This window comes from Musca autumnalis, unplaced genomic scaffold, assembly GCF_047663935.1.
Source record: "Musca autumnalis isolate F117 unplaced genomic scaffold, ASM4766393v1 scaffold_4, whole genome shotgun sequence".
Taxonomy (NCBI): Eukaryota; Metazoa; Arthropoda; class Insecta; order Diptera; family Muscidae; genus Musca; species Musca autumnalis.
This window is the reverse complement of record NW_027411977.1, coordinates 187,083,288-187,155,376: the sequence shown is the minus strand read 5'-3', so window position 1 is coordinate 187,155,376 and position 72,089 is coordinate 187,083,288. Positions and strand designations below refer to the sequence as shown.

The following is a 72,089-nucleotide window of genomic DNA, read 5'->3' as shown; positions in this document are numbered from 1 at the left end:
CTCGAGTTTCCCTGCTGACATACAGGACATTTTGGAGTTACGGTATCTGCTTTGCCACACCTATAGCAGAATAGCTTCCTAAATTCGGCCGGACAGTCCATGAATACATGTCCCTTTTCACGGCAGTTCCAACAGACTATTGGATTTCTTGACTGGTTCTGCATTCTAACAGCCGACACATTTTCTTCGACATCTCCCTCTGTTACCTCGGTAGGATCTTCATACAGTTCCTCGTAGATCTCATTTACTTGTCTTATGGGTCTTTGTGGAACGGGCGTAGGCCTATTTTCACGCCTGGGGAAATTACGCTCCGCTTCTATACATTCAATACGCAATTGTTCAACTGTCGAAATCGACATTTGATACACATGCCTTTTGATGTCTTCACGAATATTCCCTCTCAAGATCTTTACCATCTCATGCTCATAAATCGGTTGTAACAATCTAGAGCGCAAGATCCCCATCTCAAGAAAATAGGCATTAACACTCTCATTATACCGCTGTTTTCGTTCCAACAAATCCCTAAGTATATCGAACTTAGACTGAGGGGACTGATACTGGCTTAGAAGGGCTTCCTTTAACCCTTCCCAATCAGTATATATTGCATTTTGTCTATACAGCCAGTACCATTCTCTAGCCGGACCTGACACAAGGAAAGAGAAATCTCTCAAAACCTCAGCCCACGGAATATTATACTGGGCTCGCATTATCTCCAATCGTTTGATGAAATCGTTGACTCTCAGTTCCCTTGGGTCACCGCTAAAGTTTAAACCTAACTTATCAACGCGTATTTTTAATGGTTCATAATTGGCAGTTGGCATTGGGAAATTTCCATGGCTATATGGTGGTGTTGGATCGGCACTAGGAATTTGCCTATAGGGCTGTGTGTTTACACTTCGCATCAAATTATCGTTGTTAGCGGATATATCATTAACAACATTGTTGGAATTACAATTTGAAGTATTATTTTTGGACTGTTGCGCTGCCGTTGAGGCATGTACTACAGTGGATAGTTCTTTCATTCCCTTTGCCAACGACTCGATCATTTTTTTAACATCAGATATTTCAGTTTCGACCATTTTCTTAACTTTATCTTCTAAAGACTTTTGGACAGAGGCGGCTTCATCTTGAACCAGTCCATGCAAATCAGATGTTATTGAACCTGCTGGTTCGTTATTATTTTGATTAACCCCATTCGCATGTATTTGACTAAAGTTATCTCTTCTCGTTATCGAATCGGATAGATCAGTAAATTGAAATGAATTCATATTATTATTTTCAGCCATTCTTCTCTGTTTATGATACCCAGGAAAATAAGTCGATCGGTTCAAATCAAAAGATTCGGGTCTACTTCTTTTCTTATTTTTACTATGGCGTGTGTTGTAGTAACTCATGACATGTACAGTGAATCGTAGCCTATTTCGTTACCAGGCGAATAAACCAGAACAGATTGTATTTCCCAAAAGATGTATATTGAAATTCGTTTTATCAATCAGGGTTAAAGATTTAAATACGATTTTAATGTACTAATTTATACGGCTTCTAAACACAAATTTCTAAATTAGACAATTACAACATAAAATTTTGGGGGATATTGCTTTTTCAGAAGCAGTGTGTGTGTGGTATTTTATATTTATTTTCATTATATAGTACTCCCTAATGAGATGTATGACAGTTTCCCAAAACATATTTATTCTTACATTTCACGATAGCGCATCTTACTTCCGTGTCCATGACATGTTTATCCATTTTTTTATGGTTAAAAGCTCATGGCATATTTCCAATATTCTGATTTCTACTGACTCTAATTATCTGAAATCGCTAATGGCTTTACCTAGAAGTTATACTGGCATATGCACGCCCTCGCTTTCGAACTATTATTAAATTTTTCTGAATTCTAAAAAGATTTTCAATACAAAATCGTTTTATTCCAGCACGGAATTACGAGCTACTGATTTAATCATGCTTGAAAATGTAGAAAATAATTACTTTAAATTTTTAGATATATTACTGCACTTTATAACCTAATCGCTAAGTTCAGATGCAATGCCATATCACCGATATTTAAAGATTAAAATCATTTTCTTTGCTCTATTTTAAAACTACTAGCATTCTATGGCTATGTGCGTCGATCTTATTGCACAGAGTTACTATCCGAATATCACATTTTACAAAGGCTATATAAAATCGCCATTTTGTTAAGCGGTACTCGGAAAAATTACGTTTTTTTTTCGATTGGGCGCCATCTCTGTTATGTGTGCGACCTCGGTTTTCGATTAGGCTGTCCTCCCGACCATAGAGACTCCCAGGGCTAGGGTACTCAACCCGCCAATCGAACCCAACACACTAACATTGAATTGAGGGTGTATTCTATTGCCTACTTTCACTATATTTCAACAACACAGCAAAGGGAAACGTCATGCAGGGATCTTGGTGGAAGGATCCCGTACTTGCCCACCCTTCCTGGATCCAGTACCTCCATAACTTACTTTTCTCTGGACCCCCGTGCACCACACATTTGTCTCACACACTTACTTCATTGCAAATTCCCCCCAGGTTACAAAAATCAACACAACATATTAATTATGATCATACGAACATTAAAACATATTAATTTATTGAATTATAATTAATTATTTATACGGATGAATCTCTCAAAACTTGACAACTTATACAATAGAAAAAATGACAATAATTGAAATTCAAGAATAATACCTGGATTCTCTTACTAATATTAATGGCTTCAATCGTCAGTGGACAAAAGCATTAATCTATTTACCTTGTCTTTTCGCGCTCAATGTCGCGCCCTTTTGACCTTTTCTCAACCACCTAAAAGAGCTCTCTTAACTGGGTATTTTGCCGCCAAAACCTGTGGGCACCAAAAATCAAATTAACAAGGATACTAGATAATCCTATTGAAAACACTTAGCCTTTTGTCAAAACCTCCGGGTATTTTTCCCTTACAATGTGACAATTTACTTACAAAGCTAGGCAAATTTAAATAGAAAGACAAAAAAATGTAATTTATATAAAAATTATATCGAATTTTATGATTTTCAGGACTCTCTGATTAACTAAGTTCCTATTCACTTTCTTTCCAGATATCAGCAGCCTCTACTGCGTGTTAACTTCCTTTGCAGACGTTACGTTGAAACTTAACAAAATGCACAAAATAAGGCACATACAAAAATGCATACAAAACACATAAAGACAACACAACGGTAAGACACCTTTTACCTGGTATTTTACGTTCAAACAATTGATTGGCTTATTATCTTGTTTCTTACAGATCACACCATACGTGTTTAACAAGCGAAATTTTAAACGCCACAATTATCATAAAGATGGGTGTCTTGAATTAAGGGCAACAGCAGCGGTTTGGGATGAAACGGAGACGCACCAGATTATGGATGATGACCAGCCCAGTCCGGCTCTATAACCAGTAATGTATTTGACCTCACGTCCAAGGAAAGTAGCCGTTTCATCCACCAAATTATTTCCACAACTACAGGAATTCTTGTACCAGCACCGCCGCTTTATCTTCTGCCAATCGCACACCGAGGAAAAGTTGACTTCCTGCCGTTGTGTATAACAAATACGTCCAGCCTGCAGTCACTTCTTGGACAACCAATATACAGCCGGAAAATATCTATTAAACACAGACATATACCAATTTACCATATTTGTCACTACATCACCACTACTTCTACTCACAATAGTTCACAATAAAAGTAACGAACTCAAGATTATAACTTTTTTTTTTTTAACTGCTCTCTGGGCTTTAAAATCACCACGGTAACGTCTTTAACCAAACTATGGGTTTTCCTTGGCGCACGGCCTTATATAGCCCTCCACTCAGCAAATCCCGCCAGATGCTAATTTTCCATGAAACACCATTTTTCTTGACCATTCATTTTCTATTTTCTTCTTTTGTTGTAATTATCCGTCAATTTTCCATCTATTCACTCGGAGTTGATGACTCCCTATTGTGACTGTATTATCAGCTGGTAACCAATTCAATATTAATATGTAACGACAATTCAACCGGCTGTCCAACTTTCAAATATTATACCCCAATACGGAGAATTTTGCTCTCAATCTCATGTGAATATTACATCGCACTACTCTTCATCACCTACCCTGCCTAATTTTATTTTATTTACTTGTTTCTACACATTTTATCGTATCTGGAAGAATATTTTCAACCATTTACACGGTCATTTGATTTTTCCTACTGACATAGCGCATTTACACCACCCTTAATCAAGTGGAACGCTTATCATTCCTACTGCATAGTAAATTTACCATGCTTCCTACTACCTTTTATACAACCCTGCTAGTGGTTATTTTTCAACGTAGCGATCCCTATTTCACCATATCCACATTTCCAAACACACCACCAACTAGAACTCACACAATAATTGACAGCAATATTGCAAAACATAAAATCTTCGAAATCTTCGGGTTTTGTTGACATCCTCATTCAATTTTTTATTATAATTTGACTGAACAAATTATAAGCTATACGGGAAGGACGGAAAGCAGTGGAAATTAAACAATATCCTCACAAAAATTTCACCCCCCCACCCCCATTAGCACTGCCAAGCATGAGGCCGGCCCATTATTGTTGTTGTTGTCCGCCGTTGGTATGTGTGGCCTGCAACAAACTTATCGTTTTTGTTGAGTTGTTGTATTTGGTGGTCAGTTAGGGATCTTAGTTGCTTGGCGAGTTTATAATTCGCCCCACTTGTAAACATATTATACCCAAAAAGGGCGAAGAAAGGGTTAACACCAGTGGAAGAGTGGACGGAGGTACGGAGGGCTTGCTCGATGTCGGATAAATATAAATCCCAGTCGCGATGGTCATTTTCCACAAAAGTCCTGATAGCAGCCAGTACCGATTGAATAACTCGCTCGGAGGCATTGGACTGCGGCGAATAGTAGGCGGTAGTCAGATGATGAATTTTATAATTATTGATCATTCACTCGAATGCTTTTGTTAAATATTTTGCTTAAACTATTGTACCCTATTGGTTTTTGCACTGTGCGTAGGTCTTATTGCACAGTTTTTTATATTAGTAATGCCTATTGCGGCGCTACGGTGGGGTTCCGACAAGCTCAATCGGGGCGTATCCTTTCAGGGCGATCTCAACCCTTCCACCGTCAGCCCTAGGGGTCAAACAATCGAAAGGAATGAAAAAGGAACAGCATAAAACACAATATAAAACGACACAAACACGATATACAACCATGACAAGGGAACTTGGTGTCTCGTCCCCACATATAGCCCGCCCATCCTTGACCCTTTGGTCCATATGAAAGAAAGAAATTTTTTTTAAAGGGCCCCAGTAGCCACACACACTTACTGCTTAATAACCCAGCAAAATTTTATGGAAGTGGTTCCATGAGATGCCATGATTTCACTGGATCTTTTGCATTGGTTCAAATGAAGTCGTGAAAGATCCGATCTTTTCATCAGCATTTGAACCCATTCGAAGGAAGTCGTGAAAGATCCGATCGTTTAATCAGCATTTGAACCAATTCAAAGGAAGTCGTGGTAGATCCGATCTTTTCCTTAGCATTTGAACCCATTCCATCGATCCAATAGAGATGAATTTTGTGTTTTTATTTTTACACAAGTATATATTCTTTTATTTATCTAAATATGTACGTTTAAAGCAATGTAATATTTATTATGCTAGGAAGTTCCAATCATTGAGCTAAAAGTAGAGTCGGACTGCACTCTTTGGTATTAGTCGTGTTTCTTTACGTGCCTGAAGTTACCAGTTTTTACCCGAAAAGTGTTTCCTTACTTTTAAAAACATACAATTTATATGAGAGCAGTTCACCACTTTTACCATTTTTGCAACAATTACCATTTTTAAAAGTAAAGGAACAGACCAATTATGAAAGTTTCCTTGCCTGCTCTAGAGAACCCTGCTCAACAAGTCGATTTGTAGATCCCCTACAAAACAAAAGACATTTCCAAAACGTTGTAAAATAATTTTCACGAAATAGTAATCTGCAGTTGGAGTCAATGTCGAAATCTGCACTGTACTGATGGGAAGTAAAATCCTTTTGTAAGATGAATCAAAACCTGTTGCGTGCAGCGGCGGTGTTTAGACTGCAACAGCTCGGACGGCCGGAAGTCAAGTTTCTCACTTAAATTTACAAGTTGTCGCTTGTCAAACACATCGTTCCCGAAGTCTGGAAAATAGGCCAGCTACCGAAGCCCGAAAGGATGCCAGCAAAGGTGAATCTTACAAACCGATTTCGCTTTTATCGCCCGTAGCAAGGACCCTTTTGGCTATAGTTCTTCCAGCATCAGAAATAACTTTCCAGTTGCCGATCAATAGCATAGGATCCGTAAGCAGCACAACAACTGCGCTGAAGGCCATCTCCATATTAGCAGAGGACTCACTCAGAGCAAGCCGTGCTCATAATCTAGAAAGAGAAGTCTAACGTTACAAGAGAGAACCTCTAGATCAGGGGTGCTCAGAACAGTTCGTGTATTAGTAGTGCTAAGACACTCTCCCCATTACTAAGCAATGGCAAATGAGAAATAAAGAGAGAATACGTGTGGTTTGTTTTTACGCTACCGTAAGGAAGTGATCACCAATGCACTAGACCAACAAGCCTTTCAACCAGGTAATCGTGTCAATGCGGTCCTTGGAGAACATCCACCATCTATAGCAGCTGAGAAGCGCCAGCTGTCAGGACAAACCAGAGTAGTTTTGGGTCAATACGCTCGGGATGGTGCAGACGTCAAAATTCCTATAGGGCAAGTACTGATGACACCGTGGAAAACATCTGCCCAGCATACAGCACAGGCCCCCCACGACACACTGCACCTTTTCAATTGCCCTACCAATCCTGCTAAGAAACTTAAGTTTGCAGCTTTGTGGTTACAAACCATATAAATAGCGAAATAGCCACATTCTTACGACTGATAGACCCAGAGTCAGATTAAGCAGAAAAATGAGAATACAAACATATTAACTATTGTTACAACAACGAGAACAAACTGCAATTATAGATGTAAACTTTATGATGATAAATAAATTATAGTTATTTCATTAATTTCTTTGAATTAATAAAATAAAAAAATGAAAATCATTTTTCAATACAGCATTTTCCATTTTCCGAACAAGACGTGAAAATTACATGCCAAAGGGTTGGTGAAAATGACATGCCAAAGATTAGTGAAAATGCTATTCTTGGGAATTGGTTAAGATGGCATGCCAAAGGATTGGTATAGATGCCATGCCAAAGAATTATTGAAGATGCCATTCCATCGAGTTAGTAAAGATGACATGCTTAGGATCTGAAAATGAATTGCATCTTTTGGGGGTCACGCTCTTGTAAAAAGAATGAGTGAAGATGCTGAAAAAATGACATTCCATTTCACTTGCACCCATTCTTGAATAGCATCTTTGGCATCGAACATTTTGCTGGGAACCTACATCCTAATCATCTCTCTTACAAAAAAAATCAGCAATTCATATTAAAGCACAAACATTCAAACATTAAATGGTTTTATTATCATGTTTTAAACTTAATCCTAACAATGAAACATTTAAACACAATAGATTTTTATTTAGAATCCTAACCCCTGATTGTTTTATGAGCCAATCGCTCAGACTACCAACGAATAATTCAGGATATTTATTATTGCCAAACTGGCCTCTTTAAAATTTACTACCTCCCTAAAAGAGCTCTGTTAAGGGGTGCTCATGGACGTTAATATATGTCCAACAAACACAAATCAAATTAATCCTATATCATATGGGTAACCCTACGCTCAAATAACGGGCGTTAGAAATCCGCACAATTTAAAACTTAATTATTTATCTACTCACTACAGACAATCACTCTTATGTCCGTAATTTCTACGCGTAGTTATCTATGAGTTCATAGATATCTCCCGTTTAAGCAAAATTTTATAATTTCAACTCATAGGTAACGTTACCGGGCCAAAAACGGTCGTGTTACTTACTCCAAGGATTTTACCTGGTTGATCGTTGCCAATGTGTTAACAGATGTAAAACACTTCTATGTGGCAATGATTTTGCGAACTCATGAATGAAAATCACCAATGTTACCACATGATTTCAAAAATTACACCCCTCGGTAAATGGCACCTAGAAATTACCAAACGCGTAGGTAAAGATAACTAATAGGTAGCTACCTACCCGGTTACCTAGGGCTAGAAATTACGGGCATTAACCTAGGACACAAATAAGTTCATTTGAAAATTATCGTTACCAACAAAGAAAAAAAATAATTTAATTATCCTTTAATTATTGTAGTTTTTGTTAAGTTTTGATGACATCATCTTTTTTCTATAAAAAAACTTTAATCAAACATAAATTTTGTTGTCTCTTTTTAGGCCACGCTCAACATTTAACGCGCGCAATTATTTGTGCTATCTTCTCTTTATATTTTCAGACGATGAATTTAATGCATAATATTCCAGGCAACAATATCTCACTCCTGGATGAAACTTTACGGCAAACGTTCAATGTATGTGGAGATATTCTTAACATCGATCTTGGTCCACTCCCCATAAGACTAGCAGACATTTAAAACGAAATTCTAAGATTTCTAAATCCAAAAAAGTATTGCCGACCGCCCCCCCGCCGGGGATAACAAACTTGAAGCGATGCGGGGGCTAGACGTCACAATCTTCTCATTTGACTTCTTGTAGTGTTGAACTGGGAGGCTGTGATCGACCAAAGGTTATCCACTCTCTGTCACGCACCAATTTAGTGCACTGGAATTCAAAGTGTATCTCTGGATTGAGTGACATATATTTGGTAGCGATCTCCTACCAAAGTAATTGTGAGATCCCCTAACACCGGGGTGTTATGCGACCTCGTGCTCATCGGTGTTCTCAAGGTTTGCAGTTAGGGTACCAACTGTATTCGAACGGAGCCTCGCTGATACCTGGGTACCTCAGCGAGTAGTCAGTGCCCTAGTCATGGTAGTGGAGGGCTATGCCATGTCCGTCCTCAGTTCCCCCATAAACTCATCTACTTATGGATAAAGAATTAAATATAAAAACAAACAACCCCAATTCCGATACACCCTCATCATCGACCATGGCTATGAACCCGGACAATGTTGCACCTCGTGCGAATACTCAATCCCTGGGCGGGGACGTTGATAGAACGACACTGGACAGTGTTAGCGACGCCATTAACAAGCAGAGCAGGGAATTGCTCGAGCTCCTGAGGAACAGCGATAGTCTCCGACTAAGTCAGGAGAGCCCCCCTCCATGGGACTGGGAGAGTTGGGAGGATGATGAGATGGATATTACAATTATCCCATCTCAATCATCCACCGCTCCTCTCTCGTGCACTGGAGAGCTCCAACCTTACGGTCGGGGATCCGGCTCCCTCAGGGGCTGAAGTGTCGGTCGATTCCGACAAACCCCCCCTAAACAGGCAAGATGCCTTGGTGGAGGATGCTTTGGAGGAGGATACGACGACGGCCTCCCCCAAGTCTCCCTCAACCAAAGCCAATAAATCTCGGCAGAAGAAAGATAGATACAACTATCGTAGAGCTGTCTTCTACTGCCAGAGGTTTATTGGTAAAGACTCTTCCGAGGTGACCCAGTCGGAATTTAGGGAAATTGGCCTGAAGATCCGATTTGTGAGGCGTTTCGAACGGAAATACCCTCACATTGAAAAGATCTTCCTGCCAATTGACCAAATTCCGACCCCTGTCGAGGCTGCAGTCTCCAGCCCAGCGGCTGAGACAAGGGCAACCTCTACAGGGAAAAATGCAAATCCGGTGCTGTCAAACTGCTCGAGCCCTTTGCGGACGTCTTTGACAGGTTGGCTCCACCGACCCCGAAAACGACGGAACGCAAGGGAAACACTGGTGTGATCCCTTCCGTTTCGAAGTTGGCGCAGGGAAGGTCGCAGCCACAAGCTAGACAGCCGCCAAAGGTACCGCCTATGTCGACTGTCTCGTCGGTGGCTGCCATCGAACCCGCCGGGGTAAAGAAAGGTGCGGATCTAGTAGGGGCGACTGTGCAGAGGACTGGGCAACAGACCACTGTTAAGCCATCGTCACCTGCTAGACCTCACCCTTCTGATGTGAAGGGCGGTGCTGGAACTGTGAAAGGCCATGGGGTTGTGGCGGGAGATGGTCCATCGACCTCTAAGCAGAGCGGATACTCAAGGACATCTGCGCAGGAATGCGTTAAGAGGGTCAGGTCCTCTGAGGATCCGCATCCTGTTGCCAAGAGGGTGGTGGATCGTCGATCGACCAACCTAATGGACCCGCGCTCACAGGGGACCGGTCATATGAAGACAGTAGGGGCTCAACCTGGGAGGGCCAGTAAAGCTGACCCAAGTCCGATGCCCTCACGGTCTTCAAATGACAGAACACCGAAGTCAGCGAGCCTAGAAGGGGTGATCGCCCCGGAGAATCTCCGTGTGGCGATCATCAATAAGGCTGATCTGGATGGGAGGATCAGCGATATGCACTGGATCGCAGTGGAACGCCTTCTCCGGAAGGCCATCACCTCCGATGAGGTTGACGCCGGCAAGACCGGCTTCGGCAGGGCGGTTATCCAAAGGGGAATCAGAATCCTCTATTGCCAGGATGAGGAGTCGAGAGACTTCCTCATCCAGTTGATAGAGGGTGCTGGTGACCTCTGGGACGGCTGCATGCTCACAGACTCTGCAGTAGATATTGCTTTGGTCCAGGAACCCTATTTGTATAAAAATAGGGTTTCTGGACTAAACAATAAGCACTTCTCATTATTCTATACGAATAATGGAGACAAGGTAAGAACCTGTATTGTAGCTAGGAAAAGTCTAAACCTTATTCAACTCTACAATTACAGTGATGGCGATACGACTGTAGTGAGGCTAGACGAAGTTACCGGTAGGGCTTTAGTTCTGGCCTCGGTCTACATGCCGTATGAGGCTCCCGACCCACCAAGCGGACTGGTGCGCAAACTAGTGGAGGAGACGACGGGCAGATGCAGGTTGGTGATGGGCTGCGATGCAAATGCACATCACTTCCACTGGGGAAGTAGAGACACCAATGCGAGAGGTGAGTCCATATTCGATTTTATTTTAGCTAATAATCTACGAGTATGTAATAGGGGTAACACTGCCACCTTCCATAATAGGGTAAGGGAGGAGGTTATTGATCTCACCCTTACAAATATGGAAGATACAGCCATAGTGGACTGGAGGGTATCGGAGGAGTGCTCCTTTTCAGATCACAGAGCGATACACTTTCAAGTCCACCATGGAAGTAAAAGGCAACCGCCTCATAGGAATCCAAGGAGGACAAACTGGGAAAACTACAACTCCCTCGTTTCCTCGAGGTTGTGTGAGTTCCCTGAACCACGCACAACGGAGGAAATAGATGGCCAAGTTGCAGATCTCACGCGTGTCCTCCAGGGTTGTTATGAGAAGTCTTGCCCATTATCTTATCCTGGTAGGAGAACTCAACCAGTCTGGTGGAACAACGAGCTAGCAAAGCTTAGGAAAAATAGCAGGAAAGCTTTTAATAAAGCTAACAGCACCAAATCTGATATCGATTGGAACCTCTACAGAGAGAGTTTCAATCCATGGTACAATTAAAAAAGGTAACCTTATGCAATCATATGTTTACAATTTTTTCTAAATTTAAACTTTGACAACATTTTATTGTCAAAACGGATTTGACAATAATTTTCTATGTATGTGTGTGCTTATCATTGCGTACACATATGTACATATTTGACAGTGACGTCTCAAATCTAAAATTCAATGTTTTTAATATAAATAAAATCAAAGAATAATAAACGACGCTGGAGGGAAATGATTTTTAATTTTAAAGGAGCTCGTAATACAAAATGTTGCAGATGGTAGCAGTTGTTCGTTATAGTTTTTAGAACAATTTAAGTTTGTGAGAAATATTAATATATGCAAAGGTTGACCAATGTCAGTCAACCCTTCCGATAGCTATCATGCCTACCAGAAATTTTGGACCATTATGTCACGAAGCCTGGACTAGCCACTAAAAAAATTACATTGTTGTAAACTATCCTCGTAAGTTGTCGTGCCCATTAGTCATTTTAGTTAGTGCCGGAAAAGATTTTTTAAAAGCGTTTCTTCTATTTTTACAGGGAATGTGGATTTGCCCCGAAAATAATGTAACATTATAGGAGCTCGTGGAGAAGCCACGAACAATCCGAGACATGTCCTTAACATTTTGAAATTTTGTGGGGGAGCTACCTAAGGGAGTTGACCGTTACCCAGCAAAAGCTCAATGCCAAACATGAGTGCAAGTGATTTGGCATATTTCCAACTCTTTAGGCTAACAATAGGCTGCCTTCCGAAATGTCAGTTGCTTTGTAAATGTCTAAAAAATTCTGTAAGCATCCTATTCCATATCGCAGTGATACAGAATTAATGCGAAGAAAAAACGTAGTTTTATAACGTGGCGGAAGTCAGCCATTCATTTATACTATGGTAAATAAAAACAACAAATAAAGAAACAAAGTGAAAATTGTGTTTAACATTCATTAAAATTGGTACATATGTTGAAGAAAGGATTCGACGTTTCACAAATCACTTGGACATTCATTTGGTCTTCGGCCACTTCATAATATACCTCGAAATTTAACGTCGGCACCAGACTCGTCATTTTTATTCAAAGAATTTTAAAATTATTCACACAGAATATTATCCAATATTGTTTTTCTTTTTCCTGACGTGCAGGGGTGGATACGTTCAATTAGTCTGTAATTGAGCATGTCAATAAATCCAGAGATGTATCTACGATTTTTTTAAATGAGGTTACCTTTTATTATTCTACCATGGTTTCAATCGGTATAAAAGTGAAATCAGGAAAGCTAAAAGAGACTCGTGGAAAAGCTTTAGTGAATCCATAGAGGGGGTTAATGCAGCAGCGAGATTTCGTAAGGTGATCTCGAAGGACCCTAAACCCTTTGGGAGCATCAAACGGGATGACGGTACCTGGACTAACTCCGCTCTAGAGACTCTAGATCTGTTGACAGGAACACATTTCCCCGGAAGTGAGGATGCCAGCTCGAGTACACCTTGTGTGGACAGAAGCAGGACCCGCACTCCGGGGGAAGTGGCTCTTGTCAATAGATTAATAAGCCACCACAAAATCTCATGGGCGATTAGTACTTTTCAGCCATATAAGTCTCCTGGACCTGATGGAATCATTCCAGCGACGCTTCAGAACGCACCGACTGTTTTGATAACCATTCTTCAGAAGATTTTTAGGGCTTGTTTACTACTATCGCACATACCGGCACTGTGGAAAGAGGTAACAGTGACCTATATTCCCAAAGCTGGGAAACCAAGTCACTCACTGCCGAAGGACTACAGGCCGATTAGTCTTTCCTCCTTTCTCTTAAAGACTTTGGAAAGGTTGTTGGACTTAGAAATTAGAACTTTCTTCAGACGAGACCTTATTAGCGAATCACAACACGCTTATATTAAAGGGAAATCAACAGAAACAGCGCTACATTGTGTCGTGGGTTATATAGAGAAGAATATGGTTGAATCGAATTTCACCTTGGCTGCCTTTCTGGATATAGAGGGTACCTTTAACAACGTGAAACTCGAATCGATCCACTCCTCTCTTGAATCGCTGGGTATCCCCTTTCCTAATAGATTGGATTGACAGCATGCTTAGAAGCAGGCTTATCAATTCAAATATTGGGGAGAGCTCCATTAGGAGATCAGTCACCAGAGGCACACCGCAGGGGGGAGTCCTATCGACCTTGCTCTGGCTACTGGTGATAAATGGGATACTCAGGGAATTCGATAATCTAGGAACTAAGGTAGTTGCTTATGCGGACGATGTGGTCATCCTGATTAGCGGGAAATTTCTGTCCACATTGTCTGATTTAATGCAAAGAGCACTTGCCAAACTCTCACGCTGGGCTCACACCAATGGACTTGGCGTGAATCCGGCAAAGACAGAGCTGGTGCTCTTTACTAGAAAAAGAAAGACCGCCGAGTTCGTTCCACCAACACTAGATGGAGTGCAGCTAAATCTTTGTACGGAGGCGAAGTACCTGGGAGTGATTCTTGACCATCAACTTAGATGGAAAAGGAACACGGAGGAGCGCACTAAGAGGGGTCTAATTGCACTCTATTCTTGCAAGAACTCAATAGGTAGGAGCTGGGGTCTGAGACCACATATCATACACTGGTTGTTCTTGACAGTGGTATGCCCCATTTTGACCTATGGGTGTCTTGTTTGGTGGCAGGCCCTGAATAGCAAGTCCAATTTGTCCAGGTTAGCTACTGTGCAAAGATCTGCTTCAGTTCTTATTACAGGAGCAGTGAGAAGCACCCCTCAAGCGGCACTGAGTGCAATACTGAACATCCAGCCACTGGACATTTCTGTTCAGTATCTAGCATCCCGTAGTGCCTTGAGGCTCAAGGAGCTTAATCTTTGGCGATCCTCTGGGTCTGGACATGCTAGTATCTTACACCAGCTCAGCGGTCTGATCGGACTCAGTGACGTAGGGAGTGTAACTGACTACATTTCGCCCTCGCTGGATTTCGATGCAGCGAAGGTCTCTATCCCTGACAGAAGTGAATGGGAGCATGGCAGGCCACTACCCGATAGCCTCTCCATCTTTACTGATGGTTCTAAGATGGCTGAAGGTACTGGAGCGGGGGTGTACTGTGAGGAGCTGAACATTAGGCGTTCATATAAGCTCAATACAAATTGCAGTGTTTTTCAAGCGGAAGTCTTCGCAGTATTGAAGGCCTTAGAATTGGTAGTAGGACTGACGGATCAAGTAGGTAGGACAGTCACAGTCTACGTAGATAGTCAGGCTGCCCTTAAGGCGCTTGGGTCATATACTATCAAATCTAGGATCGTTCAAAATTGTAGGTCCACCTTAAAAACATGTAATTTAAGCGTTAACCTTTGTTGGGTGCCAGGACACTGCAATGTTGAAGGAAACGAGATTGCTGAGGCATCTACCTTTCTAATGGGCTGAGGCATCTACCTTTCTAATTGTACCATGGCATAAAGTAATGCATATTTTCCCGCTTTTCAGGCTTTTCCCTAGATTTCCCGACATTTATCGCTTTCGTTTTCGTCCTGAAACTAATCTATAGATCCCTATAGATACCCACAGTGTTGTATTTTATAATTTCATATGGGTTGGCAACACTCAGAATTCTGCCTATGAACCGACCGCCTTATATGTATCCGGTTCCTTTTTCGTTACCGGCTGCAAGCATGGTAGAACAAATACAAGGTAAAGTTAATATTACAACAAATACAACTCGAACAACAACCACAAAGGAATTTGTTTTTGTTTGGAACGTTAGTGTCAAATATAAATGTAAACAAAATAAGGAAATGTCTATAAATTATTGGAATTTAAAAAACTAATAATTTTTCACATTTGATTGAATATTTTGAAAAACATAAATGAAAACTCGTTAGATTTTCAGTTTGAATGTTTCTATATCATTCCACTAAATGCACAATATCACGCAGGAAGTAGAATTCTTGCAAAAATTTTTGGGGTCGCTCGTAATTCATTGAAAAAAGAGAAGCTGTTTCAATCTTTTGTTTTTGAAAACAAGAAGCACATGTTTATTAGGGCTTTATTATTTTCAAGTTTAACAAAATACCACACATATTAACAAATATTATACCGCCTCTATAAGTGGTGTTTTAGTGTGCGACATGTAGTTCGGACCTGGAGGAGGTTACATGTCAATGATATGAAGGAGTCTTTATGGGAAATTGTTTTTATTTCAGATGAATAATTTTTTTCTTCAAAAAATATATGTCCCTAATATACATCGAACATAGAAATAAATATATAAAATGTCGTATGGAATTTGACACTAACACTACAGCCCAGTTCAGTCAGCTGGGTATTGCTGCTACCTTTTCTTGTTCTACCATGGGCTGCAAGGAGCAGCACGCATCGTCGTCAAAAAAAAACCAGTCTCTGCCGCCACACGCAACACATTTCTGACATAATAAAAATAAAAGAATAAAGAAGGTCGAGCAAATTTCGAACTGGGTTGCCCTATTATTTTTTATTCTTTTATCAGAAGCAAGCAAGGTAAGCAGGCAAGGCAGCTTATGTACTTAAGGCCTGCGTACATAAGCTGCTCTGCCTGATTGCCTTGCTTTGCTGCTTCAATAAAAAAATAAAAGAACAAAGAAGGCCGACCCAATTTCCAACTGATGGCAACCCAGTTCGAAATTTCGTCTTTATTCTATTATTTTTATTACGTCAGAAATGAAGCAGGTAAGCAAGGCAATCAGGCAAAGCAGCTTATGTACGCAGGCCTTTACCCCTTAATACTCAATTACGTAGTTGAGCTGTGTGAACACATCAATAGAGCTTTACAAGACAACGCCGTTACGCCACGATTTCTGTTTTTCTAAATAACGCCGCTAGCAACATTGTTTATAAGCTCAGTTATCTGTTCACCAGATAAAGATAAACAGCGTGCGACTTGCGACTTCTTCAGTAGAAGAACAATATTCATAATTTTTTATTTTTCCCAAGTTTTATTTGTTTATTTCATGGCTTTTCCTATTCTTGGAGCTCAACAAGGTATTATAAAATCCACATAATATTACTGAATAACTTATCAATGCAAATTGATTTCCATTTAGAAACCAATCGTAAAATTCTGGAAGATTTGCGGATAAAACAACAACTCTTACAAAAAGGCTCTGACATTACATTAAGTACCGGTGCACTTAACAATTTAAATACTCCAATCACCCAGGTAAATGCAGGTCCTTTTTCTAACTTCTGTTATATTTCTGGAATAAACGACTACATATTTTCAGATGCCAACATCACAGTTATTGGGTGGTCAGCCAACGGAGTTTCAATCCAGCGGCGCAATAACCGTTCCACGAACAGTTTTCAATCCCACAAGTTCCACAACTTTGGGTTATTTTGTGAGTCAAGACTCGCATTACGGCAATTCATTTATACCAGTATTGCCCCGTTTGGATCCATTACCACAAAATCATACTCCTAAATAGGGTTAAAGAAAACCATAATTTCAATTTCATTTATAATTTTGTTTGAAGGAGAAGCAGTTGACAACAAATTATGGCGCGAATGCGTATGAAAAAGTTGGAGGAGTTTTTATCTGGCGTCGATGGGTTTGAAAAACCAAAAATTCTATTGGAACAATATCCTACACCTCCTCATATAGCTAGCTGTGTATTGTATAATGTTCAGGTGAGTTGTACTGGGGAATGGAATGGTTTCATGTCATTTATTTTTTTTGTTGCATTTTTAGGCTCAATATTTTGATTTGGAAGATAAATTAGTTGGCGATTTAGGATGTGGCTGTGGTATGTTAAGTATTGGCTCTTTTTTATTGGGGGCACAACTGACCATTGGTTTTGAATTGGATGGCGATGCAATTGATGTAAGTTAATAGCAATAGTATATGACTAGTCTAAGGAACGGCACTTGGCGAAAAAATGTCCTTAAACTAACGTTTCCGTAGGTAGACGGCCTTCGGTCGGAATTTGACACTTTCTTGTATGGACAGATGTAGATCTGGGCTACGATAAAACATTTTACCTAAAACTTATACTCTACTAAAAACTCAAATGAGGATTAAGGCATACTGAACATTGAACGTTCATAACTTGAATACATTTCTATGGCAAAATTTATATATTGTAGGTATTAGAAAGAAAAGATGTTCGTTTGATAAAAACTATGGACTTCTCTTATAACGTGCCGTTAAAGGAAATACATGTGTGTGAAGATAAAAAATTTTGATTAGCGAAGGCACCACTTAGCAGAGACACCATTTGTGTGGTATAACAGATTGTATTTCGGTATAACAGATAAATTTCAAGATAAAAATGATTTTCCTAACAACGAAACTGTTTCAGAAAAAATCTACGATTTATATGGGAGACACCGTTGGAAAATGATTCCCTCCTACTTTCCGTAAATGCTTTTCCCAAAGCATTTCACTGTAGATATTAAAACATTGCAAAGTCATAATGTCTTTGAACATTGATTCTAAAAATAACATTATTGAAATTTGGTGTTCAGTCTTATATATTTTTAACTTAGCTTTTATGTGCTTATTTAATACATCAAAATTTGTTGTTAAAAATCGAAATTTAGATTTTAATTATTCACCATATTTTTCTAATTAATATTTTTATAAAATTTCTTCGTTTAAAGATATGACTATTAGGTACTTAATAAGCCCACATAAATATATGATGATCGATCCATTCGTTTTTGTGCTTTACTCGACACCGCTAAACATTTTGTTAAAAAAGGAGGTAACACTAACACCTTAATGAGGTGGTCACTGAAAAATATAAATAACATGTTCTTTTCACAACTCAATCAGCAAATAATATCGATATACAGGCTGACTTCCTTATTGTCAGTTGCTTTGTATTCGTGCATGAAACTAGGGGTTCTTAAATCGAGTTCCATATTAGAGTAATTTTATGAAATTGCAGTAGCGGGGAAATCGATTTAAGAACCCCTAGTTTCATGCACGAATACAAAGCAACTGACAATATGGCAGTCGGCCACACTTTTATACAAAAATTTTCCCACTCAACTAATTTTAAAATTTGCTTCACAAAATTGATGAACTAAGAACTAAGTAAAAACCATATGATCACTATTTACTTCCAAACAAATGTAAAGTCAAGTCTATTACATCCAAAGCAACATAAAAAATCAGTTATATAACTACCGTCACTTTATATATTCAAATATTATAAGACAATAAATTTTGGGAAAATATGTCATGATACTGTGCGACGTCTTGAACTTCTACGGGCCGAACGGTTACGAGATCTTCGCCTTCTTTTCTCACCCATTTGTCGTCTTCCCATGCCTCGAGAATGCCATAACAATCGGCGGTATTGTCGCTTGCTTCGGTTTTTGGTGAAGATTTTGTCCACTTAGCGCCAGCGCCAGCTTCCGTTTCATTTTCGGACAAAAAATATAATTCAAAATAATAACAAAAACAGCGGAGGCACGCGCAAGGGAACTTTGTTAAAAACAAAATTCCAACAACAACCTCCCACGCAACTTTGTTGGTGTCCTTTTCAACTTACAGAATTCGATGAATTCTTAGTTGATACGTTCTGACATGTTGCAAAATATTTTGATTTTGTTGTTTCTTTGGAAAAGCCGAAAAGTGAGTATGATTCTCATTCATATGAGAATACTAGACACTTAAAGAGTTCGGTTTTTCGCTAAAAAAGGCATCATTTCAAAAACTGAGAAGCCAATTGATAACTTCCTTCGCCGGGATGAAATCATGATATTGGTAGCGATCAGTAAAATTTTGCAACACTGTCAGTTCGTTTTGAAAAACATTACTCTTTGTAATAGAGGGTAATAAATGAAGTTGAGCCATTGCACAGTGTCCGATTTTCGAAAAAAACTGGCCAAAAATCGAAAAAAGTATCAATTTACACTAAAAAAGGTCAGATATTGTTTATAGGATCCCAGTGCGTGTAGTTATGAAAAATATATACATTTCTTGTTTAATAAGTGGGTATACATGCAGGTCGAAGTGACCCTTTTTGGAATTTTTTTTCTTTTTTTTCAATTTTTAAGTTCTTTATAAATCTATGATAATATGCAAAAAAAGCAACGGTTATTAAATATTTTCTTTTTGTAATTGTAATGAAAGCTATGTGAAACGTATTTAAGATGTTCAGTGTCGCCAATGAATTGTGCGTTCTTTAATAATTGATGTCCGTAGTTGTTAATGTTTTTCAAGATCAATTTTCACAATAAATTATGAAAACAGTTGTGAGTAAGATCGAGTTGGGCCGTGTAATTTATCATTTCATAAAAAAGGAAGGTTTTTTTTTACCAATTTCCATCGAAACATCCTGCACATATTTGCACTTTTTGTTTTTATGTGATATTTTGTCTTGCAGGTATGTACAGATTTTCTTTCATTCAGAATGTCAGAATATAGTATAGGGTCACTTTCTCGCGTTTGGGTATAATTTGGAGTTTTGGTATATTCTATGACCTATAGTAAAATTTTATGGCGAACAAATTTCTAGAATATTTTGGTCTGATCCGATCACATTTTATAGGAGATTATAAAGATTTGTGGAAAAATGGACCAAAAGGACCCCTTTTATGACTCCCACGAAGTTTAATTTTTTTAAGAAAAAACATTACTCTCTGTAATAGAGGGTAATAAATGAAGTTGAGCCACTGGGGGAATACTCCACTCAAACAATCGAAAAATATTCCTCGCATTCTTGTCAGTATAGTTACCAAAGACATTATGCACCTAAAGTGCAAGGATTCCAAGTGATCTCAGCTCAAACATTTCCAAAACTGTAGAACTGGTGGAAGCTTGCAACCCTATTTTAGTTTCTTGGTTTTTTGGCAAAATTGATTCCTATATTTTCTTGGTATGTAATACAAATAGAGATTTCTTTTCTTTGGTAACTTATAGTGAAATTTAGCAGAGAACATTTTTGTCTTTGACGGCATTCTTCTAAAATGATGCTTTGCATGACAATATTGCCAAAACTTACATGAAGTATGCCCTTAACCCTAAAGTGTGTTTATAATTTTGCATATTTCTGGAGTTTAGGTAAGGTATAGAGTTTTGGTGTATTCCAGGACCCATAGTAAAAATTAATGGCGAACAAATTTGTAGAATATTTTGATCCGATAAGATCACATTTTATAGGAGGAGGGACCAAAAAGACCCCTTAAATGACCGCCTGAGGGTTAAATAATATCAAAAATGTAATCAGCGGCCGAAAAATATAAGAACCAAAGGTAAGGTCAAAATCCATTCATTTTTAGAGTTTTGGCCAGGTTTTTCGGAAAATCGGACACTGTGCATTGGGGGAATACTCCAACTCAAGCAATCAAATTATATTTTATTTTTAACTTTTTAGTAAATAAACTTTTTGACCACTGTCAAAAGTCCATTACAAAATTACAGTCAATTTAGGTCGAAAATGTAGATAAAACCTGTCATGCTTAAGTGTTCCATACGCCATTTTTTGACTTTTTGAGATATAGGTGGTTTCCATGGTTTTTGCGTATGCTCTTTCTAATTTTTGGTCGGCTTTTTCCTATCTGCTTTAGTTACCGAGATATCCACTTTCGTATTTCATATTTTCATATTTATATTTATTTTCATATTTATATTTACGTAAGCTATATTTTAATAACTTACGAATTTAAGAATACATTCCAAAAATCAGAACTTTAATTTTCGATTTAGAAGGTTTGAATTTATTGAGGCGAAGATGGACAAATTTATTTGTCACTTTGTTCCATATGATTTACAATATTTTGCATTTGTGTCATACGTGTGGATATGGAAAAATTCGACAAAAAAATCTATTTTTAAAAAATTCTCTATAACCATTTTATTCCAACATATATTTCTCTATCTTTTGGCAAAGATGTTCTATATACTATTACTAATAAATCTTGTCAAAAATATAAATATTCTCTTTAGTCAGCTCCGAACAGTTGTGACGCAAACATTAAAATGCGATTATCTCAAAACGGGAAAATGGCGTATGGAACACTTGTTTATTTGAATTAAATCGGGTGGTACTGCTATATTGGGGCTATACCAAACCTTGACCTATGTCTACAATTTTTAGTGGGGAAATTACTGGACCAAAGGGAACTCCAAATGGTAGCTTACAGCCAATTCGATCTAAAAATGGAGACAAAACCCTCAAAATACCTGAAATCGGGTGGTATCTTCATATGGGGGCTGTAGGTAAAAATGGATCCATATTGGTTTTGGTTTCATATTCATGTACTCGTATTGTCGTCCAAATCTGAAAAGTGGGCACAGTTTTAGTTCGATTGGTCAACGGCAACTGTGTCAAAATTGAGTTACCAGATTGAAAAAGCAAGATAAATGAAACAATGTAACAATTTAAATAAAACACTGTAAAAATGGACCAATATTGGTTTTGATTTCATATTCATGTATTGTCATCCAAATCTGAAAAGTGTGACACTGTGTGTCACATAAATTCAGGGACCAAACTGGCGCCGCATAGCTCACCACAGACCGACCCATCGCTTTATACGTGGTCAACAAGGTTCCCTTATCTGCACCCCAAGTGCTGCCGGCTAGGGACTCGAGGACCTTGTTCCAAATTTCAGTTTATCGTAGATATCTGTGTCATGCGAGGACGACGTGAAAGTGGTGTCGAATGTGACCCCTAGAATTTTGGGGGTCGGAATTCTGCTACCTTCGACCCTGATTCAACTCTCTTCTATACTGTGCCGTCTATGTGGTGAACAGAGTGGCTGTCGATTTAGTGGCGGATATCTGCATATTCCTCGCGTGGAAAAAGGTTTTAAGATCGGTTAAATAGGAGTTCAGTCTCTCACAGATGTCATCAGGGTAGGTACCTGACGCCAGGATCGTACAATCATCCGCATACGTTACGATCTCAATGCCGTCTGGAGGGGGCGGAATACAGGAAAGGTAGAGGTCAAACAGTTCCAGAGATATCACCCCTCCTTGGGGAACTCCCTGTTTCACTCTACGGGGCTTGGATTTCTTGTTCCTGAATTCCACATACGACTGGCGACCACACATATGTATAGTTGATTATCCAACGTTTCACACTTGGTCGGAGGGTTGTCTGCTCGATGTCCTCGAACAGCGTGGAGTGCTTGACAGTATCAAAGGCTTTTGATAAGTCAAACGCCACCATCACTGTTCTATCACACGGCCGCTCCTGGTTGAGTCCTCGACAAATATGTGTGAAGATGGCGTGCAGCGCTGTCGTCGATCTTGGAGATGTCTTCATCTATTATGGAGAAGTTGTATGACAAGATTTTGGGTAACAACTTATTTTTGATTTCAATTACCCTGTCTTCCAGCGATGGAAGCCCGGTCTCGATAAGTAGAACTTTTATTGGGTAGTCCTATAAGCGTAAGTGCTGGCTCGGATACAGTCGTGGTAAAGTGATTTTATGTGCTTCAATGACGAGTTTGTGCTGTTACCAAAGAGATACAAACCATAATCAATTTTGCTTAATACAAGTGTTTTAACTACCCAGCAAACCAAACGAAAGTTGTATGAAGTGGTTGTCTTAATTTCGGAACGAAATGTCGGAGCGACATCGGATCGATTTCGGTCCGCTTTCGTAACGAAATCTGAAGAAAATCCTTGGGAAATTCGGAAAGGAAATTTCTTTCCGACATTCGTTCCGAAATCGGTACAAAATCTGAACTATGTATGTATCATTTAGAAATCTGAACGACTTTGCTTCCGAAATTGTTCAGACGTGTCGGACATCAGACATTTGGTTTGCTGGGTAGATATACGAGAGTGTTTATGTGTGTGTAAGAGCGTCCAGATAGGTATTTTATTAGATTTACTCTAGGGACGAGATCTTTTTTCAATTTAAATATTTGTTCTCTCCACCGATAGTTTTTTTCGAAGGTTATTCTCAGAATGTTTAATGTTTAAATGTCGGTAATTGAAATTTAATCAGGCTTGCAGTTATGTTTTCTACACACGTGTAATATTGATGATTTTGAAAAGGAAATTTTTGCCACGGACATTTTTGACCAATTCATTATATTGACGTTTATATTGGCAAAAAGGTTATTTGTTTTGTTGTTGTCTCGTTTCAAAAAACTACACATAAAATTTTCATTCTATTTACAGGTTTTTCGAAATAACATTACCGAAATGGAAATACCTGCCATTGATTGTATTCAGGCCAATGTACTGGAACTTGCTGGTTCGAAATGGGAAAATGCATTTGATACAATTGTAACGAATCCTCCATTTGGCACTAAACACAATGCGGGTATGGATATGAAATTTATTGAAACAGGCATACATTTGGCCACCGGTGCTGTTTATTCGCTGCATAAATCTTCAACAAGGTATGAACAATAAAGTCCAAATATTTTGTTATTTCAATAATTTCCCCATGCACTTCCAGAGATTACATTCACAAAAAGGCCAAAGATTGGAAAGTGAAAGGCGAAGTGGTGGCCCAACTGAAATATAACATTGACAACAGCTATAAATTTCATAAAAACAAATCCGTGGATATTGAAGTGGATTTCTGGCGTTTTGATGTCACGGAAAAGGAGTTGTAGAATAAATTCTTTTGAAAATCTTCATTATTTTTTATAATTTTTTTATTTACAAAAGTTTAAAACATTTATTGTGTTTATTATAATTATATAAAAAAATATACAGAAAGTAATAATCATTGTGTGCATTTACAACAAAACTCACAATCGTTTTTTTTTTCATTAAAGCTTATAAGATCGGCAAAAAGGGAAGCGATTTGGAAGGAAAGTTACTTAATATTAATAATATTTATTAATAAAGGTTTTTATTCTACATTGAAGACAACACCTTGGGCACAGGCCAATTCTCCGGAATGATTAACGGTAATGGTGGCCCGCTTGCAGTACTGCTTCCAGGCATCTGAACCAGATTCACGACCTCCTCCAGTGTGTTTTTCACCACCAAAGGCCCCACCAATTTCAGCACCATTTGTCGTGGTATTAATATTAACAATACCACAATCCGAACCTTGAGCACCAATCCATTTGAATGCCTTGGACATGTTTTCGGTAAAGATTGCCGATGATAGACCTTGATCAACTTCGTTATTCCATTCAATAGCTTCTTCGACGGATTTTGTTTTCAAAACATAAACAATGGGAGCAAAAGTTTCACGATGTACCACCGCAGCATCATGGGCCAAACCGGTGATAATGGTGGGTTCAACAAAGAACCCTTCACGATTAATAACCTTACCACCAAATTCCACTTTGCCGCCCAATTTAACAGCATCGGCAATTGTGTTCTTATAACCTTCGATATTTTGTTGGGAGTGGACAGGTCCCACCAGGGTATTGGCATCTAATTGATGACCAATGCGTGATAGAACTTGTTTATATTTGCCCGTCAGTTCCTTAACAAATTGATCATACAGTTTCTCATGGACAATGATGCGTCTGGTGGTGGTGCACCTCTGGCCAGTTGTACCAATGCAACCAAACAAGGCAGCATCCAAGGCCATTTTCAAGTTGGCATCTTCATTGATAACTAAGGCATTATTGCCGCCCAATTCCAAGATAACTTTGCCAAACCGTTTTTGCACCTCCACACCCACATCGCGGCCAGTTTGACAGCTACCGGTAAAGGAAACCAATTTGACACGCTTATCGCTGACCAATTTTTTGCCGACATCTACACCTCCCTGGCATAAGGTGGTAATGGGGGGCAGGTTGTTGCGTTTCAAGACATCGGCAACAATTTTGGTTGTGGCCACAGACACCAAAGAGGTGGTGGGGGCTCCCTTCCACAAAACACTGTTGCCACAGGTCTGCAAAAAATTGTGAAAAAATGGTTCCAATTAAAATTTCTTCATTCCAACCCCATTTATTTTATACTCACCAAGGCAATAGCTGCATTCCAGCCAAAAACAGCATTGGGGAAGTTATAGGCCGAAATAACACCCACCAAACCCAATGGACGCCACGCCTCCAAAATGGTGTGTTCAGCTCTTTCCGAATTAATCATTTGACCAGCATAGATACGCGACAAGCCCACAGCATAATCGCAAATATCAATAAATTCTTGGACTTCTCCTTGACCTTCACTGTAGATTTTACCCACCTCCAAGCTTACCAATTTACCCAAAGGTTCCTTGTATTTACGTAATTCATCACCAATTTGACGTACAATTTCACCTCTTACAGGGGCGGGCACTTGGCACCATTCGCGGTAGGCTTCCACTCCAACTTTAATGGATTCTTCCATTTCCTGCACAGTACCCGAACGTACACTGGCAATTGCCTTACCGGTACCAGGATCAATGGAAGTAACAACTTCTCCTGAACCCTTCCATGAGCCAGTGAATACACCGGGATTCTCACGTTCCAAACCAATGTCCTTAAGGAATGAATATTCTGGTGAGTCAATCAAAAAGCTTTGGGCCTTTAGAGCAGAACTCATGTGAAGAGATGCCACTCTTTGTGCCTGATGCAAAGGAGCATTTTTCAATAGGCTAACTGCACGGAAAAGTTGTGACATTCTGAAAGATAGGAAGGGAGGGATATTAAATGTGGTTTCGAAAGAAACATGAGGAGTTATGTTCTCCTAAGAAGAGGAGACGAGAAGCTCTTAACTTAAACCAATGATGAACACGAAGAGAGCATTTGTGTGACGAATCATACGTAAACGCCAAGGCGAGCGCTCATCCTGTTCATCAATGACTTAAACTAAAACAATGGCTTCCGTATCGTCAGTTGCTTTGTGTTTTTTAAACTTCGTCAAAATATCTGAGTTGCACACTCATGCAACTACATATATGCATCAGAAATAAAAATGATACATGTTTGCTTTTTACCTACTTTAAAAATTTGTATTTGTGACGTTTTGAAACACGTAACTTTGCAGTTGTTAAGTACTACGGCGTTAAGAAACATAATACTTCACACATTTGCCAAGCAACTAACGATACGGAAGTCAGCCAACATGTCCTCGACAATTGGCAATTGCAGTTGGAGCGTTTCCCTCCTCCTATTTAAGCGATATTACGTGAATGGGGACCCTTCACCTCTCATCACCCTTTCTTGCAATATTTAATACAGTGTATTTTCAAATCTATTTCCTTTAATCCCACACTCATTGCTTTCATTGCATTGTATTACACACCCATTTTCCTAATCTTATCGTAAAATAACAAAAAATTTTGATAATCCCACAACAGCTAACAACTTATCAATAACGTTATCAGAAGGAAATCTTTTTTCTGAATAGTTTAGCACCGGTAGGAGATTATAAGTGGAACTATTAAAATTTATGTGTGTCGATTGATTTGTTTGTTTCTATGGAACACGTTCGAATGACCGACCCTACAAAATGTATACAATCAATATGACTTGTTGTTTTCGTTGTTGTTTCAGATGATAACAAATCTCAACATCATATAGAGACACTTGAAAATTATCTTTGGAAATATTTATAAACTGAAACTGAAAATTCAAGATAAATTTTGAAATGCAAAGCAGTAAACAGAGATAAGCTGGGAAAAATAAAAAAACGCTTAGATGTGGATTTGCAAATATTGAAATCAGAATTTCAATATCAAAATTATTTGAAATTTTTATTCTAATAGCAAAAAGATGTTGTTAAGTTCGGATGGGTCGAAATTATGCATGCCAAATGTCCTATATTATTGATTATGTTGCAGAGCTCACAATAGGCCTTATTGTGACCACTGGGAATCTCAAATGTCAAATTACAGGTAGTTCGGTCAAAAAATGTATCTAAAATCCGCAGTCAAACCTAAAATTGGGAGGTACCGTTATGTGGCGACTGTACCAAAACATGGACCTATGTCGTTTGTTACTACTGGGAACCGCAAATGCAAAATTGCCGCTCGTTTGGTCAAAAATGTAGCTAAAGCTCTCAATATACCAAAGGTCGGGAGGGAGGGAGACCCTCCGTATTAAAAAAGTAGCTAAAATCCTCAAAATACTAAAAATCGAGAGGTACCGTTATGTAGGAACTATACCAAACATGTACCTCTTTTGACAATGTTTTGGGAGAGATGTTTTGTGACCACTGGGAACCTCAAATGTATAATTACAGCTCATTCGGTCAAAAATGTAGCTAAAATCCTCAAAATATCTTAAATAAGGGAGGTACCGTTATATGAGGACTATATCAAAACACAGACCTATTTTGAAAAATTTTGGAAGAAGTTTTATGACCACTGGGATCTTCAAATGTAAAATTACCGTTAGTTCTGTCAAAAAGTAGCTAAAATTTTGAATATACCTAAAAACTTCTGGTAGGGCTACGCCAAAACATGGAGAAGTCTGAATGAAAACTCCCCCTGAGTTTTGCTGTTTCAACATAACGGAGAAAGTGAGAAAATTCACGGGTAGTTTTTATTCAGAACACATTCCAGCGTGTCTCCAAGTTCGTTGTCGGATTCATGGCCGTCGTCGGAGTCCCCCTAACAGCAACAAACGCAGCATCTTACACCCCATGTTGTTGTTCAGCACCCTTGGAAGTGCATGGTTACTGCAATTCAAATGCAACGGCCTCCTCAACAAAGTCAACAAAATTATCTCTTATTGTAGCAGCATACACACTGAGAAGAGATATTGTAGGAGCAATCATATTCTAAGAGTAAAATAGTGTATTTTAAAATCTGAAAATATTATTGTTGGTGCAACAATATATTTTGTGGCATTATGTTTCCTAAAACAAAATATATTTTTAAAATACACTATTTTGCTCTTAGAATATGATTGCTCTTACAATAGCTCTTCTCTGCGTGTAGAAACCTTGGTGAAGTACAGATTTGATGCTGAGTTGGCAGCCGCTGGCCGAAACACTATGGTTTCTGGTCAATCCGGTACGAAAGAACTCGCTGCCGAGGGATTGAGCAAAAAATATATATAGACTTTTTGAGTGGTAGAAACATTATGGTCGCTGCGAAAAAAGCTCACCATCACCATTTGCTTTGTGTTGTTTAAACTTCGTCAAAATATTTCAGTTGCACACTCATGTATTGTTCCCCGAGAAGAAACACTTTTGCAGTCATTTGCAATGCAACTGACGATACGGAAGTCAGCCCTACTATGCATTTGGTGCGGAAACTTTTTTAACGGTATGGGAAAGGTGATAATAAATTTATTAATATTTTTCCATGCTCTATAAGGCTATGCCGTGGTATTTTTGATATTTGCAAAATATGCAGAAAAGTTATAACCCTAATGTATATTCTGCCAATGAATGGTTGTGACTGGGGTTTTATGCCTGATCGTTCGCTTTTTGGGGGATAATAACGGTCTGGTGCTCATCATGAGCTTTGCCATTCCCCCAAATTCAATGACCAGAGGGGTACAGCGCTGGCGAGCGAATTGATAGGTTCACATTTTGCACGGTGAACATTGACGCTCCTACACAAAATATATTGAGCAAAAAATATATATACGAAGATAAGAGGACGTTTGTGACAAACCTTCTGATAAATGACGAGTCTTGGTAATCCGTCCTTCCATTCAGCTCAGGGTAACTACCAAAATCTTTTTCATTCCGTCCTTGGCTAGACCAGAGAGGTGTAGAGCTGTTCGAGCAAATTTATAGCTTCACATTTGTAACGATGATTGCCACAGTTTGTCATGTCACATCTCGTCAGACATAACTATTGTGGCACCCGGTTTGATTAATGACGTGTCCTAGCTACCCGTCATTTTGCTTGTCTCAGACCATCACCCTATCATCGTCTCCGTAAATAGACCACTCGACTTCATAACCTCTGACCGCTGTACTTTTATGAACCATGGAAAAGCTAATTGGCAAGGGTTCAGAGAATTTACCATTCACCGTTTCAGAAAACTCCACTCCCTCATCTTTGTGTGACTGATAGAATTTTCCGGGACATCATCACACCTGCAGCCGTTCGCTACACACCTGCTGGTCGAATACCCAATTTAGACGAAATTTTCCAGTAGTGTATAGAGGACTCTGAGAGTGACGGACGAAGAGGAGTGTTCCAAAGCGTTTGGCCCACACGGAATCTTGTTGTAATACAAGTTACAATCAACAACGATGTGTACATAATCGAAGTAAGCATATGCACATCGAAGCAAGCCATTAGATATGTATATATAATTTAGTATTTGAAAAACATGTCATTCTGAAAAAAACCATACTTCGAATAAAACCTATTTTTCCTTTGCTTAAAAAATATTTCCTTCATAAATCCGTGTGTGTTTTCGATTACAAGAGGTTATGGGCGATACAAAGGAAACACATGGAATTCCTCAATTTAAAGGAGAGGGTTTTGACGACTGACAGTTCCGGGTGAAAATACATCTGGACTCGTTGAATTTAATGGACGTTCTAACCGGCGATCCACCATCTGAAGCGTCTGCCAGAGCGGAATTTATGAAAAAGGATAAGAGAGCTAAGGAAAGGATTGTAAGTTTTGTACATTCCGACTGCTTAAATTATATTCGAGAAAAGGAAACCGCAAAGGATATGTGGAGCAGTTTACAGAATACATTTGCCAAGAAATCGGGTGTGAATCAGTTGCTCTTGAGGAAAAAATTAGCCAAGCTGCGAATGAATGATAGTGAAAGCATTGTGGCTCATGTTCTAACATTTGAGAATTTGGTAAGGCAATTAAAACTGGCTGGGGCTACAATGGAAGACTCCGATGTTTTGGCCCAACTGTTTCTAACACTTCCAGAGAAATACGATCCGCTTGTAACGGCATTGCAAAATATGGAAGGCGGGAAACTGGATATGAATTTGGTCAAAGAACGTCTAATAGCAGAAGAGACCAAGTTAATGGATCGGAGCGATGGAGTTGTGGACGATAAGATGGCTTTTTCAACTAGGAAATTTGTTAAAAAGAAGAAGTTCAAGGGAAAGTGTTTCAAGTGCCTTAAATTTGGTCATCTGGCTAAAGATTGTCGCAGTTCTGAAGCTTGCTCTGCAAAAACAAAAGCTGTATCATTCATGGTAAAAACAAAACAGGTCGAAAGTGCCAGAAATTCTGGTGAAATTGTTTTTAAATTAGATTCTGGAGCAAGTGACCACATGGTTAAGGATAAATCGTATTTCACTTCGATGAAGTTATTGCCGAACAGCGTAGAAATCAATGTTGCCAAAGATAACGAATCAATACTTATAAATCAAATTGGATATATAAATGCCACTACAAATAAAGGAGTTGATGTTTATATCAAAGATGTTTTATATACTCCAGAAATTAGAGACAATTTGATGTCAGTGCGTAAACTCGCGGAATCAGGATTGGCTGTGAAATTTGACGGAAATGTTGCATCGATTGTAAAGGGTACTCAACGAATTGCTACTGCCTTCCTTCATGGCAATTTGTATGAACTAAAATTAAGGAAAAAGAATCTTTCGGCTTTGTCAGCTAATACAAATGAAACTGAATTGTGGCACAAACGGCTAGGGCACATTGGTAATTCGGGACTCGAAACTCTGAAACGATTGGGTAAGATAAGAGGCAACATACGGCCCGAAAAACAAAGTTTCTGTGATGTCTGTGCGGAAGCGAAGCAATCAAGGGATCCTTTTATTGGCACTAGACCACGAGCAACAAGAATCCTTGAAAGGATACATTCAGATGTGTGTGGACCGATATCCCCTGGTTCGTGGGATGGATGCAAGTACTTTGTATCATTTATTGATGATTATACCCATTTTGCAGTTATATACTGTATTAAGACGAAATCTCAGGTCTTTAACAAATTTAAGGAATATGAAGCAATGGTGACTGCAATGTTTCCTGGGTCAAAGATATCCAGTTTAACTATTGATCAGGGCAGCGAATATCTGTCAAATAATCAAAAACAATGGTACAAGGAGAAAGGAATACAAGTGGAGACAACCGTCTCTTATACACCTCAACAAAACGGGGTTTCTGAACGATTTAATAGAACTGTTGCTGACAAAGTGCGATCAATGCTAATTGAATCAAGTGCACCGAAAACCCTATGGAACGAAGCAGCTTTATCTGCAGTGTATATAATAAATCGATGTCCAACAAAAGCAATTGAAAGTGGTTCAACACCTGCTGATTTATGGTTCGGTAAACAACAGGATCTTCAGAAAGTACGAATTTTTGGATGCAAAGCTTTTGCGTGGGTACCAAAAGCGAAAAGACAGAAGCTTGACCCCAAAGGAAAGAAAATGGCCATGGTAGGATACGCCCCTAATGGTTATCGTTTGTGGGATTTAGAAACGAAGAAAATTGTGTTGGCTCGCGATATACAGTTTGATGAATCTTCCTACCCTTTTGAGGTCCAATGCGCTAATCAAGAAACAACTACAGTAGTAATATCAACCAGCCACCAGCAAGAGGGGGAAGAAGATAGTAATGCTGTGTCTAATTTGAACGAAAATCAGAATAGTTGTTCTCAAACTGAAGGCTGTGGTTCTCAAACTGAAAGCAGTGATTCTCAAATTGAAAGCATTGATTCTCAAAATGAAAGCAGTGGAATCCGTGGTGGTGATAATATTGAACAAGATTTGCAAGATGAAAATATATTAACTAGCGATGATGATGAGGCTGAAGTGACACAACAAAGCGAGTTACGAAGAAGTAACAGAGTCGCTAAAATGCCTTACAAGCTTTTAGATTATTTAACTGGTTTTAATGCTGAAACTGTCCGTAACAATGTTCCTTCCGAATTTGGAGATATATTTAATAGAGATGACAGTGAGAAATGGCAAAAGGCTGTAGATGATGAATTGCTGTCAATGAAGAAAAATCATGTTTGGAAAGTAGTCAAGATTTCACCGAATACAAAACTGTTGAAGTCGAAATGGGTATTTCGCTTGAAAGAAGACGAAAATGGGAATTTAAGTAAGTTCAAAGCCAGGCTCGTAGTAAAGGGATACCTTCAAGAGTATGGTGTCGATTACTTGGATACTTATGCGCCAGTAGCCAAGTTGTCAACCTTACGAATGGTTTTGGCGGTAGGTGTACATAATGGGTACTTGTTTTATCAAATGGATGTGAAGACGGCTTTTCTGTATGGTGATTTGAATGAAGATATTTTTATGGAGCTTCCTGAAGGCGTAAAAAGGAATGATGGTATGTGTTGCAAATTATCAAAATCTTTATACGGCCTTAAGCAAGCACCAAAATGTTGGAACGATAATTTTAATCAGTTCATAATTTCGCTTGGGTTCATACGATCAAAACACGATTATTGTCTTTACGTCAAAGTAGACAAAACTGCTGATATTGTGATATACCTAGTCTTATACGTAGATGACTTACTTGTTGTTGGGAACAATTTGGATAGCATTAATGACTTAAAATTAAGTCTTGCAAAGAACTTTGAGATGTCCGATTGTGGTCCCCTGAAATACTTTCTGGGAATGAAGCTAGTTCTTGAAAACCAAAACCTAATACTGTCTCAGGAGAGTAGCATTAAGAAATTACTTGAGAAGTTTGGGTTAGGTGAATGCAACCCAGTCAAAACGCCCATGGAGAAAGGTTTGCAACTTCAAGTGTGTGAAGAAAATCTAAAACTAAATCTGCCATATCGTGAGCTGTTGGGTAGTCTGATGTACATAATGTTATGTACAAGGCCTGACATCTGCTATCAAGTTGGATATCTTGGCAGATTCCAACAAAATCCATCAGAAAATCATTGGCAGCACTTGAAGAGAATTGCAAGATATCTCAAAGGAACAATGCCAATGAAATTACAATTCAAGAAAGAAGACTCTGAACCTATAGTTGGGTATGCGGATGCTGACTGGGCCTCCGATTTGTCTGATAGGAAGTCAGTTAGTGGATATATCTTTAAAGTTTATGGAAGCACAATCTCTTGGTGTAGCAAAAAGCAGCAAACCGTGGCAACATCTTCTTCCGAAGCGGAGTACGTTGCACTAAGTTTAGCTACTACGGAAGCAATCTGGATTCGAGGAATCATGCAAGACTTACATGAAGTAGATGATTCATATGGGGTTACAATTTTTGAGGATAACAGAGGATGCATAGGAATAGCTAATAACTTAGAAAGCAAACGCGTGAAGCACATTGACATTAAACACCACTTCGTTAGAGATAATGTCATGAAAGGAGTTATAAAAGTCGAATCAATTAAAACAGATTCACAACTTGCGGACATTTTTACAAAATCAAGTGATGCAACCCACTTCATCAAGATACGCAAGAATTTAGGATTGATTGATTGAGAGGGGGTGTTGTAATACAAGTTACAATCAACAACGATGTGTACATAATCGAAGTAAGCATATGCACATCGAAGCAAGCCATTAGATATGTATATATAATTGAGTATTTGAAAAACATGTCATTCTGAAAAAAACCATACTTCGAATAAAACCTATTTTTCCTTTGCTTAAAAAAATATTTCCTTCATAAATCCGTGTGTGTTTTCAATTACAAGAAATCTCAATAGTAATGCTTCGATACAACTTGGAACAAATCCGTTATCCGGATATAAGCGATTATACAATCATTTATAGATATGTTGAAGTAGCATTCTCGTTTGGCCGGAGACTGAGGGCCGTGTATTTTGTTCGTTGTTCATATTGTATGATTTTCGGGGGAGAGTTACTTCAGTGGTTTTCTGAGGCCTTTTGAAGGGTTTATAGTTTTCCGTTTAGTTTCAGCCGCTCATCCTGGAGTTCAGACGCTGTTTGCTGCAGCTTTACTTAAAGACAGACGCAGCTACCTGAAGCCCGTCAAGGATATAAGCAGAGGCGAGTCGTGCCGACAGATATCCTTCCTTTCACTATATTCATATCAGTTGAGGACTGAACCAGAACAGTTATGGTGGTTTTTGACCTATCAAAGACCTTTGATTCCGTCAACCATGTCAAACTGTTCGAGGACATCGAGAAGACTATCATCTAGCCGTGTGTAGTTGGGCGCCTGTCGTTTGTGGAATTCAGAAATAAAAAGTCGAAGACCCGTAAGGTGAAACAGGGAGTTTCCCAAGGTGGGGTGATATTCCCGAAACTCTTTAACCTCTACTTTTCTGAAATTCAAACCCCCGACGATCTTGGCGTCGTGACTTATCGTCTATGACATATGTGGTAGGTTAAATGTCTACATAGCTGACTTAGTATAGTTCTTCTGAGATGGGGCTCCCCCTGATTGCGATCACTAAATACCGCAAAATATTGCCGGTAGCATTCGATACAAGCTGGAACAAGTCGTTTACCGGCACCATTTGGGGTCCTGAAAAAGAGTCAATAAGGTTGTTGATTATAAATCATTAGGCCGGTCTATGGCAATTAAATGTAAATGTTGGTATCCACCGCTCTGAGAACTGAAGGCAATCTGTCTCCTCATGTCATCAGTGGACAATCTGCATGAGGAGACGAAGATTATTTCAGTACGTAACCCAATGAAATACTCTCTACAGTTCTTGTCCGGGTGTTACCGTGAGAGTCATCCTAATCACTTCAAGCTATGCTTGTCTGTCCGTCCATTACAAACTGCAGACTCAATTACACTATGCAACACTGAAAATGCAAACAACTTCTAGTATGAATTTTTTGAAAGTAAATATTTAGACTACAAAAACCCTAGTAGGGTTTTGTCCTGTCAGATCCAGTTCGGATTTTATGGCCTCATCTAAACCGGGCTAAATCTACACTTTTTTGCATTTATCAGGCCTTTATCTCAGAAACGAATAGGAATTTGGCCTTGCAGTCTTTAGCAATATTGTAGCACTAAACTAGTAGAACTTATCTTTTGAAAAAATCATATAAGAAGAACTCCATCTAGGGCATCAAAATCTATAGGGAGTTGAACAAAGTAACATTTTGCAAAAATCTTCCAAATAAAGTTTTCAACAATTCTTTAGAACATTCTGAAACTCTAAAATGCTTACGAGTACTTCATGTTGTTTCAGCGGTATTTTGCATCATATTTTTTACAACACGTATTTCAAACACAGTTCACACCAACAGTTTATTCTCGCATTTCGGATTTCACTACATTATTGACATTTTTATTAAATCGTCGTTGAAAAATGTACTGAAAACAACGATTTTGGAGATACGTTGTGTAATGTATAAAAAATGTGGAATTTTTGCATATGTTTTGAAATTTGAGGCAATAAATGTAGTTTTTCGAGTTCATTATTTCTCCAAATATTTTATTCTTGTCCATGTCTACAAATTTGCTTTAGAGGTCAGATGAAGATTCGCATTGGTTTCAGAGATATAGCCCCGAATTTCTTTAAAAACTCAATATTTAACCATGTTTAGATGGGGCCATAAAATCCGAGCTGGATCTGACAGAACAAAACCCAACTAGGGCTTCCTGTCGTTTAGGTCTGTACTTTCAAAAAATCCTCAGTTCGAATTGTTTGCACAAGATCACCTTAAAAATGTTGCACGGTGTTAGATAGATAGTCGCGTAATTTTGAAAAGGCCTCGAAATTTCTGAACCTTTGCCTAAAAGAAGGTATTATCTGAAGAAATGAGTCGCCTAGTATGTCTTGGAAATTGATCTAGGTCGGCGAATCGCTCCTTATAATAGTTATCGTGCCCTTAAGCTGTTGCTCAGTGTAGGATTTGTCCACAAAATAATTGCATCGCTGTAATCAGGACCACAGGAAAAAGTTAGAACTTTTGTGAGCGCGGTATCCGAAGGAGCTGTACGATATAGTAATCGCCCTAGTATCCATACAAATTGAGATAGAACGCTAAAATTTTTCATAGATTCTTTCTTAACAGAAGGGACACGAATTAATATATTTTAGTCCAGAATACTTCATGGTTGACTATATAAAAAGTTCGGCCCGGCCAAACTTAAAACTTTTCTTTACTTGTTTGCTTCTAGATGTTCCAACTTTTGTTCTCTGGTGCACCTGTATTACCTATAGTTATAGATTCCAAAAGAGGATCACTGTCAATAATTTTGGATTCTTTTCTTTGAATAGAGATTTTATTTAAATTTTCTTTTATATTGGAAAACTATTACAATTTTTCTCACAAAACAATTGCCGAATTATAAAAAAATATGAACAAATTACTTTTTTTATTTTCTTAAATTTAATTAAAATTCGTTTAAATTTATTTTGTTTGTTCACTTCATTGTTATTTTGTATTTTGTTGCAATTTTATTAGGCTATTGTTGCACTAATTGAATGATAATACGACGATCATCATCATCACCATAAAATCTAAAACTGATTCTTTTATTATTCTTGTTGTTGTTGTACTCACTTGTTTAAATTGTGATAAGAGGTTGAATTTTTGTATTATTATTTTGAAAAATAATTCTAATTGTTGCCGGTTCGCTGCTGTTGTGGTTGCTCAACTCGATACAATGTCTACGGTATAACTAAAAGTGAGTTTCGTTTTCGTCTTGTCTGGAGCATGTTGCGCCGGCCTTTTTTTTCGCTATGAGTGCCCTTATCAGTAGTAGAACCGGCCTTTTGAAAACAATCACATATGCATGTACATATTAATACATATGTTTTGCATTGCATTTGAGATAAGACAGCAGCAGGGTTACCAGGGATTTTAATCATTATAATTTTTTCCCATTTCGGAACGAATTCGACATCAGAATCGGAAATTTATGCAGTGTTTCGTTCCTAATACCAAAAAAAAAAAAAAAAAAAAAAAAAGGAAAAAATGTTAGCTGGGTATATTGATAAGATGTGCCATTACCCTATTATAGACAGATATTTAGTCCCTAGATTAATGGAAAAATCACAAGTATATTCGATATACATGATTAAGTAATTCAATTCAAAATCTGGCATCACTTTCTGTTCTTCTTTTCCATTATGAGCATCCTGAATTTCTGGAAAGATGAAATTTAGATATAGTATATACGAGAGGATTATGGTTTGATTCTATGATTTGTGGGATATATTAGTAAGGGGAGGGGTTCCACTAAGGTGGTAAACTTAAGTATAATTTATGTCTTATGTATAGTTTGAACCGTGTATGTATTTCCACTCGATGCATCGCATTTTATTAATAATATAGTGGATATAATTAACATTGTCATTCCGTTTGTAACACATCGAAATATTCGTCGGACACCCTATAGAGTATATACGGGGATTTCTGAGTGAAATCGGACATTTTTTCAAAATGAGATTTTTGATTTTCTTTATTTTTTGCTATGGTGATGCTGTTAATCAGCAAAACATTTTAGTATATTTTAAGATTTTTTTGACTAACGGCTCCAGAGATATCGCGCATTGAAAAATTCGAATTCGAACTATATGCACAGAAATACTCACAACTTCTTAAATATTGGTCCAATTTGAAAAAATCTTTGGTTTGTTGTTTTATCAGCAATTTTCGCGACTTAATATTTAAAATCAATTTTTAACAATGAGTGACCCCTTCGATTTTCTTGATATTTTTATGTATTAAACTACGATCAATTACAACCATTTTAAGTCCTACTTGGTAATGGGATTCGAATGATTACCGTTTTTTCTAATTTTTTTCAAATTTGTCAATAAAGGTTTTCCTATATACCACTGCACTATAGGTAATTTGGACAGGTTTTTAGGCAAAAAGTCGATTTTTGCAATTTTAATAACGCGAGTTCGAAGAAAGAACATATCAAGTTCAATGTATGTGCAATTTGTTTTCAAAAGTCGCGGTATAATTCGAAGTTAAAATCTAAATTACGAAGACAAAATAAAAAATTTTAAAAAGATTAATGGCCTGTTTCTCTAAGACGATTCGAATTCAAAGTCGTTCGAATTACTACCAAACATCTGTTGTTGTAGCAAAGGTTTCATTGATTGAAAATAAAAACAATTCTAATATTTTAACAAGTTTGGTAGTATTTCGAACGAATTTGAATTCGAATCGTCTTAGTGAAACAGGCCACAAAAATAGAATTTATATACAATTTTTAACAAATTGGTAATAATCAAATACATAGATATCATATTCAGTGGAATGGTGGCGGTGCGTACATTCTGTTTTAAGAAATAATTTTCTTCAAAATGTTTGTTACAGCGGAAAAAATCGTCATATTGGATACAACATAAGACAAATTTTTTTTTGCAAAATTATAGCCTTATTTTTTAGATTTTTACAAAATTGTCTAACTTTGTCTGAAATTCTGCCATGAAATTCAGCAAATGGTTCTGAATCAACTACATAATATACCAAGGTGCGATTTTTTGCGTTTTTTGAGTTCTCACTGTTTTAAAGGTGCCCTCCCTGCAGAAAAAAAAAAATTTTTTTTTTAAATTTTTTGTTTGGTGAAGGAAATATTAAACAGAAAAAAGCATCCGATTTGAACTAAAAATACATTTTCTTTAAAGAAATATTCACCATGTGTTGTAAAAATTTACAGACGTGCTGTGGTTAACTTCTTCTTCTTCTTTATTTGCAAATCCGTATTCGGATATTAGCGATCATACAATGTTGATTATTACAGAGTTGTTTGATTGTATATGTATAATAAAATAAAAAAAAATATTTCATTCAATTATAGCTAGATCTCTATTTCTGGCGGCGCTTAAAAGGCTTGTTTCATCTTGGTGTCCTGTCCATTCCTGAATGTTTTTGATCCATGTTATTTCTCGTCTCCCTCTCGGACGGCGTCCTTCTATTTTGGATCTTATGATTGCCTGGAGGAGATTATATTTTCTGTTTCTCATAAGATGTCCCAAATAAGCAGTTTTTCTCGTTTTTATCATTCTGATCATTTGACTTTCGGTATTCATTCGCCTCAGTACTTCATTATTTGAAATGTGATCTATCCAGGATATCTTTAAGATCCGTCGGTATATCCAAATCTCAAACGAGTGCAGTCTTCTCTCGTCTGCTGCTTTTAGTGTCCATGTTTCTGCCGAGTATAATAGTACTGACCATATGGTAGCATTTAACAAATCGTTTTTTTGTTTCCAGGGTTATGTCATGGCTCGTTAATATTTTTCGATACTTAAAAAAAAGAGTTTCTTGCCATTTCAATTCGACATTTTATTTCCATTGATGGATCCCAGTTTTCGTTAATTTGAACTCCGAGATATTTGAATGTTGAGACTCTTTCTATTGGAGTACCATTAATGCTTAAAAGAGTGTTGGATTCGACGCCTCTTCTACTTATAATCATGAACTTTGTCTTTTTTATATTAATTTTTAAGGCATATGACGTACTTGCATGTTCAAGAGCATCTATTAGTTTTTGTAGTCCTGCGAGGCTGCTTGCAATTAGGGTGGTGTCGTCGGCATAACGAATATTGTTTATAATTGTTTGTTTATTCTTATTCCGATATTTTTCCCACATATTGACTCCTCAAATATTTTTTGAGAGTACCGATTAAACAGAAGGGGCGATAGTATGCACCCCTGCCTTACACCTTTTGAAATTGGAACATTTCCAGTAATTTCACCATATACTTGAATGTTTGCGGTCTGTTGCCAGTATAGGTTTCTGATGCATTTTATGTCGCTATCCTCTAACCCAATTGAAATCAAAATTTCCATTAATTTGTGGTGGTTGACCGTGTCGAATGCCTTTTCGTAGTCGACAAAACATATGTAGACATCTTTTTGTACATCGCGGCAGTTTTGTATGAGTACATTCAAACTAAGTAGGGCCTCTCGAGTTCCCATGCCTTCCTTGAAACCAAATTGCGTTTTCCCCATATGTGCTTCACATATTGGGTATATGCGCCTATGTATTATCTTTAAAAATATTTTTAGGGCATGACTCATAAGGCTTATTAATCTATAATCTCCGCACGGCTTCGCATTGTTTTTCTTGGGAATCATAATAAACGTAGATTTTAGCCAATCTTGAGGGTATTGTCCTGTTTCATAAATTTGGTTGTATAACTTCAACAATAGTTGTGTATTTCTTCCATCTAGTAATTTAAGTAATTCAGATGGGACTTCATCCGGCCCGGTAGCTTTGTTGTTTTTCATTGAATTTATGGCCACATGTGGCCACTGTGGTTAACGTTTTTGTTAATTATAGCCGTAATTCTTTCGAACTAGGAAATACTTGAAGCAGTGCTTAAATTCGTCGCTATCCGCTTGTGCGGACTGTAAATCCTAACAAATTGTAAAAATTCTACTCGCGGGGTAACAATTTGTGTTCGTTATAATCGTGGTCATTTTAAGAAGTTTAATGTGTGTACAAATGTTAAAAAAATTCTTTGGAAACACAAAACTTTGTTCGCTATAAACGTAGTTTCTTATAACCGATGTTCGCTATATCCGAATTCTACTGTGTAATTCTTTGTTTTAGCTTACTTTTGCATATAACGCATTAAAAATGTATAAAAAGCCCATAAGTCCACCTCTATTAATTTTTGCCTTAAAAACAGGCCAAATGACCTATAGGGCACTGTGCAAAATATGCTATTTTGCCAAAAACATAGTAAGTTGCATTTATTACCATTTGTATTGTTGTTTTATTTAGGAATTTATTTTAAACATCCTAAAAACTTTTTTTTTTGCAATTTTAAAAATGGGTTAAAAATTGGTGCACTATTATTAGTGGGTATTACTGAATGAAGTTTTTTTTTGTTCCTGCGATATCTTTAAATATTACATATTTCTTTTTCGTATTTAAATAATCATCTTCTTAAGAATATATTCCTTTAATATTTGGTAGATCATTTGGCTCGGATGCTCAATCATATAATTCCCAAGCTGTATTTATTTGATCATCAGTTTAGTTAGTTTATTGTCCGGCTACAATAATTGTACAATAATTGCCAATCCATTTTCAAAATCGAAAAAATGGCGCAATTTTTGAGATGTTTAAGAAAAATTACTAAATAAAACAACAAAACAAATTAAAAAAAAAAAATAATTTTTAAATTTTTTGGTAAAATAACAAATGTATTGTATGTAATGTATGTATGTATTGGTACAAAGAAAAAATTGTATTGACAAATTTTAAAAAATTAAGAAAAAGTAGTAGTCATTCGAATCCCACTACTAAACAGGACTTAAAATTTTTGTAATTAATTGAACTTTAATACAAAAAAATTTCAGGAAAATCGAAAATCAAAATTGATTTTAAATATTAAATCACGAAAATTGCATCCAAGCCCATAGTGCGAAATTTTTTCTATTTTTATTAAATAGCTGATAAAACAACAAAGCATACGAAACAGAAACGGATATTTTCAAATTGGACCAATAGTTAAGGAACCGTTAGTCAAAAAAATCTGAAAATATACTAAAATGTTTTGCTGATTAACAGCATCACCACAGCAATAAATAAAGGAAATGAAGAACCTCATTTTGAGAAAGAGTCCGATTTCACTCAGAAATCCCCATACATATTTTCATGATCAGCATAATATTCGAAGTTGATATAAACATGTCAGCCTGTCTGTTGAAATCAAGGTGCAGTTCGCAGTATTTAAGATAAAGCTTTATAATTTGGTATATATTGTTCCTTGGATGTTTGGTATTGAAAATGGGCTATATCGGTCTTTTTTTTCGATATAGCCCCTTTGTAGCTGTAGCTCCCGAATTTCAGTGTTTTGAAGGTTGTGGCTTCAATATTGTACCGAATAGCCGAAATTTGGCATTTAGTCGTCGTTGGGACATATGTACATCTTTAAAGATAAAATTTGTCGGTATAGGTCCACTTCTTTACTTTTGGTAACACCCACACCTCATAGAACAGTACCTCCCGATATTCGGAATTTTGAAGGTTGTGGCGTCCATACCAAAGTACATGTATTTTCAGGGACAGGTCACTACTTCTTGAGAAAATTTCCGGAAAGCTGTAAAAACCCCCTAGACCACTATGCTAGTGCGCACGACAACTTTCGAACTGGATACTGCGTTGGTCATGCAAACTTTGCAATATTCCTGAGAATCTTAGATAAAGTACAAAGATGGATATCTGTCCACTTCTTTGGGTACCACTATCTCTAAAGTTAAAAAAAATTTGGACGCAATGCAGGGTATGCATATTAGGGTTATGACTTCTTAAAATTTTATCTCAAAAATGATTTCCTGTAGTGAGAATGAATGAACTTTTGCCTATTAATGCCTAAAATAAGATTCATACCATTTTATTTAAAAAAATGTTCTGCACAAACCACATTGAAAACATATTTGTTTTAAAAAAATACTATGAAATGAAAAAAAAAATCGAAAAAATTGTTTCCTGTTGCATGAATGAATGGTCTTTTGCCTATTAATGACTAAAATAACTTTTATTTCATTTAAATATTAAAAAAAGTCCCGCACAAACCACTTTTAATTTTTATGATATATGAAATAAAGTTATGAATAATATAAAATGATGTATATGTTATAAGACGATGATAAAATTGGTAAGAAACAAACGGTTATGTCATTTTGGTTATGCTGTGTGTCCCTATACCTTGTTTTCAGTTAAACGTTTGCTTACAGTGACTTCAAAAAACTGTCAAAAAAATAAAAACTTTAAAAGCTTTTTGTGTGGACGCTTTTTATCGAATCACGTTTTAATTTAGATTTTATGTAATCTTAGGTAAAAACTCATCAAAATATCATACAGGGATACGATGTTGTAAAAAAGTCATAACCCTAATGTATGTATATACACTAGAGTGACCAAAAAACTATTTTTTTGTTTGGATTTCCTATCCCCTAATTTTTTCCATTTGATCCAAAAACCTTATATATGACATTTTAATGCGATCGGTTAAGGTTAAACCGTGCCAAGCTAGCAATCTTTGTTTCCATAGTAGGGATAGGAAATAGAAAGCAATAATCGATTTTTTCACTTTGGTCTAAAACTAAAAATTCGATTTGTCGGTCTGGCGATTATTTCACTTGTCATAAAAGTCGACTTTTTCATAACCGCAGAAAATCGATTATGATCGATTATTCGTCGATTTCGAGTCTTCTTTTGAAAATGTAAAACCGCCAAAACTGTAAAACCGCCAAGTCAGCAATCAATGGTCAAACTCGAAAATCGATCACAAGATAATCGATTATGCGATTTTCCCTACAGCCAAAAGTCGACCACGATTTTTAGACTTTTAACTGCAAAAAGTCGACTAATCGATTAATCGAAAGTCGACATACCTATCCCTATTCCATAGTAACTTGTATGGAGCCAAAGGCGCATTTTCACAAAAATTCTCTTAATGCCACAATTATGGTCCTATTAAAAAGATTTCTACAAAAAAACAAAAATGAAAATCGGATCGGATTTTGATAAAATGTTAAAAAATCTTCGCTAAAATGGTGCTCTCGATAAATTTCAAATCGAAATATTTCTTAATATACAAATTAGATCTGGATGGAATATGGACTATGTCGGTCCATTTCTTCAGATACCTCCCACACAAAATTTCCTTTTACGACGGTACAGTTTTTTTCGGGGGCAAATCCATACTTCTTGAGATAATGGATCGAAAGCTGTAAGAACCTGGCCAGCAACAATTAAAATGATTGATGAGCACGACAACCTACCGAAATGAGTATCCGGTATTTACCAAAGGTATTCCTGGTGATTCTGTTTTCAGCGATATTATTTTTTCGGTGAGCAACTCCATGTTTCCTGACACTATGGTCCAATAGCTGTAAATCCTACTGTGACAAACTAATTTTGCTGGTGGGCGCGATAAATAAGAAGGGAATAAATCATAAAATAAAATATACGTTCAAAATGGACTATGTTGGTCGATTCCTTCAGGTATGTATTCCGAAAAAGTTATGGCCTCGACACATAAGAAGCATGGCATTCTTGCTTAAGTCATATCTGGTAAATGACTAAAGACCAAGTTCGACCTATTTCAAATGTGATTCTGAAATCTTTTTATTAGGTCGAACTTGGTCTTTAGTCTTTTATCAGATATGACTTCAGCAATAATGCCATGTTTCTTATGTGTCGAGGCCTTTACACTTTTCTCCTTTAATCCAAGTCAAATTTAATAGCAACGTCCAAAACGTTATAATAAACAAGGCCATACAATTCTGATGTAGTCATCTCCAGGGTAGCATGTTTTATTTACCAGATTGAAACTCAGCACATATCGCTCATTTACTCAAAGAGTTACACATTTCAAAAAATCAAGTTTCGAGAAAAACGCCTTTTAAGTCGTCGACTGAAATTTGACTTCCCAACTTAAAAATATTATTACACAAAAACTAAAATAACTAGTTGGATCATATTTTGCAGGGAACTAGCCAGATATCAGTGCTAAATTTCTGTGCAAGATCAAGCATGGCTTGAAGTGTTTTAGTGCTTCATAAATGCAAAAAACTTTTTTGATGTTTTATGCCAAACTCCTAGAAAATAAGCTGTAACTCGTTGTGTTTTAGACATATCAACTTGAAATTTTGACACAAGATAAAGTAAAGGTTGTAGAAAAAATAGAAATTCTAACTCAAAACCCCCATTTTTTGAGTTATGCCACTCTTTGAGTAAATGAGCAATATGTACATGATCGTTTTTGAACGAAATTTTGGGCGTTTTATCGTCGCTTATTTTTTCTGTATATGGCAACACTATTATTTTAGAAAGTATAAAGATAACAGCTAGCTCACTGCTGTCACTGTGAACGAGAGAAAGATTGCACTTTTCTTATCACCCTCTCATAAACGAAATGTCATAACTCACTAGAAGGACAATATTAAACATTTACTTACCCCTTTTTGTTTGCAGAACAGAATTCGATAAGATAATATTTTGGATGTTAGGATCACTTAACAACAAAAACAAACAATTTTTTAACAGATAAATAGAAATGTGTGGATGTAATCGGAGGAAAGAAGGATAGCATATTGTGTAGACTTTTGATGGGGGTTTTATCTGCAATACACAGCGGTTTTAAATATCGTGGCATAATCAAAGATGCTTGTGATACCTAAAACAGCTCATTCTTCTACAATACTCCTCCAATTTTGGATTTCATGTTTTGAGATATCATCTTTAACTTATTCCTTCCACCGGAGTATCGCAATTTCCTCGGGATGTTTACCGTCCAATGGTTCGTATTCATATAGCCCTGTGCCAGGGACATCTTTATCCATCCTATTGACATTACAACAAAAGGCTATTTTTTTACAGTGTTTTTTAGAATTTAAAACAGAATAAACATGCTGGAAAGAGCACCAGAGTCCCAATCTCCAAACCACTAAATGGAAACTGGTCAGCTATAGTCCGGAGAATGGGGATCTTGCCATCATGGCGTCAATAAGCACACAGGGACAAGAATATCTAAGTGCGCATGAGGGCAAACAGAACTTTGAACTTGGTTGGATAAGATTATGTTCCACACCAAGGCAGTAGAAGAAAGTAGGCAGCAACCACTTCGCATCATGCAGATCAATATTCATCACTGCATAGCAGCTGTTGCCGTACTTCTTCTAGGCCTCACAAAGTCTGAAGTTGACATCATTTTAGTCCAGGAGCCATATTTATAAAACAAATAAAAACGGTTTTATGTTCGGCCGGGCCGAACGTTTTCTACCCTCCACAATGAGTTAAATGAATGTAAAATTTAAATCGCGGCGTTACAGCTGCGACTTTAATTCTTAAGTCCTATCTGATCAGGCTTTAATTAGGAAATATCAATACGTGGATCTATACCGATAATTCTCTGCAGTAATTTTGTGTATACCAAATGAAGACTATATACGGAATTTTCCAATTTTTGCAAGACAATGCTGTTAAAACCCTGATAAAACATGCGTGCCGTCTTATGGGGGACCTGTACAGTCAAATTTACCGGTACATGTGTTGTGGTCCCAAAGAACTAAAATACGTATTACTAAATTTCAGCCATTTCGTTGCGATACGTACAAAATATGTTCCCTCAATATCACCTAAGGGACACGTCTATCATAACAATGAGGGCACGCCGATTCATATTTCCTCAAAGATATGGGACCTTTTTTTTCTATCGTCCAGTCATGGCTCAAATACTTAGGAACTGAAACCAACATTACATTGAGATCATTTACCGAAGTCGGAAATGTTGATGTTCTGCTCTGAGATTGAACCGCAGACCATTTTACAGCATTACATTTCGGTCTGATAATGAGACTAATAACTTGAAAACACCGAAAATTGGGCGGCACTCTTCTTTGGGGACTATTTTTAAAACGTGAACTTGTACTTACAAATTTGCAGGAAATTTATTTGTGGTCACAAAGAAGACTCTTTGCAAATTTTCAGCCATTTCAGTGTGATATTGAGGTCACAACCTTTAAAATACCGAAAATCGGAAGGTACCGTTCTATGGGAGCTATATGAAGACTTGGGCCTATACCGACAATTTTCAGGTGGGAAGTTTTATACCCCCAACGTAGAGTAAATACCAAATTTTAGCCATTTCAGTGTGATAATGAGGCTAAAACCTTCAAAATACCGAAAATCAGGGAGTACCGTTCTATGGGGGCTATATGAAGATGTGGACATATACCGACAAATTTCTTGTGGTATACCTCCAACAAAGACCAAATGCTATATGTCAGTAATTTTGGGAGGAAGTCTTCTACGAGGACCAGTACTAACAAATTTCTGGGGGAAAGTTTTATAGCCCGAGAAAGAAAAATTAATAATGATATAATGTGGCTGATACCTTCACAATACCGAAAATCGGAAGGTACAGTTCTGTGCTGTCTATATCTGGTGCAAAGTTGTTTACCTCTAACGAAGACTAAATACCAAATTTCGTTTGGAAATTGAGTCCGCAACCTTCAAAATGCCGACAATCAGGAGGTACCGTTCTATGGGGGCTATATTAAGACGTGGACCTATACCGACAATTTCATACCCCAACGAAGACTAAAAAAATGTTATACCCTCAACGAAGACTAAGTTCCAAATTTCAGCCATTTCGTTTGGATATTGAGGCAACAACCTCCAAAATACCGAAAATCGGGATGTATAGTTCTATGGGGATTTTATAAAGACGTGCACCAAATTTCAGCCATTTCGTCTGGATATTGAGAACGCAACCTTCAAAATACCGAAAATAGGGCTGTTCTATGGGGGCTATATATAGACGTTTACCTATACCGATAAATTTCTGGTGGAAAGTTGTATACCTCCAACGAAGACTTAATACCATATTTCAGGCATTTCGTTGTGATAATGAGGCTAAAACCTTCAAAACCTTTATTGAAAAGCGGGAGGTATCGCTCTGTGGAAGCTATAGGAAAACGTGGACATATATCGACAAATTTCAGGTAGAAAGTTGTATAACCCCAACGAAGACTAAATGCCAAATTTCAACCATTTCGGTTGAATATTGAGGCCGCAACCTTCAAAATACCAAGAATCTGTAGGTATTTCCGGTGGGAAGTCTAAATACCAATTTTCAGCCATTTCGGTATGATTGATATTGAGGCCGAAATCTTCAAAATACCGAAAAGTGGGAAGTATCGTTCTATATGGGGCTAAATAAAGACGTGGACCTATACCGACAAATTTCCGGTGGAAAGTTGTATATCCCCAACCATTGGGGCCACTGCCTTCAAAATACCGAAAATCGGGATGTATCGTTCAATGGGCGCTATATAAAAACGTAAACCGATATAGCTCATTTTCAATACCAAACGTCGCACAGTGGTGACACTTACAAGGGAAGGTGTTACAAAAATACTTCTAGATAATATATCGAACTGATCTTTTTATCAATGGTTCCTAGTGACACTAACAAAAATATTGCAGTCCTTGACCCATGTCTTCCCATATAACGAATCATCCTGAATTGAAATATTTTACTGTTACCAGCACATTGTTCAACCGAATTAGCGTAATCCGATATCAATAGTTCTTATTGCACAGCAAACTTTCCTGCGAAAAATTATCAGTATTGGTCCATGAAATCGGACACTTTTTCAAAATGAGGTTTTTAATTAATTTCCGATATTTTTTGCTGTGGTGATGCTGCTCATCAGCAAAATATTTCAGTATATTTTCAGATTTTTTGACTAACGGTTCCAGAGATATCGCGCTTTGAAAAAGTCGAATTCTGTTAAAACTATATGCAAAGAAATATTCATAACTTCTTTATTATAATAAATGCTTAAAATAAATTCCTAAATAAAACTTTAAAACAAACCTTTATAAATAAAATTTATTTATTTTTTTGTTTTTACACTGACTGACGTATCCCACTACCAAATAGGACTTAAAATTTTTGTAATCGATCGTAGTTAAACTGAAAAAAATTTCAAGAAAATCGAAGAGAACAATCATTGTTAAAAATTGATTTTAAATAGTAATCGCGAGAATTGCAATTTTTTTCCACATTGGAACAATATTAAAGAAGTTATGGCTTTATCCAAGCGCGATATCTCTGGAACCGTTAGTCAAAAAATTTGAAAATACTAAAATGTGTTGCAAAATATAAAGAAAATCAGAAACCACTTTTTGAAAAAGTGTCCGATTTCACTTAGAAATCCCCACATGTAAAAAAACGTCCTTTGCTTAACGCATTCCTTTTTCCTCTATTCTCGTCTTTACCAACTAGGATTTAATGCAGGATTTCTGATCTTAATTTTTTTTTGCACTGTGTAGATTGTAAAAGCGCTAATATGTCACACCAATGTTACCATGGTAATGCTTCCATTGTTTTGTCGTTATTTACTTCTTCAAATAACAGTTGCACGCAGAAATATTTTTTGACTGAAATAAGGTGTTTTTTTTATGAATTTTGAAAAAATTGTTAAAAATTATAAGAAATTTGCAAAATGGAGGTTATGGAAGAAGGAAATCTTATGGACCGTGTTCCAATTTTATTACAAAGAGATTTGGAATTTTATCAGGTATATTCTGTTTTCTTCCCTTTCCGCTTCGAAAAAAGTCTTGTGCTGTTTTCATTACATAATTGTGTTTTTTTTTTTTTGCAAATTTCAGACCCATCAGCGAGTACTGCAAGAACGTCTTTGTACCGGAGTTGTGGGTGGAAAATTAGATTTTCCCCGCTACGCTTCTTTTGCAGCCATAAAAATGATCCTCTGGTGGGAAGATGAATATTTTGCTTCATATCGCAAACATTCGGGTCTTCTGCATACCGAAAAGGAATTAAGAGAAGGAGATTTTGTGAGTTAACAAAATAACACATTAAAAATAAGACATTATTTCCGGATTTCGAATGGAAAGTGAATGAGGGAAACTGAAAACTAAAGCAAAAATGTGTAATCGAACGGACCCGTATATAGCGCCTATAAAAGTGGGCGATCACGGTACCTCCCGATGTTCGGTATTTTGAAGATCGAGGCCTCAATTTTCTATCGAAATTGCTGAAATTTTGTATTACGTCTTCGTTGGGTGTATACAACTTTACACCAGAAATTTTCTTGGTACAAGTCCACGCCTTCATATAGCCCCCGTAGAATGGTACCTGTTGAGTTCGGTATTTTGAAGCTTGTAGTTAGTCTTCGTTGGGGGTGCAAAACTTTCCAACTGAAATTTGTCGGTATAGGTCCACGTCTTCATACATCCCTCATAGAACGGTACTACCGATTTTCGGTATTTTGAAGGTTGTGGCCTCATTATTATCCCGAAATGGCTGAAATTTGTTATTTGGGCTTCGTTGGGGGTATACAAATTTCCACTTGAAAATTTGTCGTTATAGATCCACACCTTCATATAGCCCTCATAGAATCGTACCTCCCGATTTTCGGTATTTTGAAGGTTATGGCCTCAATAACCACACAAATGACTGAAATGTGGAATTTGGACTTCGTTGAGGGTACAAAACTTTCCGCCTGAAATTTGTCGGTTCAGGTCACCGTCTTCATGTAACCCCCATAGAACCGAACCTCCCGATTTTCGGTATTTTGAAGGTTTTGGCCTCAATATACCACAGAAATATCTGAAATTTTTTGATTTAGTCTTCGTTAGGCCTATACAACCTTCCACCAGAAATTTGTCGATATAGGTCCACGCCTTCATATAGCCCCATAGAACGGTACCCTCCCGATTTTCGGTATTTTGAAGGTTGTGGCCTCAATAACCACTCAAATGACTGAAATGTGGAAATTGGACTTTGTTGGGGGTTTAAAATTTTCCACCTCAAATTTGTCGGTAAGGTCTACGGCTTCATGTAGGCCCCATAGACCCGTACCTTCCGATTTTCTGTGTTTTTAAGGTTGTGTCCTCAATAACCACTCAAATGGCTTAAATTTGAAATTTGTCAGTGTGGCCTCAATATTCCTCCAAAAAGGCTGAAATTTGGTATTTAGTCTTTGTTGGGCGTGGAAAACTTTATACCTGAGATTTTTCGGTATAGGTCCACGTCTTCATATAACCCCCATAGGACAGTACCTCCCGATTTTCGGTAATTTGAAGGTGGAGGCCTCCCACCGAAATGGGTGAAATTTTGAATTTATTTTTTTTGGGTATAACATTTTCTACCTGAAATTGGTCTTTATATGGACCCCATGGTCCCCCTTCCGATTTTGGTATTTTGAAGATTCTGGCCTCAATATCCCACCGAAAAGGCTGAAATTTGGGATTTAGCCTTCGTTAGGGGTATAAAACTTTCCACCTAAAATTTGTTGCTATATCCTTGTCTTCATTTAGCCCCATAGGCCGGTACCTCCCGATTTTCGGAATTTTGAAGGTTGTAGCCTCAATATTCCACAGAAAAGGCTGAAATTTAGTATTTAGTTTTCGTTGGTGGTCTGAAATGTGTCGGTATATGTTCACGTCTTGATATAGCCTCCATAGAACGGTACCTCCCGATTTTAGGTATTTTGAAGGTTGTGGTTTGAATATCCCACCGAAGTGACTGAAATTTGGTATTTAGTCTTCGTTGGGGGTTATAAAACTTTCCACTTGAAAATTGTCGGTATAGGTCCACGTCTTCATATAGCCCCCACAGAACGGTACCTCCCTATTTCCGATATTTTGAAGGTTGTGGCCTCAACATCACACTGAAATGGCTCACATTTTGTATTAAGTCTTCGTTGGTAGTATTAAACATTCCACCTGAAATTCGTCAGTATAATAAGGGTATAAGGGTACGTCTTTATATAGCCCCCATAGAACGGTACCTGCCGATTTTCGACGTCTTTATAAAGCTCCCATAGAACGGTACCTCCCGATGTTCAGTATTTTGAAGGTTGTGGCCTCAATATCCCACCGAAATGGCTGAAATTTGTTACTCAGGCTTCGTTGGACGTATACAATTTTCCACCTGAAATTGGTTGGTATAGGACGACGTCTTCATATAACCCCCATTGAACGGTGAACGTTTTAAAATCCCACCGAAATGGCTGAAATTTTGGTAGTTAGTCTTCCTTGGAGATATGAAAGTTTTCACCTGTCTTTGTATAGTCCCCACGGAACAGTGTCTTCCGATTTTCGGAATTTTGAATGTTGTGGCATCTATATCCGACCGAAATGACTGAAATTTGGTATTTATTTTTTCGTAGGTTAAAAAATATTCCAGAATAGAATGATAAGTATAGGTGCATTTCTTCATATAGCCTCCGTAAAAGTGTACCTCCAAATTTCGGTATTTTTAAATTTTTTCCCTCATTATCTTACCCAATTTTGTATTTAGTCTTCTTCATTAGCGAAATTGTTCCAATACAGATCCTGGTGGAGTGTATAACAAGTTCGGCCAGGCCTGTATTTCGGCCGTCGTTCTTACTTGTTTTTATAATACCTTTCTCTTCTTTCAGTCCTCGGTTGTTGTCAAAACCTCTGATCCGGATAAATTTGTAGGTATCGTCACCAAGTCGGCTGATTTATTATTGGAACATTTACATGTCCTCTCCCAAGAATCTCTCGATCATGCTGATCTCTCCGTGTTAACGGCTACCATTGGTGCTGCAGCTTTGGTCCGAAACTGTCTTAATGTTTATCTACAGGCGTGTACAACAAAAATATGTCCTCCAAAAGGTGATGAAAAGGGTGGAGCTTTAAAAATCTCCCTCAAACAATATTCTCAACTATCCGAAGCGCTGGCGGAACGTTTATTGGATTTACATTGTCGCCTATTGCTGCTCTATATTGTTCAAGATGCCGATGCTCTACACTGGGAAGATACGGAACCATTTTTTGAATCCGAACGTGGTTCTTATGTGGTTCAAATGTGGTGGTTCTACATGTGTGGCACCAAAGATGATCTTTGGAATTCGGTGCCACCGAAAATGGCACAACGCATATTTGGCGGCATGCTTAACGAAACATTGAGCGTGTTAACCGTACGCTATTCACAGATTGTAACCAGCCAAGCTCGTGCTCAGCTACATTTGTGTGATATTTGCAATTTGTTGTTTTGTGTGGCAGAACTGCTGCCACATGTCAGTGAAAGTGGTGAGGCATATGTGGGTAAGTAGCAACCGACCCTATCAACCTATAGCCATTGGGCCACAGAAAGAGATTAAAAAAAAATGTTTCCTTAGAGGTATTAAAATAAAATTCTAGTTCTTAGTTTTTTTTTGCCGTGCAAATTATAGACTGTTGGAAAAAATAATGATGCATTCCCCTGCATAAAGGAATTTGTTATAATTCGTTCGTTTCGTTGTTAAAATTTAACCAAATGGAATTACCTCTAATTAACATTTAATTATCATATTTACAGCATCTGCTTTGTGCATCTTCTCGTACCTTATGTCATATCTAATTTATCTCTTGATGTGTGTGTGTGTGTTTTTCTATTCTCCCAGGATTACAGCTTAATAACCAAAGTGTCATTATACGCGACATACATGCAAAGTGCAGGGAACTTTTCTATTGCCTTCTCTTAAGGGGTGCACCACTTGGAGTGCTCTCAAAGGTTTGTTGTATTCGTTAGATGGATGCACTTTTACTTTATGTGACACCAAATATAAATTTAAGTTAAAATAAAATTAATTACAGAAAATAATAATAAATTCGTGTGTGAGTGATAAGGTGCAGGGGATGAGAGATGCCATGGAACGCTTTTTTTTGCCTCAATATGGTAAAGTTTATGATTCATTGTGGTCCATCTCTCTTCACTCATACAATTTTTTTAAGAAAAGTTGTTCGATGACAACCTTGTCTGTAGAAAAGTTTTTTGATAAAGACCACTTCTTAGAAAGGTTGTTTGATAACAACCATTTTTATAGAAAACTTGTTCGAAAACAACGTTTTTTATGGAAAAGTTGATCGGAAACAACCTTTTCTATAGAAAAATAATAATAAATTCGTGTGTGAGTGATAAGGTGTAGGGGATGAGAGATGCCATGGAACGCCTTTTTTGCCTCAATATGGTAAAGTTTGTGATTCATTTTGGTCCATCTCTCTTCCCTCATAAAATTTTTTTAAGAAAAGTTGTTCGATGACAGTAGAAAAGAAAAGTTTTTTGATAAAGACCACTTCTTAGAAAGGTTGTTTGATAACAACCATTTCTATAGAAAACTTGTTCGAAACAACGTTTTCTATGGAAAAGTTGATCGGAAACAACCTTTTCTATAGAAAAGTTGTTCGAAAAGATCCGCTTCTATAGAAAAGACAACCACTTCTATAGAAAGGTTGTTTGATAACAACATTTTCTATGAAAATTTGTTTAATAACAACCTTTTCTGTTGAAAAGTTGTTCAATAATAATATTTTCTATAGAAACGTTGTGCGATAACAACCTTTTCTAAAGAAAAGTTGATTGACAACAACCTTTTCTAAAGAAAAGTTGATCGACAACAAACTTTTCTATATAAAAGTTGTTCGATAACAATCTTTTCTATAGAAAAGTTGTTCGATGGCAATCTTTTCTATCGAAAACTGGTTCGATAACAACCTTTTCTATAGAAAAAAAAATCGATAACAACCATAGAAAAGTTGCTCGATAAAAACCTTTTCCATAGAAAAATTGCTCGATAACAACCTTTTCTACAAATAAGTTTTTCGAGAACAATCTTTTCTATTAAAAAGTGGTTCCATAACATTCTTTTCTATAGAAAAGTGGTTCGATAACAACATTTTCTATAGAAAATGGTTCGATAACAACTTTTTTTAGAAACGTCAATAGTAAAGATGTTATCTGACAAATTTTATATGGAAAAGTTGTTATGGAACAATATTTTCTATAGAAAAGTTGTCCGATAACAACCTTTTCTATAGAAAAGTTGTTCGATAACAATCTTTTCTATAGAAAATTTGTTCGATAACAATCTTTTCTATAGAAAAGTTGTTCGATAAAAATCTTTTTATAGAAATGTTGCTCGATAACAACCTTTTCTATGTATAGAAAAGTTGTTTGAGAACAACATTTAATAACCAACTTTTCTATAGAAAACTTGTTCGAAACCAACCTTTTCTATAGAAAAGTTGATCGATAACAACCTTTTCTATCGAAAACTTGTTCGATAACAACCTTTTCTATAAAAATTTGTTCGATAACAACATAGAAAAGTTGTTCGATAAAACCCTTTTCCATAGAAAAGTTGTTCGATAAAAACCTTTTTCATAGAAAAATTGCTCGACAACAACCTTTTCTATACAAAAGTTGTTCGAGAACAATCTTTTCTACAAAATAATTGTTCGATAGCATTCTTTTCTATAGAAAAGTGGTTCGATAACAACATTTTCTATATAAAAGTTGTACGATAACATATTTTTCTATAGAAAAGTTGTACGATAACATATTTTTCTATAGAAAAGTTGTTCGATAAAAACATTTTTTATAGAATAGTTGGTCAATAACAGCATTTTCTATACGAAAGTTGTTCGATAACATCTTTTCTAAAGAAAAGTTGTTCGATAACAATATTTACTACGGAAAACTTGGTCGATAATAATATTTTCTATAGAAAAGTTTGTCTATAACGACATTTGCTATAGAAAAGTTGGTCGATAACGACATTTTCTATATAAAAGTTGTTCGATAACAACTTTTTCTGTGGAAAAGTTGTTCGATAACAACTTTTTCTGTGGAAAAGTTGTTCGATAACAACTTTTTCTGTGGAAAAGTTGTTCGATAACAACGTTTTCTATAGAAAAGTCGTTCAACAGCAACATTGTCTATAGAAAAATTGTTCGATAGCAACTTTGTCTATGTACAATGTTGTTCGATAGCAACCTTTTCTATAGAAAAGTTGTTCGATAACAACTTTTTGTATAGAAAAGTTATTCGATAACAACTTTTTATATAGAAAATGTGTTCGGAAATAATTTTTTGAATGGAAAAGCTGTTCATTAACAAAATTTTTTTAGAAAGATTGTTTGTTAACAACCTTTTTCTATAGACAAGTGGTTCGATAACAACATTTTGTATAGAAAGATTTTTCGATAACAACGTTTTCTGAGGAAAATTTGTTCGATAACAACGTTTTCTATAAGCGGGGTACACACGATCAGTTTTGACTGTCTATTTTTCGGAAATATTGATAACTGTCAAACTGTCCAGCAACATCTAAAGCTGGGTACACATTGTCAGTTTTGAATGACAGCTTTGTTGTTGCTTGCTAGTGTGGCCGTTCATTTTTGTCATTCATCATGCATCCACAAAATGTTTTGTGGTTGCTGGACGGTTGGGCAGTTATCGATAAGTGCGAAATATCGACATTCAAAACTGACAATGTGTACTGTTCTTAAATTTTTTGTGGTTGCCTGATGACTGACAAAAATGAACGGCCACACTGGCAAGCAACCGATTGTTTGAGCAAAACTGATCGTGTGTACCCCGCTATAGAAAAGTTGTTTAATAGCAACTTTGTCTATAGAAAAGTTGTTCTATAGCAACTTTTTCGATTACAACCTTTTCTATAGAAAAGTTGTTCGATAACAACTTTTTGTACAGAAAGATTTTTTGATAACAACTTTTTCTATAGAAAAGTTTCTCGATAGCAAAATTTTCTATAAAAAATTTGTTCAATAACGACCTTCTCTATAGTTGTAAAGTTGTTTGGTTCAAAAGCAACTTTTTTCTATAGATAACAACCAATCTTTAAGTTGTTCGTTAACAACCTTTCCTATAAAAAATTGTTCGATAGCAACATTTTTTTTCGATAAATTGTTTTCTGAATAAAAGTTTTTCAGTAACAACTTTTTCCTATAGAAAAATTTTTCGATAACAATTTTTATATTGAAAAATTGTTCGATAACATTGGATTTATAGAAAATGTTGTTATCGAAAATTTTTTCTATCCAAAAAATTGTTTACTATTGTCGTCAAACAATTTTTGTATGAAGTAATTTTTATCGAACAACTTTTCTATGAAAAGATTGTTAATGAAAAACTTTTCTATCAAAAGATTGCTATCGAAAAAAAATTCTATAGTAAAGATTATCATCGATGCGTTGTTTTTATAGGAAAAGTTGTTATCGAAAAACTTTTACTATCGAACAAAGTTTGAATACAAAATATTTGCTCTGTTCCAGAACCTGCAAGAAGCTTCTAATTTGTACTTCGATAACATTTTTTCCTTTATGTTATCGGAAAAAATAGTAAAAATTAGTAGATTCTTACAGTTCTGGAACAGACCAATTATGTCATGTTCACACGAGCGTTTCAATTACGTTGTTCGCCTGTCGAACGACGTATACGAATTAACCCGTTTCCACGACACCATTCGTAATTAACAGAAACATAAACAAAATTTCCTTCATTTTTGTTTCCTAGTTTTCACGAAAATTTGAACCGAAAACACATAAAATATATGTACATTAAATGAATAGGAAAAGCGATAGACTTTCCTTCAAATGTATCTTCTATATTTAACTACACACATTTCATTCATTTTTCCATAAATTCTGAATAATTTTTTATTTTCAATATCCATATGTATTTTTATAACAAAACAATATTTGTGTGTACAGACTTTCAGTTATTTGTTTCCTTTTTGTTTCTGATTTTTTACGCGATTTTGAACTAATGGACAAGAAATGTGTGTGGAATTAAGAAGGAAACACAACCATCTTCCTTCTGCATCTATATAAAAAGTTTAGTACAGTAATTTTCATTCATCTTTTTCCTTTTTTCTAAAAATTGTTGTGTTTTCCACAAATTTTTCAATTTTGAATTTAGACATGTCATAATTAATTTTTTCGATAAATTCTCTCATTTGTTAGGGATGGGACATACTTATTCGTCGTTCAGAGAGTATTTCTAATCGAACAACGTAGAAAAATCGTCGTTCGTTCATAGAATTTTGTGTGGGGAAATAAGTAATTTATTCGTAGCTATGGGTCGAACAACGAATAGAGAACGAACGACGTACCGTGGAAACGGGCTATTAATGTCGATCGCTGTCTATCATTCCCTACATCACCCCACTCAAGTTTTCTATTAAAATATTAATCCTCAAGTTCTGCTTTATATAGAGGACCTCAAAATCCCTTTTCCTCTCATTTAGGTTTTTCGCAAAGGTTTGGAAAATATGGAAATGTTTTCATCACGACATGGCCTGCCAAGTGCATGGATTATATTTGCCCAGCCACGAATGTTTCCCAAAGATCAGTCATGTCAATGGGTAACGGAATTTGCCGATCTCAATACGAACAGTGCCATAGCTTTGGAGTTAAAAGTTCTGCTGGCATTTCCCGAAGCAGATTGGTCATTTTTGGTAAAGGTAAGGTAGTCAGAAGGAATAATTATTTCAGAAAAAAACTTAGCATAACCTTGGCAGGTACTGCTGATGCGTGATGCCTGTTTGACCGGTATTATATTGAGGCATCTATTGCAACATTTACCATCATCGGAAAATTTTAAGAATGTTGCAAGAAACTCCTTTGTGGAGGCTGCTACAGAAACGAAAAAGTGTGAGGGCTTTCTGTGTCGAGGAGAATGTTTTAAGGTATCCGATTTGTTGGCAGATGATGTGGGTAAGTGCGAGTATACTAAACAAAATGTATATGATGAGTTTTACTCTTTATCATGTTAAGATCCCGTGGGCCAATCCAATTGCCAAATAGTTTTATCTTTAACCTATCTATTGGTGGCTTTGGGTAAGGCAGTGGATATAAAATCATGTTTGGTCAAAAATTTGGAGGAGATAGGCACGCCAGGTTGGAGTGATTGCTTGGACAAAAGACAGGTAGGTATACATAACTATAATTTGTCATAATTTGATAATTTCTTGGAGATAAAATTAGGTTTGGAATCAAAAACGTCCGCCGTGGCTGGAGGCTATTATGCACTTTGTCTATCCGGTGTTAAATACCACGGTTGATATGCTAATTAATGCTGTAGAAGCAGGCGCTAGCATGTATCAAGCCATGTCGCTGGCTCTAACATGTGTATCTGAAATGTGGGATTGTATACCGGAAGGCTTGTATAAAGTTACATCTTTGCTACAAGATATCACTCCAGTCTCTACCAGACCATTAAGTAAGTTATCTTCTTTTAATATAATACGAGACTTTTAATATAATACGATTTCAGGTGATTCCGTCCTTATGCAAGTAATGTTTGCTGGCTTATATACGGAACTCATTAAGGCCGCAGAGAAATTTGAAAAATCTAATGATCAGGATAAGGCTTCTATTTGCTATACAATATCCGAGGCCATATGTTCCATTGATGAAGATGACAAACATACCGATCAAATTGATTTGTTCCTGAAACAGGCCAAAGATAGCATTATCTTGGAAACTTTTGCCGATTCAGGACGTCGTGGTGGTGGTATGAGTGCTGTTAGTACAGTTAAAATAGATGAAATTGGTACGGCCGATTCGGATCGCATGAGTCATAGTCCACCGGCTAATTATGCCATGGAAATGGATGTTGGTATAACGGATTTTGTAGCTGAGGTATTGGCAAGTGATGTCCTGACGACGGATATTGGAAAGCAGGCATTAAAGGTAAATATTATTGAAAAACTTTCCAAATAAAAAAGCTATTATCGACAGGCAAAAAGTTCTTATCGTACCATTTTTGTGTAGAAAAGCGTTATCGAGCAAATTTTTCTAAGTTGTTATCGGACAACTTTTCTATAGAAAAAGTTGTTATCGGACAACTTTTCTATAGAAAAAGTTGTTATCGGACAACTTTTCTATAGAAAAAGTTGTTATCGGACAACTTTTCTATAGAAAAAGTTGTTATCGGACAACTTTTCTATAGAAAAAGTTGTTATCGGACAACTTTTCTATAGAAAAAGTTGTTATCGGACAACTTTTCTATAGAACAAGTTGTTAGCGGACAAAATGTTTTTATCGGACAACATTTCTGTTTAAACAGCTGTTATGGGACAACTTTTCTATGGAAAAAGTTGTTATCTCAAAGCTTTTCTATGGAAAAAATTGTTATCGGACAACATTTCTATAGAAAATGTTGTTATCGGAAAATGTTTCTATAGAAAAAATTGTTATCGGACAAATATTCTATAGAAAAAATTGTTATCGGACAACTTTTCTCTAGAAAAAGTTGTTATCGGACAACTTTTCTGTAGAAAAAGTTGTTATCGCACAAAGTTTCTATAGAAAAAGTTGTTATCGGACAACTTTTCTTTAGAAAAGTTGGTATCGGGTACTAAGGCAAACATTTTTATCGGTTTCTGTAGAAAAAGTTATCGGATAATTTTCTGGAGAAGGTGCTATCGGACAACTTTTCTATAGAATAAGTTGCTATCGGACTAATTTTCTATAGAAATAGCTGTTATCGGACAACTTTTCTACAAAAAGGTCGATATCAGACAACTTTTCTATAGACAAATTTGTTGTCGGACAACTTTTCTACAGAAAAAGTTTTTATCGAAGAACTTTTCTCGAGAAAAAATTGTTATCGGACAACATTTCTGTAGTAAAAGTTGTTGCCGGAAAAAATTCTATAGAAAAGGTTGTTACCAAACAACTTTTTTATAGAAAAATTTGTTATCGAAGAACTTTTTTTATGAAAAAAGTTATTATTGGAAATTTCGTATATGGTAAAAAGTTGTTATCGAATTATTTTGCAGCAGAAAAAGTGGTTATCGGATATTGTTTTTATAAAAATTATTTATCGGTCAACATTTCTGTTTAAACAACTGTTATGGGACAGCTTTTCTATAGAAAAAGTTGTTATCGGACAACTTTTCTATAGAAAAAGTTGTTATCGGACATCTTTTCTATAGAAAAAATTGTTACCGGACAACTTTTCTATAGAAAAGGTTGTTATCGGACAACTTTTCTATAGAAAAGGTTGTTATCGGACAACTTTTCTATAGAAAAGGTTGTTATCGGACAACTTTTCTATAGAAAAGCTTGTTATCGGACAACTTTTCTATAGAAAAAGTTGATATTGGACAAATTTTCTATAGAAAAAGTTGATATTGGACAACTTTTCTATAGAAAAAGTTGATATTGGACAACTTTTCTATAGAAAAAGTTGATATTGGACAACTTTTCTATAGAAAAAGTTGTTACCGGGCACATTTTCTATAGAAAAACTTGTTATCGGACACCTTTTCTACAGAAAATGTTGTTGCCGGACAAAGTTCTATAGTAAAAGTTGTTACCAAACAACTTTTTTATAGAAAAATTTGTTATCGAAGAACTTTTTTTATGAAAAAAGTTAGTATTGGAAAATTTTTATATGGCAAACAGTTGTTATCGAATTATTTTGCAGTAGAAAAAGTGGTTATCGGATATTTTTTTTTTAAAAATGATTTATCGGACAACATTTCTGTTTAAACAGCAAAAGTTGTTATCGGACAACTTTTCTATAGAAACAATTGTTATCGGACAATATTTCTATAGAAATAGTTGTTATCGGTCAACTTTTTTTAATAGAAAAAGTTGTTACAGGCAACTTTTCTACACAAAAAAGTTGTTATCGGACAAATTTTCTATAGAAAAAGTTGTTATCGGACAACTTTTCTACAGAAAAAGTTGTTATAGGACAACTTTTCTATAGAAAAAGTTGTTATCGGACAACTTATCTATAGAACAAGTTGATATCGGTCAACCTTTCTATAGAACAAGTTGTTATCGGGCAACTTTTCTATAGAAAAAATTGTTATCGGACAACTTTTCTATAGGAAAGTTTTTAACGGACAACTTTTCTATAGACAAAGTTGTTATCGGACAACTTCTCTATGGAAAAAGTTGTTATCGGACAACTTTTTTAAAGAAAAAGTTGTTATCGGACAACTTTTCTATAGAAAAAGTTGTTATCGGACAACTTTTCTATAGAAAAAGTTGTTATCGGACAACTTTTCTATAGAAAAAGTTGTTATCGGACAACTTTTCTATAGAAAAAGTTGTTATCGGACAACTTTTTTATAGAAAAAGTTGTTATCGGACTACTTTTCTATAGAAAAAGTTGTTATCGGACTACTTTTCTATAGAAAAAGTTGTAATCGGACAACTTTTCTATAGAAAAAGTTGTTATCGGACAACTTTTCTATAAAAAAAAGTTGTTATCGGACAACTTTTCTATAGAAAAAGTGGTTATCGGACAATTTTTCTATAGAAAAAGTTGTTATCGGACAACTTTTCTATAGAAAAAGTTGTTATCGGACAACTTTTCTATAAAAAAACTTGTTATCGGATAACTTTTTTATAGAAAAAGTTGTTATCGGACAACTATTCTATAGAAAAAGTTGTTATCGGACAACCTTTCTATAGAAAAAGTTGTTATCGGACAAATTTTCTATAGAAAAAGTTGTTATCGGACAACTTTTCTCTAGAAAAAGTTGTTATCGGACAACTTTTCTCTAGAAAAAGTTGTTATCGGACAACTTTTCTATAGAAAAATTTGTTATCTGACAACTTTTCTTTAGAAAAATTTATTGTCGGACATTTTTTCTATTAAAATGTTGTTATCGGACAACTTTTCTACAAAAAAAGATGAATTTTTTTTATCGGTTTCTATAGAATAAGTTGTTATCGGATAATTTCTCTAGAGAAAAAATTGTTATTGGACAACACTCCCATAGAACAAGTTGTTATCGGACAACTTTTCTATAGAACAAGTTGTTATCGGACAACTTTTCTATAGAACAAGTTGTTATCGGACAACTTTTCTATAGAACAAGTTGTTATCGGACAACTTTTCTATAGAACAAGTTGTTATCGGGCAACTTTTCTATAGAAAAAGTTGTAATCAGACAACTTTTCTATAGGAAATGTTTTTATCGGAAACTTTTCTATAAGAAAGTTGTTAACGGACAACTTTTTTATAGAAAAAGTAGTTATCGGACAACTTTTCTATAGAAAAAGTGGTTATCGGACAACTTTTCTATAGAAAAGGTTGTTATCGGACAACTTTTCTATAGAAAAATTGTTATCGGACAACTTTTCTATAGAAAAATTGTTATCGGACAACTTTTCCATAGAAAAAGTTGTTATCGGACAATTTCTCTATAGAAAATGTTGTTATCGGAAAGTAACAAAAGTTGTTATCGGACAACTTTTCTATAGAAAAAGTTGTTATCGGACAACTTTTCTATAGAAAAAGCTGTTATCGGACAACTTTTCTATAGAAAAAGCTGTTATCGGACAACTTTTCTATAGAAAAAGCTGTTATCGGACAACTTTTCTATAGAAAAAGTTGTTATCGGACAACTTCTCTATAGAAAAAGTTGTTATCGGACAACTTTTCTATAGAAAAAGTTGTTATCGGAGAACTTTTCTATAGAAAAAGTTGTTATCGGAGAACTTTTCTATAGAAAAAGTTGTTGTCGGACAACTTTTCTATAGAAAAAGTTGTTATCGGACAACTTTTCTATAGAAAAAGTTGTTATCGGACAACTTTTCTATAGAAAAAGCTGTTATCGGACAACTTTTCTATAGAAAAAGTTGTTATCGGACAAAAATGTTGTTGTTGGAAAATGTTGTTAGCGGCAACTTTTATATAGAACAACTTTTTCTATAGAAAATGTTGTTATCGGAAGTTCTTGCAAACCCCTGTTCTAAAGAAAAACTTGCTATTGAAGAACGTTTTTTAAAAATGTATTTTTTGCTTTACAATATTCATTTCCAAATTATTTATTGCACCGTTTCTAATGAACTTTTCAATACCAAATATGTGGTTTCAGGTTTGTTACAACTATTTGAAAAACAACAAAGAATGGCTTATGGAGCAATTGGGTACAAGTGAAAAGGATCCCAGTCCCTTTCAGGGCGCCCAGGGACAAAATATAAAAGAAACCAAACCAACTCTTTTGAAAACTATGTTCTACATAGATCAAAATCCATTTGATCAGGTTAGGAGTAATTTTTGTCCAAGCTCTTTTGATTTAAATTAATCACTTTTGTACACTCATTTCCAGTTGCTAACGGGTTCTTTAAAAATCGATTATGTTACATGGTTACAAACACCCATATCATTGAATCCGGAACGTGCTTGGTTGCATTTGTCTCGTCGCTGTGATTTTCAAGAAGATGCAAAACTAACAATGCCGGAAGTAGCCATGGTGGCAAGCATAACGAAAATTATGAAGAAACGCAAGAATTATGGCAAGTAGAAGGAAGCAAAAGACGACATGAGACGTTGGAAAGATGAAGTTCAGAAATCCCCATTAAATAATACAAATCTAAACTTAAAACCAAATCATTGATAGCAACAACAATGTAGAGAAAGAAATAAACTAGACTTCCAGTCGGTTGCCTTAAAAAAGTGTGTCTGTGAGTGTTTGTATAAAATATTTTACATGAAAGTTTGTGGTTGACAAATTTTTAAAGAGTTTAATCATGTAAAATGCGGTCTCAGTTAGGCCAAGGAAATGATGTGGAAAATTATACGTAAATCATACGCACTGTTGCTCTGAATGGCTTTTGCCAGCCAGCTAAAAGGTAAAGGACCGACCGGAATCAACGGATAGAAACCATTTATGTTCTTATGGAACGTGCGTAAGGTTGCGGAAAATGATTGCAAGTGTGTGTGTATGGTGGAAGTCTCTGTTATTCATTTGGTCCTACTTGTCCTTGTATAGCATGTATGTACGAGTATTTAAATGTGTTGAGACAGAATTCCTGCTGTGGTGTCATTTCATTACATTCATTTGAGGCAACAAATAATAAAGCTATCATAACAATACCTTAATGTTGTAATAATGCAAATTTACTTGAAGTAATCAACTTTTAAATTGCTTCAACTTACCTACATATGCTCTCTGCCAATGCTAATGAATTTCAACATTGTACGGCAAGGATAAGGCCCAATTTTAGAATTTAAGTTAAATGTATGACTTGCGACTTAAAAGATATGCAGACAAAAGTTGTTGTACAAATTGTAAGAAGGCATCTTAATACATTTAACAATCTTAACCGTAACGTATTCGAGTGGTAGCCTAAAGGCCTCGGAAGCATTTTTGCTTAAGTCATTTCTGGTTGTCCTTTGCCTTTAACATTTCACTAGACATGACTAAAACAAGAATACCATTCTAGTTATATACCGAGGCCTTTATGTCTCTGGCATATTCTTGTGGAAAGAGATAATTTTATCCCGAGAAGTATAAGTAATATAAAATGTTATATTGTCAAAGGAGCCTTATGGAAATTATAGCTTAGTCACAACATGCATTTGGACAAAAATACCGAAAATCGGGAGTTACCGTTCTCTAGGGGTAATACAAAGACATGGACTTATACCTAAAAATTTGAGGTGGAAAGACTAAATGCCAAATTTCCCCCATTTCAGTGGCAACTTGAGGGCATACCATTCAAAATACCGAAATTCCAGAACGAGTTAGCTAAAATTTGGCATTTAGTGTTCCCAGAGATGTAGAAACTTCTTCACCAAAAATTATGAACATAGGTCCACGATTTTTATTACCCCCATATAACGGTACCGCCCGATTATAGGTATTTTGAATCTTTTAACTAAAGTTTCTGGCCGAATTACACCAAAATAGCTATAATTTGGCATTAGGGTTCCTAGTTGTTGTTTCTTTGGAACGTATCAACGACACAAAGCGAGGTTTTGGTGTATTGCCCATTATTATATGTTTTCTTTTACTGGATGGATTTGAAAACGCAAAATAAATCGATTTATAGGCATTAATACTATAATTTTTACATTGAAAATAAATTTCAAAAAGGTCCTCCTTGAAACTTGATGATCGTTTTTAAAATCCAAACTATAACAAAAGAACACTTATAATAATGCTACTGAAGCCCGAAAAGGATGTCTTTTGATTGACCGTCTAGGACACCGGCGGAGAAGGTGCTCGATTGTTTCAGCCTCTTACATATCTCATAGTCTGCAATACTCAATGTTGTTGTTCTCCCACTTGATATTCATAGATCTGATGCAGCAGTGACCAATAATGAACCCGACAGCGATTCTGATTTCTAATTTACGTAGTGAGAGAAGGCACGCATTTCTACGCCCTGAAATTGTTGGCCAGATTGACTGTGATACTTTACAACCAGGTATATCTTGCCAAATTCTTACGAAAAAATGGATCATGTTCACAATTTTTCGTGGAAAAGTTTTGCGACCACTGGGAACTTTAAACGGCAAATTGCCGAGAGTTCGGTGAAAAATACCGAAAATCGGGAGGAACTGTTATATGGGGACTATACCAAAACATGGACCTATGCTGACAATTTTTGGTGAAGATATTTTGTGACCGCAAGAAACCTCAAATACCAAATTACAGTTAATTTGGTTAAAAATTGTAGCTAAAATCCTTAAAATGCCGAAAATCGGAAGGTACCGTTATATGGGGACTATACCAAAACATGAACTTAGCCTAAAGGCTGAGGTATAAAATGACTAATATTTCGAGGTATTGCATTGCTTTTAACCAAAGGTGGTACAAAAACTTCAGACCCAGTACAGAATTGTAATTTGCATCAATTTAAAAAAACTCGGAATTTCTTTATCATGATTTGAAAACTTTTCCATAATGATTGCGACATTTTCTAGCATGCGGTAAATATTGTTATTTACAAACAAACCAAAATGATAAAGTAACGCACTTATATGTTCGACAATAGTAGTTCTGTTATTTAACCGATATATTGCTACAATATGCATTAACGGGTAGGTCAACAGTTAGTTTTCAAGTTTCGCGTTCCTATTTTGTCGAAACATACCCGCTAACTACTATCCTTTTATTATCCAAGACGTATGGCATTCTCCTTTACCAAAACTCTTACCTCTTGCAAAAATGTTTCAGTATTGAGCTATAACTGCGATACCTGATTATTTTTAACCTACACAATTAAAACTGTGGGATCCCTGTATAAAATAGGCTGTAACTCTGTTATCTGACCACGTACATCAACATAATTTGAATCAATGGAAATGTCAAGAGTTCCACTTTCAAATATAACTTACGTGGATGGAACATGTGTTCCAGCAATAAAGATATAGTCATTATACTAAAAATTTTACCAATTTTAACACAAGGGTTTTGGTCCATTTAAACCTCTAAATATTATCTGACCATTATCTACAATTGCAGGCATATTCTTTATCGTAAACCTAAACCGTACTTACAATTTCCCTCCGATCACACTACCATTGCGACCTATAAAGCCGCTACAAAATTGGATAAAAAGTTCGTTTTTGGTCCACTTCACCCCTTAAATATTTCACAATCATCAAAAACTATAGGGGTCTATTCTGGTCTGAACTTGACCTCCATACAAAATTTCGTGAAGATTGGTCCATAATTGCGGCCTGTAGCGTGCGTACAATTTTTAATGGACGGACAGATGGACACACATCTCAAAATCGCTTTATCTCGTCGAGATATGAATTTTGGTATACCACATGGGGGGTCTACGACGAATATTTCGCGGTGTTACATGCATTTTTCCAAAAACAAAGTTTTAATACCCTTCCACACTGTGGTGTAGGGTATAAAAACATAATATGGAAATTAGTTCGATTGTTCGAGTTAAAAATGAGTTACCAGATTTGAACTAAACACACACCAAATCAAGTTAAATAAAATACTGTAAAAACCAAATATCCTTTACAATTCCATTTGAAAAAAATTAAAAAAAATTTGCGAGCACATCTAAGATTTTTGGTATAGGTGTTAAGGAAAAAAGTCTGGTTTCAAATCTGTTCGCGTTCACAAAATTGGCCGATGCGCTCAAAAGTTATAGCGGTTGTTATTCTCTTATAAAGAAACTATATTTTAAAATTTCTTATTTGTTGTATTGAAAATGTATGCATATATCAGTAACAGCATTTCACATCCATCCGTAGATGCACCATAATTTCTGAAATTTGTTTTTATTTTCGCGGAAAATAAAAAAAAATTAAAAAAATCTGGGAGCAAATCTAAATTATACTACCTCAGAATCCGTATAAAACTCTGAGAAATAAATTAAAAATACGTATAGAATCTAGAAAACGCGTAAAAAATATGAAACCAAAATTATAAACACTGGCTTTATAAATTTCATATTATAGCAACAGCAAAAGAGAAAAAACTTATTGTTAAAATATTATTCCAAATATATTTTTTGGTTCGATTAGAAAAATTAGAAAAAAATATTCGGGAGTTCTCCAACTATTTCGGTAAAATCCCATACAATAATTAATGTATACTGCTAAAACATCAACAAGAAATATGGTTTACTATCACGAAAGCTTAACTGATTTCTGTGATAACTTATAAGGATAGGAAATTAAGAGTAGTATTGAAATTACAATCATTCCAAAAATATGAAAATTAAAAAGCCTATTTTCGCGAATCAGTTAAAGTCAGTTGATGCGCATCCGATTAGGATACAGCGAATCAATATCTTTCAATATATGTATATGCATATTTCGATGTTTCACTCAGCGGTCATTGTGTGCCGTCAGTTGCATCTCACAATGCCAAAAACCTTAAAATTTTTAAGGAAAATCTCGGTTTAGTACGCGGATTTGTCAAAATATATTTTTGCTGATTTTCCTACTTCCAAGGTATCTGTATCCGCGGTTTTAGTGGAGGGATTCGTTAAAAAAACTAAATTCACGCGTTGTTCAAAGGAAATTTAATGACACTTATAAATTTTACACGCAAAAAATAGGGTTTTTAGGAAAATTCACGCATCAAATTTTGGCCTTAAGACTCCAATTACTAGGATGCTGTACGGAGCACACTCATGAGATATACATTAAACGACGTAAAATCACGAGATCTATAATCCTTTATGAGATTGGAATATTATCCTGTTGCGCGTCAGGATTATTAAAAATTTCAAAAAATCCCAAAATTCCGGCTTCACAATCTCAACATCAATTTTAGGTGGATGAAGTGGATATATCGAAAAATCATGCAGTGAATATATCGGAAAATCATGTTGCCCATGGAGTGTTCTGTAATTATTTCTTTGGGCATATGTACCAGGACCAGGGCATTTGACCGCATTAATGGGGGCTATAACAAAATGTGGACCTATGTCCATAATTTGTGATGGAGAATTTAGTTTTTTTACGCGACGGATCTAATGAGACCTTCCGCGATCGAATCCATAAGCTAAAACCGCGGATGTAGATACCTTGCAAATATGAAAATCAGCAAAAATATATTTTGACAAGTCCGCGTACTAAACCGCGATTTTCTTTAAAAGTTTTTACATAAATGGAATCCTTTATACGCGATTATAATATGTGCGAAAACGCGAGTCATAAATTACAGAGATTCGCGAGTAATATGAGTTTTTTACCAAAAATAGAATGTGGAGGCACATCCACTGTTCTTGAAGAATCTCTTTGAAAGAGGTATTTTTGATGAGTGCTACTGCGAATCAAAATCGTATGCACATTGCGCGATTTTTACCCACTTTAAGGTTTTTTGCATTGTGTGATGCAACTGGCGGGACACTTTGACCGCTGAGTGGAACATCGAAATATGCATAAATAATGAAAGAGATTGATTCGCTGTATTCAAAAACGGATGCGCATCAAAAGATTTTAACTAATTCGCGAATAATAGGCTTTTTAATTTCTATATTTTTTGAATGATGTAATTTCAATATTACTGTTAATTTCCTATCCTTATAATAGCAAATAAGCTTTCACGATGGCAAACCATATTTCTTGATGAAGTTTTAGCAGTACACATTTATTATTGTATGGGATTTTAGTGAAATAGTTGGAGAACTCCCAAATATTTTTTTCTAATTTTTCGAATCAAACCAAAAAGTATATTTACAACAATATTTTCCAACAATAAGTTTTTCTCTTTTGTTGTTTCTATAATATGCAATTTATGTTCCCAATCTCTATAAATTTGGTATCATATTTTTCTACGCATTGTAGAGATTCCGCATATATTTTTTGATTTATTTTTTGAAGGTTTTTATGGACTCAGGGACAGGATAATTTGGATTTACTTCAAATTTTTTTTATTATTTGTTGATTTTCCGCGAAAATAATAACAAATTTAATAACTATTTAAACATCTACGAATAGATATGGAATGCTGTTAACGATTTATGCATACATTTTCTCATAACAACAAATAAGATATTTTTAAATATTTTTTCTTTATATGAGAATAAAACCCGCTATAGCTTTTACGCGCATCGTCCAATTTTGTGAACGCGAACAGATTTGAAACCAAATTTTTTTCTTAATTAAAAAAAAAATATATAACGGTTTTAGGACGCAAGTATGTTTGAACGAAATTCGTTTCAGACAATTTGGAGTCGATCTAGCCATCTCCGTCTGTATGTCTGGCTGGCTGGTGCGCACCAAAAAATTCTTGCGTTTGGCAAAAGTGTAAACTTTATTTTGACGCGTCAATTTATGGTAATCTTTATTCCTAATATTTTCCCTATTTCCTAATAGTTTCTGGATTTTAATTCACTACTAAATACTTAAAAAATTTGCATTTATATGTTATACGTACATATACTATCTCCATGTCAGTGTAATAATGCAATCAAAAAAGTGTTGAGATGTGTAAACTTTATTTTGACGCTCACTATAGGAAATGGTGCTACAACAATAGCTTTTGTTTCGTTTTTATATTTATTATTTTGTTTTGTTTTTTTTTTTTTTTTAGAAAGTGTGATCTTTTGTATACATTTATTTTATAATCTTTATTCTATTGTTGGGGCTATTATTATAGTAGGTATGCTTAGGTTTTAACACTTCAATTTCTTAAGGAATTACGGTGGAATAGTTTTTATACCCTACACAGTATGTGGAAAGGGTATTATAAGTTTGTTTTTCGAAAAACTCATGTAACACCGCGAAATATTCGTCGTAGACCCCCATGTGGTATACCAAAATTTATATCTCGACGAGATAAAGCGATTTTGATATGTGTGTCCGTCCGTCCGTCCGTCCATAGAAATTGTACGCACGCTACAGGTCGCAATTATGGACCAATCTTCACGAAATTGTGAATGGAGGTCGTTTTCAAACTAGAATAGACCCCTATAGTTTTTGGTGATGATCACAAAATATTAAAGGGATAAAATTGACCAAAAACAACATTTTTATCCGATTTTGTAGCTGCTCTGTAGTCCACAATAATAGTCCGATCTGCGCGAAATTTTATGTAAAGTTTGCATTTACAATAAGGAAGAACCTAACAATTCAACATGACGATCGAATAATATTTAGCGGGTTAAATGGACCGAAACTTTTGTGTAAAAATTGGTAAAATTTTTAATATACATCTTATATCTTCATTCCTTGAAGATACATTCATATTCGGATACATAATTTAATTTATTTAATAATAACATGCTTAAGTGTTCCATACGCCATTTTTGACATTTTGAGTTACAGGTACCTTTCAACCCTGCTCTTTCTGAATTTCTAGTCGGTTTTTCTCTATCTCTTATAGTTTTCGAGATATAGAAATGTCAATATGTTCCATATCCACGTTGGACGCAAAAAAATTTGCTTTTTTGTTCCATATCCATAAAGACTGGCGTATGGAATAAAATAACTTTGACCTTTTTTTCCATATCCATACCGTTTGGCGTATGGAACAAAAAAACAGACAAAAACTAATTGTTCCTCTCAAAAAATGATGGCGTTTGGGACAAAAAATTGCCCAATTTTGTCAAGTTACGAACAATGTGGCGTATGGAACAAATTGGTTTAAATGACTAGGTTTAAAACTGAAGAAGAATAGTGTTTAACTCAAGATATTTTAAAATGTTGTATTGTTATATAAAACTAAAATTAATTTTTGCTAAAATTTAACGCCTCCCGCTTAATAAAATACATGTAAGAAAATTAAAATGTCAGAAAATGAATTAAAATAGAATTCTATTGCCACTACCAATAGTTCAAAGAACGATTATTGCTTTTTCGAATGAATTAAACGATGAAATCTATATATATATAAAAATAGGTAAAACACTTTTTAAGTTAAACGGTTTTATGTTAAGCTTACATTGCAATGTTTAAGATAAATGTACTAAAAACCAAAAAATAAGAAAATAGATACAGTCGTGGGAATTATAATCATATACATAGACTAGACTAAAATAAAACCGTGGGGCACGTCAATTGTCTACAATCGTTAATTAAAATGTTTGTTTTGTAATGTTACACTATAATTAGGCAGTTGTTCAACCGACAACGATGGACGTGTAATAAGTAGGGCTAGAATGTGGAATTTCCATGAGCAAGAAAATAGTAAGTAATTTCCTCACTGTCTGCGGGCCAACTGCCTAACGACGAATTAAACGATTCTTCTATCGCACATTAAGTCGATAATTTGTAGACAATTGACGTGCCCCACGGTTTTATTTTAGTCTAGTCTATGTATATGTTTATAATTCCCACGACTGTATCTATTTT

At 36.1% G+C, this 72,089-nt stretch overlaps 5 protein-coding genes and 1 long non-coding RNA gene across 8 annotated transcripts in view; 5 read left to right on the top strand and 1 right to left on the bottom strand.

The window, feature by feature from the left end:
- LOC141401437 (uncharacterized) overlaps positions 1 to 3,744 on the top strand; it is a 12,352-nt gene extending 8,608 nt beyond the window's left edge. For both annotated transcript variants that reach the window (XR_012412373.1, XR_012412372.1), the window contains exon 4: positions 3,102 to 3,744. This is a non-coding gene — a long non-coding RNA (uncharacterized lncRNA). The remainder of the gene's footprint in view (positions 1 to 3,101) is intronic.
- A 7,023-nt stretch (positions 3,745 to 10,767) lies between these two features.
- On the top strand, positions 10,768 to 11,609 carry LOC141403195 (uncharacterized). The gene is made up of 2 exons (XM_073985374.1): positions 10,768 to 10,799; positions 10,859 to 11,609. Exons 1-2 carry the CDS (start codon positions 10,789 to 10,791, stop codon positions 11,607 to 11,609), a joined length of 762 nt encoding a protein of 253 aa, XP_073841475.1. The 5' UTR covers positions 10,768 to 10,788.
- Positions 11,610 to 16,438: 4,829 nt separating this feature from the next.
- Positions 16,439 to 17,037, top strand: LOC141401213 (SOSS complex subunit C homolog). 2 transcript variants are annotated; one of them, XM_073981223.1, is made up of 3 exons: positions 16,439 to 16,594; positions 16,657 to 16,772; positions 16,852 to 17,037. In XM_073981223.1, exons 1-3 carry the CDS (start codon positions 16,564 to 16,566, stop codon positions 17,035 to 17,037), a joined length of 333 nt encoding a protein of 110 aa, XP_073837324.1. In that variant the 5' UTR covers positions 16,439 to 16,563. The 2 variants fall into 2 exon arrangements, with proteins under 2 accessions (XP_073837324.1, XP_073837323.1); XM_073981222.1 differs by having other exon boundaries at positions 16,837 to 17,037.
- Positions 17,038 to 17,106: 69 nt separating this feature from the next.
- On the top strand, positions 17,107 to 24,280 carry Mettl5 (Methyltransferase like 5). The gene is made up of 4 exons (XM_073981221.1): positions 17,107 to 17,239; positions 17,301 to 17,432; positions 23,701 to 23,924; positions 23,984 to 24,280. Exons 1-4 carry the CDS (start codon positions 17,108 to 17,110, stop codon positions 24,141 to 24,143), a joined length of 648 nt encoding a protein of 215 aa, XP_073837322.1. The 5' UTR covers position 17,107; the 3' UTR covers positions 24,144 to 24,280.
- Positions 24,281 to 24,385: 105 nt separating this feature from the next.
- On the bottom strand, positions 24,386 to 36,937 carry Aldh7A1 (aldehyde dehydrogenase 7 family member A1). Its single transcript, XM_073981220.1, has 3 exons — positions 36,787 to 36,937; positions 25,459 to 26,098; positions 24,386 to 25,387 (listed from the first exon to the last, which is right to left on the bottom strand). The coding sequence occupies exons 2-3, from the start codon at positions 26,095 to 26,097 to the stop codon at positions 24,386 to 24,388; spliced, it is 1,641 nt and encodes a 546-aa protein (XP_073837321.1). The 5' UTR covers position 26,098; positions 36,787 to 36,937.
- A 12,138-nt stretch (positions 36,938 to 49,075) lies between these two features.
- Positions 49,076 to 63,983, top strand: LOC141401363 (uncharacterized). The gene is made up of 11 exons (XM_073981524.1): positions 49,076 to 49,296; positions 49,388 to 49,573; positions 52,165 to 52,816; positions 53,155 to 53,264; positions 57,802 to 58,017; positions 58,075 to 58,270; positions 58,331 to 58,482; positions 58,541 to 58,775; positions 58,830 to 59,248; positions 63,403 to 63,570; positions 63,637 to 63,983. The coding sequence occupies exons 1-11, from the start codon at positions 49,222 to 49,224 to the stop codon at positions 63,829 to 63,831; spliced, it is 2,604 nt and encodes an 867-aa protein (XP_073837625.1). The 5' UTR covers positions 49,076 to 49,221; the 3' UTR covers positions 63,832 to 63,983.
- Positions 63,984 to 72,089: the final 8,106 nt, after the last annotated feature.

What these genes read in the sequence shown, in the direction of transcription:
- Aldh7A1 (XM_073981220.1), bottom strand. Translation starts at nt 26,097, where the DNA reads ATGTCACAACTTTTCCGTGCAGTTAGCCTATTGAAAAATGCTCCTTTG. An exon ending in GGAATGCAGCTATTGCCTTG is followed by an intron (nt 25,388 to 25,458) that starts GTGAGTATAAAA and finishes AATTTTTTGCAG; the next exon opens with ACCTGTGGCAACAGTGTTTT.
- LOC141401213 (XM_073981222.1), top strand. Translation starts at nt 16,564, where the DNA reads ATGGCTTTTCCTATTCTTGGAGCTCAACAAG. An exon ending in TATTCTTGGAGCTCAACAAG is followed by an intron (nt 16,595 to 16,656) that starts GTATTATAAAAT and finishes ATTTCCATTTAG; the next exon opens with AAACCAATCGTAAAATTCTG. An exon ending in TAAATACTCCAATCACCCAG is followed by an intron (nt 16,773 to 16,836) that starts GTAAATGCAGGT and finishes ACATATTTTCAG; the next exon opens with ATGCCAACATCACAGTTATT.
- LOC141401363 (XM_073981524.1), top strand. Translation starts at nt 49,222, where the DNA reads ATGGAGGTTATGGAAGAAGGAAATCTTATGGACCGTGTTCCAATTTTA. An exon ending in AAGTGGTGAGGCATATGTGG is followed by an intron (nt 52,817 to 53,154) that starts GTAAGTAGCAAC and finishes CTATTCTCCCAG; the next exon opens with GATTACAGCTTAATAACCAA. An exon ending in ATTGGTCATTTTTGGTAAAG is followed by an intron (nt 58,018 to 58,074) that starts GTAAGGTAGTCA and finishes TAACCTTGGCAG; the next exon opens with GTACTGCTGATGCGTGATGC.
- Mettl5 (XM_073981221.1), top strand. Translation starts at nt 17,108, where the DNA reads ATGGCGCGAATGCGTATGAAAAAGTTGGAGGAGTTTTTATCTGGCGTC. An exon ending in GTGTATTGTATAATGTTCAG is followed by an intron (nt 17,240 to 17,300) that starts GTGAGTTGTACT and finishes TTGCATTTTTAG; the next exon opens with GCTCAATATTTTGATTTGGA. An exon ending in CTGCATAAATCTTCAACAAG is followed by an intron (nt 23,925 to 23,983) that starts GTATGAACAATA and finishes ATGCACTTCCAG; the next exon opens with AGATTACATTCACAAAAAGG.